Here is a 72,089-nt window from a genome sequence, read left to right on the forward strand (position 1 = left end):
ACAAATTAGTTCGTTAGTTCAATTTGTGAATTCAATTGATTGGCTATTATAATCAGTTGTAAAGCGTGAACTGAGTTATTTATTCCGACTTTTCACTTGATATGCTTTGCTCAAATGTTTTTAACTAATGAAGAATTCTGATGAGTTAATTGTTATTCTTACTGAAGTTGCTCCGTACTAGAATTGATCATGAAGTATGATGCATTATTTGTTATGTTAGCTCTATTTTTATGGATTATTAGCACTGTCATGGAAAATGAAGTCAGGGTCATTGTTAATTTTAAGTGTGTGGTTAGTTGTTATGCTATGCTTTGAGCGATGGTTGTTAACATTTGGATTGACCTTATGCACAAGTCTAATTGTGTAGATCTTGAATTAAGTGCCACTGTCATGAGGAATTGTATGGGCTATGAGAACTCATGATCTGAACTGCCATTATTTTGCGTTTTTCCCTTACTGCTATTGACTTTTATTCCTGCATTGGTGGTGCGGGGTTTAATTCACATGATGGATTCTCTGTACTCTTTGAACTTGCAATGATGCTGTTTGTGTTTATGATTCTGATGTACTGATGTTTGGTATGTTTATATGGGTTGCAGACTAGCTGGTTGGAATCATGATGTAGAATTGCTGGTCGGAATCATGCTACATAATATGATGATACGAATTGCAAGAGGTTTTTATCTGGTTTGGCATGTTCATATTCATGAGGGAAATTTCCTGACATTGTTTGGAATTGTTTAGAAGTGAATTGGTGTTTGTCATGCAGGTCTGGCTGTTGATATTCAACAAGGCATTATCAAGAACAATAGGGTCATTGACATAGTCATGACCCATGGAGGAATGTTTGGCACAGGTGACTTTGGACAAAAAGAATTAGGAAAACAAGTGGAAGATCAAGGATTTTAATGGCTCATATGAGAATGGAACAGGAATTTAGGACTTAGGAGAGTCTTAGTTGGTTTGTTGACTTTGGTCAACTGGTTGACCAAAAAGTCAACACTTGACCAAAAGTCAACTTATGTAAAATTTGTATTTTTTTTTGTAATTTCCTTTTGTATAAATGATATAAATGCTAGTTGAATGAATGAATGGACATTTATTTGAATATAATGGTACTTATGATTGAATGTAAACAAGTTTGATTTCAAAATGAACCTTGCCTTAAAACCAAGCTTAAGCCATAGTTAGAAGTAAATGAATAAATACTTCTAAAACATTTGAGTCGTGAGGAATATGAATGCATGGGTTAAATGGACTAAAACAATGGATGAATCAAGCATTAATGCACTACCGTGCACTATGAAGCATAATGGAATAATGAAGCATAATGGGCCAAAAGATCAGTAATCAAAGCAATCATGGACCATGAATCAAGTGACCAAAAATATATGAACTTGAAAGCACCAAAGGACTAAAATCAATAGATTAGGAATGGCCAAATATACTCAACATGTGAATGCTTGAACCAGGCTTTGAATCAGATGAAACCCCCAAGCATGTAGACATGTAGGTCAAATAGGTGATTCTCATGACCACCTGGAGTATTTGGTGATGGATGATGCATAATATGATAGACCAATACCTCTCATAATGAATTAGGGTTTCAATCCAAATCCTATGATCAAGATGCAAATCAGGAAAATCAATGGTCACCAACCAAACAATCATGAATCACCAACTAGGGTTTCAATCGTTGTTCTAAGAATATACTTCTACACTGACTGCAACACCCCAACCCCTAGGGCTTGATCTTTGGGAAAACAATAGGATTTTGTTACGTAGACTCAAACCTTTGAATCTATGATGATGTTAGAATATTAGATGATATGGATGTTCATGAATGTAGATGAGCCTCAAGAAAAAATGAAAGGGGGGGGGGGGGGGAGGGCAAATTTTGGGATATGACAGTTGCCCCTATTTAATCTTCTTAAACCTGAATACAAGAATTGTGGAAGATTTTTAGGTATTCAAGGTAGAAGAGGATTAAATACTACCGTGTCCAAAAATTTGCACGTTCAAGGATGGTCATCCTGCTGAGGTATATACTTTTGATATTCTGTGGAGAAATTATGGATGATATGCATGTTGTATGATGTATGCTTTATTTTCATGATAAATGAGTGTTTAGACGCATGTCATTCACGGGGTATGATTCTTTTCTATGGAAGGAACTCCGACTCATCATCAATTATTCCTAAGAACTGATATTGTGAAATGAAGGGGATTAAATGCTTGCTGCTGTGGATTCATCTGACCCTGCTGAGGATCATAAGTTCGCAATCCAGTGATAAAGTGAAAAAAGGTGCTTTTTTCTGCGCATATTCCCTGGTTATACATGATCTAATTGGGCAATCAACAAGACAATTGCAGATGTTCAAGCGAACTTTCAAACCACCGATCATCTTTTAAAGCTCTTCGGGAGTTTACAATAATGCATAAAGTTTTCTTTTAACGTAGCTTTTATTATTCCCCAAGATTTTGCAGCATTATGTGATTAGAATAATCAGTTACTTTGCAAACAAAACGTAGGAGAAACAAAAGCGATTGATAAAAGAGACTGAATTTTATTGACCATGAACAAAATTGTATATATGGTGTGTACAAAGATGCAAACATCCTTAAAGAGGACATCGCAAAAATTGAAAAATAAGAGAAATGGCAATGAGAGATATTTTTGTGTTTTTCCATTTATTACAACATATTGACCGTTATCCACTGTAGGATCTGAATCTCAAGACCTTGCCTTGGTTGATGATGATTGAATTGATCTTTGACCGTTTGAGATCTTGCTTGCAGTGTAGTATGCTCAAAGTGAAGGAGAATTACCATCCAAGGCGCAGCGGAATTTAAAAATTTCTCCATTTAGTGATCCTTACGAATGGGCATGATCAGTGATAGAATCGTTACCTCTTGTGGCGATTCAAATCTTTGGTGCAGATCTCTTATAACGATCAAAACCTTGGATACAAATCCACGGAGCGATCACGAACGTTGAACGATGACAACGTCTCTACTCAGTCCACACGAACGGGTTCCTTCAATCTCAGTGCTAGCTGGTACGGATGAAGGCTTTTGAGTGAGAGAGAAAGAGGGAAACGAAATTCCAAGTCTTCACTTGAGTTGAGTCTGAGTGGAGTGATAATGCTTCTACCCAAGGGGTTCTATTTTAGAACCACTTGTGTGAGCTTCAAGCTAAAAAGTCCACTTAAGTGTATTTTGGCCCATATCTCATAATATGCTAAAATCACTTAAGTATATGGTACCTTACCATATTTCGTATTCCACTTAAGTGCACCGTACCTTACGATGTTCCTTAGTTACTCTATCTCTCATCAATCCGTCCTTTGTGTGTGACCCTATAGGTTTTCGCGATGTTGGCAATTATATTAAATCACGCATTTAACATAATAAACAGTGAGCGGTATCTAGCAACACATCACTGCTACCCAAGACACGAAAATGTCATGTGATCTGACAAAACCTCCTGTGATAATAATTATGTGTATAATTACCCCTTTGCCCTTATGTCTATATTGAACACAAGGTATAGACCGTGTCATCCTTGTCCAGTTCAATATTGGGCTCATAGACATTTATCCTGTTACGCAGGATGGGCAAATTCCATCTAGGACACTCATGTCCCTCAGCATGCTTTGTGGAGTACCCATCAACTGTCTTTATGGTTATCCAGTTACGGACAACGTTGGATCAGCAATAAAGCACTCGACTCTACATCTAGGATCCATAGTGGTTTCAGGTCGAAGAGTGGTATACACCATTATCACCATGAGAATAACTTATGACACTTTGCATAACTTTCTATATAGTATTCTCATAGCAGGTCAATCCGGTATAAATATTACTCTTAATATTCATACCTATGTTTAAGACTTGATAACACTTTATCCATGATCCATGAGATGTGATCATCAGTCTACAAACATAATAGTCTTAATGCTTTAATGTTATCCCACTTCACACTAAAGCTCGACTACGGATACTTTAAGAATAGTGTCCTTATGTTTAATGTGCTCTCATGATTAAGTCACACTTAATACATTAAACGGACTATCTATTCCAGGGACTTTATTAATCAACCATAATAAAGAAAAAGCCTTTTTATTAATTAATAAATAATTCGATACAAGTACCAAAAGTATTGGCCTCTAGGGCTTACACCAATAATCTCCCACTAGCACTAGAGCCAATCAGGCATACTCTTTATGCCCATTGATCTAGTATGGCCATCATGCTTCTGCTGCGCAAGAGGCTTTGTCAGTGGGTCAGCAATATTGTCAAGTGTAGGTACTCTATATATTTTCATATCTCCTCTATCTATTATCTCTCGAATGAGATGATAACGCCTGAGTATGTGCTTGGATCGTTGGTGAGATCTAGGCTCCTTAGCTTGTGCGATAGCACCATTGTTATCACAATAGAGACTAATGGGATCCACAATTCTAGGGACTGTGCCAAGTTCACTAATGAACTTTTTGATCCAAACAACTTCCTTTGCTGCACTTGAGGCAGCAATATACTTGGCCTCGGTTGTAGAATCAGCAATTGTATCTTGCTTTGAACTTTTCCAGCTCACAGCGCCACCTTTCAAGCAAAACACATAACCAGATTGCGATCTAAAGTCATCCTTATTTGTCTGGAAGCTAGCATCGGTGTAACCAATTACAACCAAATCTTCCTGACCTCCATATATCAAGAATGAGTCCTTAGTCCTTCTCAAGTACTTAAGGATATTCTTGACAACTACCCAATAGGCATCACCAGGATCAGATTGGTACCTACTCGTTGCACTTAAAGCATACGAGACATCTGGCCGAGTACGTAACATGGTATATATGATAAATCCTATTGCAGATGCATATGGAATCTTATTCATGCGATCCCTTTCTTCCTTAGTTGAAGGGGATTGTGTTTTTGATAGACACATGCCATGTTGCATAGGTATGAATCCTTTCTTGGAATCATGCATATTAAAGCGTATCAGCACTTTGTCTATGTATGTACTCTGACTTAGGCCAAGCAGTTTTTATGATCTATCTCTATAGATCCTGATTCCTAATATATAGGCTGCTTCACCTAGGTCCTTCATAGAAAAACATTTCCCCAACCAAGTCTTTACTTGTTGCAGGGTAGGGACATCGTTTCCAATGAGTAATATGTCATCTACATATAATACCAGGAAAACGATCATGCTCCCACTAACCTTCTTGTAGACACAAGGCTCATCTTCGTTCTTGATGAATCCATATTGTTTTACCGTTTCATCAAAACGAAGATTCCAGCTTCTGGAAGCTTGCTTCAATCCATAGATTGATCTTTGTAGCTTACATATCATTTGGGCTTCTTCTGGTATGTCAAATCCTTCAGGCTGTGTCATGTACACATCCTCAAGAAGATTCCCATTAAGGAAAGCAGTTTTGACATCCATCTGCCATATTTCATAATCATGATATGCATCGATAGCAAGTAAAATCCGAACAGATTTAAGCATTGCAACTGGTGAAAAGGTTTCATCATAGTCAACCCCATGAATTTGTTTATATCCTTTTGCAACCAGTCTTGCCTTATAGGTATGTAACTTACCATCCATGTCAGTCTTCTTTTTGAAGACCCACTTGCATCCTATAGGATTAACTCCTACAGGAGGCTCTACCAAGGTCCAAACTTGGTTTATGTACATGGAATCTATTTCAGATTTCATGGCTTCTAGCCACTTCTCAGACTCGGGACCAGTTATGGCCTCTTGGTAGGTCACAAGCTCATCTTGATCCATGAGTAATACATCACCTTGATCTGTTATGAGATATCCATATCTCTCAGGTAGGTGACGTATCCTGCCTGACCTACGCTGGTCTTGTTCTACTTGAGCAGGTTGCTCTTCCACAACCACTTGTGTTTCCTGCTCTAATTCCTCCATAGGTGTATCGATGCTTTGTGATTCTTGAATTTCTTCAAGCTCTACTTTCCTCCCACTGGTTCCTTTGGAAATAAAATCCTTTTCTAGGAAAACTCCAGTTCGAGCGACAAACACTTTGCCCTCAGAAGGATTGTAGAAGTAATATCCTCTTGTTTCTTTAGGATACCCCACAAATAAGCATTTGTCAGATTTGGGCTCAAGCTTAGTTGAAATTTGTCGTTTCACATAAACTTCACAACCCCAAATCTTCATGTAAGACATATGTGGTCTCTTACCACTCCATATCTCATATGGTGTCTTATCAACCTTTTTGGATGGAACACGGTTAAGTGTGTAAGCTGCTGTCAATAGCGCATGTCCCCAAAAGAAGTTTGGAAGATCGGCGTGACTCATCATGGATCGGACCATGTCCAACAGGGTTCGATTTCTTCTCTCAGACACACCATTCCATTGGGGTGTTCCAGGAGGAGTGAGTTGGGATAGGATCCCACACTCTTTCAGATGGTCATCAAACTCTAGGCTTAAATACTCACCACCTCGATCTGATCGAAGAGTTTTAATATTCTTACCTAGTTGGTTTTGTACTTCATTCTTGAATTCCTTGAACTTTTCAAAGGACTCTGATTTGTGTTTCATTAAATACACATAACCATATCTACTGAAATCATCAGTGAATGTGATGAAGTACTGAAAACCTCCTCTGGCTGGTATGTTCAGTGGTCCACATACATCAGTATGTATGAGGGCCAAAAGATCATTAGCTCTTTCACCTTTTCCTGTGAATGGAGACTTTGTCATCTTTCCAATTAAACAAGATCTGCATGTCTCATATGATTCACAATCAAAAGAGTCTAAGAGTCCATCTTTATGGAGTTTGGAAATGCGTTTCTCATTTATGTGGCCTAATCGACAATGCCAAAGGTAAGTCAGATTTAACTCATTAGGTTTCATCCTTTTAGTATTAATGTTATAAACTGGCATCTCAAGATCAACGACATATAATCCATTGTTCATTTGAGCAGTAGCATAGAATATATCATTCAAATAAATTGAACAACAATTGTTCTTTATTATGAACGAAAAACCGAACTTGTCCAAACAAGAAACGGAAATAATATTCCTGCTAATTACAGGTACATAATAACAATTCTCTAACTGAATTATTAAACTAATAGGTAAAGTCAATTCATAAGTTCCTACAGCTAAGGTAACAACCTTTGCTCCATTACCAACTCGTAGGTCGACTTCACCTTTTGCCAATTTTCTACTCCCTTTTAGTCCTTGCACATTTGTACAAATGTGAGAACCGCATCCAGTATCTAATACCCATGATGCAAAAGTAGACAAATTAATTTCAATAACAAAAATACCTGAAGTTGGAGTCTCTACTCCATTCTTCCTATCTTCCAGGTACTTTGGGCAGTTCCTCTTCCAGTGTCCGGTCTTACCGCAATGGAAGCAGGTGCCTTCTTTTTCTATGCCTCCACTATGCTTTAAAGCAGCACTAGTGGGTTTGGGTTTGGCAACTTCCTTGCCTTTCCCTTTATCATGTTTGAGGACAATCCTCAGGTTTCGGTACCAATCCAGGAAATTTGTCCCAGACAATTTTTCCTTGTCAAGGTTTGATCGCAATATGTTGTTAGAGGTGTTTGTTGTCATGGTAGTCTACATAAGGATTAATGAAAATATAAGTATCATGGACATATTTAATTAGGCCTTTAATTAAATATGCTCCCACTATTTTACTCAAAACAAATGACCCTCATCACTTGATTCGGAAAATCCCGTTGGAAGATTTTCTAGTGGGTCGAGATCCATATTTCACTTCGTTCTAAGTCCGCGTAGGCGGATTACATAAAACTAGGTTATTTAGGTAGGAACTCCTTCCAGTTGTATCTCATATAACTCTCGAAAATTTCAGTTGGGTGAATAACTCCTTATTCCAATCCATCATATGGATCATTCCCAACTCTTGCTTCTAAACATTTATAATCTTATTATAATTTGTTTAGTTAAGTTTGACCCATTGTTTTAACAGTTGGATATTACAATTATTCCATCGCACCTTACTAATATAGAACATGCACCTCGCGTAGGCGAAACCTACATTATCCATTACTAGTCTTGATGAGTGTTAAAACTTGAAAAGCATAAACTTAATATTTAATTTGAGGGAATTGCAATTTTTCTGATCTCACCGGCTTGTTTATCATATAAACCGTCTCTCACATGCATCAACATACATTTACATGCATCAACATACATACATACATAATGAAACAGTTATGGCCCCTAGCGCAATTGTTCTCCCAAGCCAATGAGAGAACCTAAGCTAACCTAACAACGATCTAAGCTTCTCCAAGCAAGATCTCCAAGGTTGTCCTCCTTTGGCACTGACTACTTTGCTTTCTTCATAACATTACATTACATAAAGAAACTCGTTTTACATACGAGGGAGTGAGATGAGAAAAGAAGTTACATTTGGGAGATTAAGAGAGAGGCACGACACGCAGGTCGTATTTTAAACCCAAAACAGAACAAAGGAAAACTAAGGCCATAACCGATCACCACAAGACAATAATAAACACATTATTATTATTAATTCCTTTAATTAATTAAAATCAAATTAAATCTCGACGACCGATCACCACATTTTAATGAACAATTCATTTAAAATCGATGTCGCTTTTCGCATCAACACTTGATACTTTTAAAGCACTGAGTTAGCCGAACGGGTGAATTTTGCCTTGAGTTAACCGGTTAACCATATGCGTTAACCGGTTAACACTGTTTGAAATCTGTTCAAAAATTATTTTCTGCCTTGCGTTAATCGGTTAACCAAATGTGTTAACCGGTTAACACTGTTTGAAAATCTCTTGGAAAACTGTTTTCCGTCTTGCGTTAACCGGTTAACCATATGCGTTAACCGGTTAACACTGTTTGAAAACCTTAAAAAAAATTATTTCGTATTGTGTTAACCGGTTAACCAAATGTGTTAACCGGTTAACACTGTTCCAAAAAGTGTTTAGAAAGCACAACTCTTGTGCAGTCAAACCCCAATCGCATAACTCTCTGACAACACAACCCTTGTGCCATCACTAACCCTGATGCACCAATTTCAGACTGTCAAACACATCTCGATTGTTAATTCAGTATGATTGATCAACATGTCATTGCTTCACCATACTAATGTCGGATCAAGAAGAAAACGACCATTGATCGCTCAAAGGAAAACAATCATTGAGTGTTTGAATGAACGAAACGAGAACACTATATCATATATAATATATTTTGCATCAGGATTACATATATCATATATATATAACTTGATCGATCTCAATTTAATCTTTGATCCATTCTGTCTTTAATCATATTATTACAGAACAAAAACAGTTATCAGATTCATGGTTTCGTGAGTGGCTCTGATACCACTGAAGGAGAATTGCCATCCAAGACGCAGCGGAATTTAAAAATTTCTCCATTTAGTGATCCTTACGAATGGGCATGATCAGTGATAGAATCGTTACCTCTTGTGGCGATTCAAACCTTTGGTGCATATCTCTTATAACGATCAAAACCTTGGATACAAATCCACGGAGCGATCACGAACGTTGAACGATGACAACGTCTCTACTCAGTCCACACGAACGGGTTCCTTCAATCTCAGTGCTAGCTGGTACGAATGAAGGCTTTTGAGTGAGAGAGAGAGAGAGGGAAACGAAATTCCAAGTCTTCACTTGAGTTGAGTCTGAATGGAGTGACAATGCTTCTACCCAAGGGGTTTTATTTATAGAACCACTTGTGTGGGCTTCAAGCTAAAAAGCCCACTTAAGTGTATTTTGGCCCATATCTCATAATATGCCAAAATCACTTAAGTATTTGGTACCTTACCATATTTCGTATTCCACTTAAGTGCACCGTACCTTACGATGTTCCTTAGTTACTCTATCTCTCATCAATCCGTCCTTTGTGTGTGACTCTATAGGTTTTCGCGACGTTGGCAATTATATTAAATCACGCATTTAACATAATAAACAATGAGCGGTATCTAGCAACACATCACTGCTACCCAAGACACGAAAATGTCATGTGATCTGACAAAACCTCCTGTGATAATAATTATGTGTATAATTACCCCTTTGCCCTTATGTCTATATTGAATACAAGGTATAGACCGTGTCATCCTTGTCCAGTTCAATATTGGGCTCATAGACATTTATCCTGTTACGCAGGATGGGCAAATTCCATCTAGGACACTCATGTCCCTCAGCATGCTTTGTGGAGTACCCATCAACTGTCTTTATGGTTATTCAGTTACGGACAATGTTGGATCAACAATAAAGCACTCGACTCTTTATCTAGGATCCATAGTGGTTTCAGGTCGAAGAGTGGTATACACCATTATCACCATGAGAATAACTTATGACACTTTGCATAACTTTCTATATAGTATTCTCATAGCGGGTCAATCCGGTATAAATATTACTCTTAATATTCATACCTATGTTTAATACTTGATAACACTTTATCCATGACCCATGAGATGTGATCATCAGTCTACAAACATAATAGTCTTAATGCTTTAATGTTATCCCACTTCACACTAAAGCTCGACTACGGATACTTTAAGAATAATGTCCTTATGTTTAATGTGCTCTCATGATTAAGTCACACTTAATACATTAAACGGACTATCTATTCCAGGGACTTTATTAATCAACCATAATAAAGAAAAAGCCTTTTTATTAATTAATAAATAATTCGATACAAGTACCAAAAGTATTGGCCTCTCGGGCTTACACCAACACAAAGATCATAGCCAATTCCTTTATCCCTAACTTTTTCCTAGACATTTTCTATTCTTTTTGTCCACCGGGATACTCCTTCTTGCCTAAGTCGCCCTTAGAGGTTTTCGACTTAGCGAGCTTTATATTTTTATATTTGATCCCTAACTTTTGCATGGACAATTAATTTTTTTGGTCTATCGGGATAACCATTTTTTCCTAGATTAAAAAGGAAGTGCAGAAGCAGATTGATGCTGGTTTTCTTGTTACCACCGAGTATTCGCAGTGGGTGGCCAATATTGTGCTTGTTTTGAAGAAAGATGGAAAAGTCCGTATGTGTGTTGATTACATAGATTTGAACAAAGCCAGTCCGAAAGATGATTTTCCTCTACCACACATTGATACGTTGGTAGACAATACTGCTAAATTTAAAGTCTTTTCGTTTATGGATGAATTTTCTGGTTATAATCAGATCAAAATGGCAACCGAAGATATAGAGAAAACCACATTCATTACACCCTGGGGAACATTCTGTTATAGAGTGATGCCTTTAGGTTTAAAGAATGCTGGTGCAACGTACCATAGAGCTATGACCACTCTTTTTCATGATATGATGCATAAAGATATTGAATTCTATGTTGATGATATGATTGCCAAATCAAGTGATGAAGAAGAACATGTTGAGCATTTGTTGAATTTATTCCAGCGTTTGAGGAAGTACAAACTCCGCTTGAGTCCTAATAAGTGTACTTTTGGTGTTCGTTCTGGTAAGTTGTTGGGCTTTATTGTCAGCGAGAAGGGTATTAAAGTTGATCCTGCCAAGGTCAAAGCAATACAAGAAATGCCTACGCCCAAAATTGAGAAGCAAGTTAGAGGTTTTCTCGACCGCTTGAACTATATCTCAAGATTCATATCACATATGACTACTTCGTGTGCGCCTATATTCAAGCTTCTTCGTAAAGATCAATCCTGTGATTGGACCGAAGATTGCCAAAAAGCTTTTGACATTATCAAAGAGTATCTGCTTGAGCCTCCGATTCTGTCTCCGCCTGTTGAAGGAAGACCGTTGATCATGTATTTGACTGTGCTTGATGATAGTATGGGTTGTGTTCTTGGTTAACAAGATGAATCTGTAAAGAAAGAAAATGCTTTTACTACCTCAATAAGAAATTCACCGACTGTGAGGCTAAGTATTCTATGCTTGAAAAGACTTGTTGCGCATTGGCTTGGGCTGTTAAGCGTCTGCGCCAGTATATGTTGAATCATACTACTTGGTTGATATCCAAAATGAATCCAATCAAGTATATTTTAGAGGAGCCTGCTTTAACTGGGAGGATTTCCCGTTAGCAGATATTGTTATCCGAGTATGATATTGAATACCGATCTCAAAAAGCGACCAAGGATAGTGTCTTGGTTGACCATTTGGGTCACCAACCTATTGAAGATTATCAATTTGTGTAGTATGATTTTCTTGACGAAGAGATCTTGTACTTGAAGATGAAAGATTGTGATGAACCATTGCTTGAAGAAGGGCCAGAACCTGGTTCCCGTTGGGGCATGGTATTTGATGGAGCTGCTAATTTGTATGGTAATGGCATTGGGGTAGTGATTATTACTCCTCAAGGCACTCATTTTCAGTTTATAGCCAGATTGACTTTCAAATGTAAAAATAATATGGCTGAGTATGAAGCTTGCATTATGGGGCTTGAAGAGGCCATTGATCTCAGAATCAAATATCTTGACGTCTATGGGGATTCCGCTTTTGTTGTGAATCAGATCAAAGGTGAATGGGAGACGAATCAACCCGATTTGATACCATATAGAGATTATGCGAGGAGGATTTCAACTTTCTTCACAAAGGTTGAGTTTTATCATATCTCTCGAGATGAAAACCGGATGGCAGATGCTCTTGCAACGCTGGCTTCAATGATTGTGGTGAAATTTTGGAATGAAGTTTATAATTTAATTGTGATGCGTCTTGATAGGCCAACTCATGTGTTTGTTGTTGAAGAGGTCAAAGACGAGAAGCTGTTGTATTTTGATATTAAGTGTTTCCTCCAAAGTCAGATTTACCCGCCTGGGGCATCTTTGAAAGATAAGAAGACTTTGAGAAGATTAGCTGGAACTTCTACCTGAATAGTGATGTGTGTAGCGGTAAATTCATGATCGTCAAGCTATGGATAAGCAAGACGTCAATAAGACAAGAGTCTCCACCGCGCTTTTATTGTTTCCAAGGGAAAAAGGGAAAAGTACGAACAAAACCCAAAAATAAGAAGTTTTCAAATCAAAACTAATAAAATTCCAGAGATTACAGATAAGGGGGTTGGTTACACAGAGGGAAGGTGTTAGCACCCAAAGTGTCCTAGGTACTCCTAGGGAGCCCTTTCTTGTGTGCATATGTGTTTTCGTATAAATGATGTTTGCAAACAAATAGAATGGCGGTACCACATGCATAGAGTCACATGTCTTGCATTGAGTCACATTAGAGTTATGTGATAATTGAATGTATGCATTGATGTGATTGTGATGTGTGTATGAGATATGGTAATTGAATTTGGTGATGTTTGGATACATAACTTGGCAAAATATGTGATTATGTGATAATGGTAGTATGTGTATATTTGGGAATATAGTATTGGATTTGAATATTATACTCTTTGGGTTTTGATGGATGTTTGAACATGTGGAATAAATATTGGTTAGTATTATTTACATGGTTATACGAAGTGTGATGAATTCCTTTAATTGTTGATTTAATCATTGTGCTTTATTATACTTCTTCATAATGATTTGAATTCTCACCCTTCTGTTTGAATGTTGCTTTACATGGCATCGTGCAGATATTCCAGAGTAGTATTGCTGAAGTAAGTGGACGGTAGCTCACTCGAGAGTTAGCCGGAGAGTTCCGTGTTTCGGTTTAGAGACTAGGTAATGAGTCAATGCTCTGGTCATATAACTCTGGGTAGATTAGTAGTATTGAACTTATATCTTGTTTGGATATATATTACGTTATTACTTGTGAACATGTTTAATTGCAATTTGTTGTTTGAGAGGCCATAGTGCCAAATATTCTGGATATGGTTTTATTTTATCTTGAGGAGATTATTGAGAGATGATCATGGTATGGGACATGGATCATTTTATAAAATGCATGGATATTCATTATTTTTCACTGCGAACGCATATTCTTGAATATTCATGATAATTACAATGTGTTATTTTATACGATCAGGTGTATTGTATATTGATGATGAATGATGTTTGGTTTTTGAAAGCTTTTAGTTTTGAAAACGTCGATGTGACGCCCTTTTGTTTATATGCGTGCTTATTCACTCTGATTATATGTTAAGTAGTTTGGGGTAGAAAAAGGGGTGTTACAGAAACAACTCCAAATCTTTGATAGTTGATTTTGGATTATCAACACAACCTTCCTCCCAAAAGCATATCATCGGAAGAAGTTAATGAAGGAGAATTGCCATCCAAGGCGTAGCGGAATTTAAAAATTTCTCCATTTAGTGATCCTTACGAATGGGCATGATCAGTGATAGAATCGTTACCTCTTGTGGCGATTCAAACCTTTGGTGCAGATCTCTTGAAACGACCAAAACCTTGGATACAAATCCACGGGGCGATCACGAACGTTGAATGATGACAACGTTTCTACTCAGTCCACACGAACGGATTCCTTCAATTGCAGTGCTAGCTGTTATGAATGAAGGCTTTGAGTGAGAGAAAGAGGGAAACAAAATTCCAAGTCTCTACTTGAATTTCTGTCTGAGTGGAGTGGAGTGACTATGCTTCTACCCAAGGGGTTCTATTTATAGAACCACTTGTGTGGGCTTCAAGCTAAAAAGCCCACTTAAGTGTATTTTGGCCCATATCTTATAATATGCCCAAAATCACTTAAGTATTTGGTACCTTACCATATTTCGTCTCCCACTTAAGTGCACCGTACCTTACGGTGTTCCTTAGTTACTCTATCTCTCATCAATCCGTCCTTTGTGTGTGACCCTATAGGTTTTCGCGGCGTTGACAATTATATTAAATCACGCATTTAACATAATAAACAGTGAGCGGTATCTAGGAACACATCACTGCTACCCAAGTCACGAAAATGTCATGTGATCTGACAAAACCTCCTGTGATAATAATTATGTGTATAATTACCCCTTTGCCCTTATGTCTATATTGAACACAAGGTATAGACCGTGTCACCCTTGTCCAGTTCAATATTGGGCCCATAGACATTTATCCTATTACGCAGGATTGGCAAATTCCATCTAGGACACTCATGTCCCTCAGCATGCTTCGTGGAGTACCCATCAACTGTCTTTATGGTTATCCAGTTACGGACAATGTTGGATCAGCAATAAAGCACTCGACTCTACATCTAGGATCCATAGTGGTTTCAGGTCGAAGAGTGGTATACACTATTATCACCATGAGAATAACTTATGACACTTTGCATAACTTTCTATATAGTATTCTAATAGCGGGTCAATCCGGTATAAATATTACTCCTAATATTCATACCTATGTTTAAGACTTGATAACTCTTTATCCATGATCCATGAGATGTGATCATCAGTCTACAAACATAATAGTCTTAATGCTTTAATGTTATCCCACTTCACATTAAAGCTCGACTACGGATACTTTAAGAACAATGCCCTTATGTTTAATGTGTTCTCATGATTAAGTCACACTTAATACATTAAACAGACTATCTATTCTAGGGACTTTATTAATCAACCATAATAAAGAAAATGCATTTTATTATTAATAAATAATTCGATACAAGAACCAAAAGTATTGACCTCTAGGGCTTACACCAACAATCTCCCACTAGCACTAGAGCCAATCAGGCATACCCCGTATGCCCATTGATCTAGTATGGCCATCATGCTTCTGCTGCGCAAGAGGCTTTGTCAGTGGGTCAGCTATATTATCAAGTGTAGGTACTTTACATATTTTCACATCTCCTCTATCTATTATCTCTCAAATGAGATGATAACGCCTAAGTATGTGTTTGGATCGTTGGTGAGATCTAGGCTCCTTAGCTTGTGCGATAGCACCATTGTTATCACAATAGAGACCAATGGGATCCACAACACTAGGGACTATGCCAAGTTCACTAATGAACTTCCTGATCCAAACAGCTTCCTTTGCTGCACTTGAGGCAGCAATATACTCGGCCTCGGTTGTAGAATCAGCAACTGTATCTTGCTTCGAACTTTTCAAGCTCACAGCGCCACCGTTCAAGCAAAACACATAACCAGATTGCGATCTAAAGTCATCCTCATCTGTCTGGAAGCTAGCATCAGTGTAACCAATTACAGCCAACTCTTCCTGACCTCTATATATCAAGAATGATTCCTTAGTCCTTCTCAAGTACTTAAGGATATTCTTAACAGCTACCCAATGGGCATCACCAGGATCAGATTGGTACCTACTTGTTGCACTTAAAGCATACGAGACATCTGGTCGAGTACATAACATGGCATACATGATAGATCCTATTGTAGATGCATATGGAATCTTATTCACGCGTTCCCTTTCTTCCCTAGTTGAAGGGGATTGTGTTTTTGATAGACACAGGCCATGTTGCATAGGTATGAATCCTTTCTTGGAATCATGCATATTAAAGCGTCTCAGCACTTTGTCTATGTATGTACTCTGACTTAGGCCAAGAAGTTTTTGTGATCTATCTCTATAGATTCTGATTCCTAATATATAGGTGTCATACGGTGAACTGGACTTTTTGTTTTTTAATCGCGATGTCGCGGTTAGCAAGAGTCGCCACCGACTTTTCTTTTATCCCATAAGGAAAGGTGGAAAAGAACAGGAAAGACCTTAATTTAGATTCTTAGGTTTGGGAGGTACTTTATACAAAGGGAAGGTATTAGCACCCTTTATATCCATGGTTATCCATGGGCTCTTAATTGCTCAATCATTTATGTTTTCTAGTTTGAAAAAGGTGGTTGAGAAATGTGTGAAGGATGTTTTGAAAAGGGAGAATTTAACTTTGTAATGATTCTTGCATGAATGTATACAAAGTGGTTATCTCGTTTAGTGTTTTGAAAGTAGTTTAGAGAAATATAACTCGGCAATGATCCTAGTACGGATGTATGCTAAGTGGTGATTTTCCAAAAGGATGTTTGAAAGGTGTGAGGTGTGAAAAGTATTTTTTAGGTTATGAATGAGCAATTAAGGTTATACCTGTCCGAGGTCTTTCCGGGCATTTCCTATCCTTATGAGGGTAAAACTGTCCTTACTATTGAGAAGTAAGTAGTTTATCCTTTGGATGTTAAAGGGTCATCGTAGGGTCATCGATTGGTCATTGAAGGCAACAGTTGTGAGGATACCTTAGCATTCGAAGGGACTATCATCATTTAACCGTAGGCTACACCGAAGGGTCATCGAGGGACAAAATCGTATTTCCGAAGGCAACATCCGAGGGACCATGATTTATTTTATGATGATTTAATCGAAGGGCCATTGCTAAGTGTATCCCCACATTCGCGGGACATGACCGTATTACGTAATCGTGGGGTAATAAAGAGAGGTCCGGTATGGTTTATTTAAAGTCCATATTTTAAGTTCATTAGGTAATTATGATGATTCCGCATTAAATCGATACATTAAAATCAATACATTAAGAATCAATACATTAAAATTGGTTAGGCAATCAATATGAATTTTCACGTTAAAGTGAAATAATTTAGAATCCATCTCCATGAAAGTCTTCCACACATAAAGTGGAGTACCTAGCCAGCCACTTCCTTGAGAATATGCGAGCTTTAACACAAATTAAACACACGGGTGAGAATACCAAGTTAAAGTGCAATTGAAAATTGCACTACAGAATGAACACAATAGTCACAAGGCCAAATAATGCATGATTACAATAAGACAAACATAAAACGAAACATGAGAACAGCTACTGGTACGTTCGCCTCTGCTTCGCCTAGCGAAGGCTTAGCGAATATTCGCTCCAGGCTCGCTTAGCGATGTGCTAGCGAGCGGCCACAGATTTTGAATTTTGGCAATCGTACCGTCTCCGGAACCTTGAATTATGACATTAAATTACAGGCACAGCATGGATAGCATTCATGATGTTCAAGCATACTTAAATTTGCATGTGAAATCAGGTTACATATCAAAATTTAATCATGATGCATTATGTAGGTAACGGTTATCAATTGGAAGCATATAACAGCGATAATACGCAAACCTGTTTGCAATTGCTATGTTGAACTGATCACTCTAGGTATCGGATTGAGCTGGGCGGTGGTAGCTTCGAGGCGGGTGAGCGGCCTTCAGGGTTTCCGTCTTCTGAATTCTCTGGATCAGCAGGGTTTCTGTGTTTCTCCCTCTGGGTCTGTGTGTTATTTTCGTGGCTGAGGAGCTGGTATTTATAGTAGTAGTGGTGGTGACCTAATGGGCTTAAAATGAGGTCCAAAACTTCAGATTTTCGCAAGCTTCGCTAGGCGAAGGAATTGCTTGCCTAGCGAGCAAGCTAGTTCTGGGCTTTTTCCTGGATCTGATGCTTCGCTGGGCGAGTGTCATGATGAAATGTTCGCTAGGCGAAGGGACTGCTCGCCTAGCGAGCAAGCTATTTTGGGCCGCCTTTGGATTGGGCCTGTTGTGAGCTGGGCTTTTGTCCATTTGATATCAGTGCCTTGCAGAGCAAGTCAGAGGGTCTTGAGGAATACTTTGAAATATCGACGGGCAAATTTTGGGGTATGACAGCTGCCCCTGTTCAATATTCTTGAACCGAGAGAGTAGAATGGTATGTGTCGTTCGTGGTCTGGAGGTGAAAGATTATTGAACACTAGAATGCCCCAAAAATTTGCGCCTATCCATTAGTCTTGATGGGGATGGGCTTAGAGATGCCATCCAGGAAGTTTGATGACGAGCTTCCGATTGTGTCGTACATTAGACGATGTCTGAAGACATGGATGTCATACCGGGTCATACGCTAGACCGTATAATGAATCATCCATCATGCTGTTGCCTTCGCTGGGGAGTCAGCGTGTGCTATATACTGCTGGGGATGAGGGATCAGAAATGTACCTGTCCGAAGGTAGCATCTGAGTAACAGAATGCGCCGTTCGTTAGGCTGAATCTGCTTTAAAAGGGAGTAATCGTATACTAGACTACCATTCAGAAACGAACCTGTCCGAAGGTAGCATCTGAGTACCAGAATGAGCCGTCCGTTAGGCTGTACCTGCTTTAAAGGGAGTAGTCGCATACTAGACTACCATTCAGAAATGTACCTGTCCGAAGGTAGCATCTGAGGGGATGAAGGTCTAACTTGGTCGTACATTAAACCATATCTGAGCAGAATGAGCCGTCCGTTAGGCTGAATCTGCTGAAAAGGGAGTAGTCGTATACTAGACTACCATTCAGAAATGTACCTGTCCGAAGGTAGCATCTGAGGAGATGAAAGTTTAACTTGGTTGTACATTAAACCATATATGAGCAGAATGAGCCGTCCGTTAGGCTGAATCTGCTGAAAAGGGAGTAGTCGTATACTAAACTACCATTCAGAAATGTACCTGTCCGAAGGTAGCATCTGAGTAAGGGAGTAGCCGTATACTAGACCACCATTCAGAAATGTACCTGTCCGAAGGTAGCATCTGAGTAAGGGAGTAGCCGTATACTAGACCACCATTCAGAAATGTACCTGTCCGAAGGTAGCATCTGAGTAAGGGAGTAGCCGTATACTAGACTACCATTCAGAAATGTACCTGTCCGAAGGTAGCATCTGAGGAGATAAAGGTCTAACTTGGTCGTACATTAAACCTTACTTGAGTTGTTGAAGATCAGAGTGGATCGTACGTTAGATCGTATCTGAGCTGGAGGTCCAAATGGGTCGTACGTTAGACCGTATTGGAGTTGCAGAATGAGCCGTACGTTAGGCTGTATCTGAAGAAGAAAGTAGTCGTACGCCAGACTACACCCCGGAATATACCGTACGCTAGGCAGCATCCGAGGATTTGAAGATCCAAATGGGTCGTACGTTAGACCGTATTGGAGTTGCTAAAAGCCAGAATGGATCGTACGTTAGATCGTATCTGAGCTGAAGGAGTCATATGTTGGGCTGAATCAGAATGAACCGTATGTTAGGCTGTATCTGATAATATTTGTTGTATTTGCAGTGAATATCTGGGGTGGGCTTAGAGATGCCACCATTGGGAAGATGTCAGAACGTTCGTCAGATGGATTATATCTGAGAGCTGTATTCGAATCTTGAATGCGATCAGAAGGATAATCAGCCTGAAAAATAAAGTTAGTTTCATGCAATGTCATGATGCATGTGTGTGCCGTGATATGATGTGATGGATGAATTATGCGTCCGGAATAAATGCGGGCATTGTATGCATGTATATGTTATGAAATGATGCGGAATGAAAATTGTATGTAGGTGTGTAATATGAAATGATGTAATGAATGCATTAGGCGTCTGAACATTCTTCCAGGGAACACTACTGGGGAGATAAATCTCAGTCTGCCGGTCGGAGACATTGGTATTGATGACCCTGTCTCAGCTGGGGGATGCTTGATTTCTGTCTGACGGTGAAAACACTCCACAGAGCCTGGCCGGGGATGGAAAAGATGACCCATTTGTCTAGTAATGCCACTCTCTTCTGGGGAATAATTGGCGTTGCCGGGGAATCGAATTAGCAACGGATTCATTGGAAAGCATGGTTAGACCTTCTCCTTGGTCCTGAAGTCTCGTAGTAATTGCAATTTCCATTTTAGGCATGTATTTTTGATAAACATTGATCATATTCAAATGCATATATCAATTCAAATTAAATCAATGGACGTTTATGCAAACAAAACAGAAAAGTAAAATAACAACATTTTTTCCGAAATGAAATGGTATTGATTTTGAAAGAGGGCCTATAAACAGGCAATTTGTGTACAAGGAGACAGAAATCCTAGTAAGAGGAAATTGTCAAGAAAACAAAGAGAAAGCTATGCAGAAAAAGTCCTATTGATTCTAATTCCACTACTGTCATCATGTCTTCAGGCATCTCATCTCCTGCTGTCGGATAGAGGTGATTGGCTTGTTCAGTCCCTTGAACTTGGTTGAAGCTGACAGAAAACGGGACATAGTCATACGCTTTAATCCCTAATTTTTGCCTGGACCGCCTTTTCAGGTTTTCAGTCCACCGGGATACCCCTTTTTGCCCAAGCCGCCTTTTCAGGTTTTCGACTTGCCGGGTGCACGTCTTTATATGTTTATCCCTAATTTTTGCCCGAACCCTTTTGGTTCGCCGGGATGCCCTTACTTTTGCCTAGGTACGTTGACCTAGCGGGTCTCTATTATGCGTAGTATTTTTTAACTATGTCCGCGTTCACAGGATGCGGGAAGTCTTCGCCATCCATTGTAGCAAGTATCATGGCTCCACCGGAGAATACCTTCTTAACCACAAATGGCCCTTCGTATGTGGGAGTCCACTTGCCTCTGGGATCACCCTGTGGTAGCATGATACGCTTTATCACCAAGTCGCCAATTTGATACCTCTGTCTCTTGACTCTTTTGTTAAATGCCTGAGTCATGCGCTTCTGATACATCTGCCCGTGACAAACAGCCGCAAGTCTCTTCTCATCAATCAAATTTATCTGATCGAGTCGAGTCTGAATCCATTCGTCCTCGTCTAAACCCGCCTCTTTCATGATCCTTAGAGAGGGAATCTGAACTTCCACTGGTAAAACGGCTTCCGTTCCGTAGACTAAAGAGAAAGGAGTTGCCCCTGTCGAAGTGCGTACTGAAGTGCGATAACCGTGGAGGGCAAACGGTAACATCTCATGCCAGTCTTTGTACGTTACTGTCATCTTTTGTATGATCTTCTTGATGTTCTTATTAGCAGCCTCTACGGCGCCATTCATCTTTGGCCGGTACGGGGAAGAGTTATGGTGTTTAATTTTGAACTGCGTGCAGAGTTCAATGATCATCTTGTTGTTCAAATTAGTACCATTGTCAGTGATAATCCTTTCAGGGATGCCGTATCGACAAATAAGGCTATTCTTGACGAAACGTGCCACCACATTCTTGGTGACAGAAGCGAATGAGGCTGCCTCTACCCACTTGGTGAAGTAATCAATAGCGACGAGAATGAAGCGATGTCCATTAGAAGCCGTGGGTTTAATCTCTCCAATCATATCGATGCCCCACATTGCAAAGGGCCAAGGCGCTGTTAACACGTTCAATGGAGCAGGAGGCATATGTACTTTGTCCGCATAGATCTGACACTTATGACAGGTTCTGGAATGATGGTGGCAATCAGCTTCCATGGTAGACCAATAATACCCTGATCTCAGAATCTTCTTGGCCATTGTATGTCCATTAGAATGAGTCCCAAAAATACCGTCATGCATGTCTTCCATAATCTTTTCTGCTTCCTTTTTATCCACACAGCGAAGCAGAGTCGAGTCATGATTACGTTTGTATAACACTCCCTTACTCAGAAAGAATTTAGCGGAGAACTTCCTCAGGAATTTCCTGTCATTGATGGATGCCCCTTCAGGGTATTCCTGAGCTTCTAAATATCTTTTTACGTCGTGGAACCAAGGTTTTTCCCATACTCCCTCAGTGTTAAGTTCATAACAGTATGCCGGTTCATCTAGTCGCTCAATGGTAATCCTGGGGGCTTCCCCGTCCCATCTGACTCTGAACATAGATGACATGGTAGCTAATGCGTCTGCCAACTGATTCTCTTCTCGTGGAATATGTTCAAATGTAATCTCTTCAAAGTATGGGATTAATGTTATTACCTGCTCTCGATAAGGGATGAGATTTGGATGTTTAGTATCCCATTCTCCTTTGATCTGACTGATTACCAAGGCCGAATCTCCGTATACGCTCAAAAACTTGATTCGCCAATCTATAGCAGCTTTGAGTCCAAAAATACATGCTTCATACTCAGCCATATTATTGGTACAATGAAAACATAGTCTAGCTGTGAAAGGCGTATGGTAACCCTCGGGAGAAATGAGTACAACCCCAACACCATGGCCCAATGCATTAGAAGATCCATCAAAGACCATAGTCCATCGGGATCCCCATTCGGGTCCTTCATCTGGTTTAGGTTTTCCATTATCAGTAACAAGCATGACATCCTCATCTGGGAACTCAAAATTCATAGATTGGTAATCGTCCACCGCTTGATGAGCCAAATGATCAGCTAGCACGCTTCCTTTGATTGCTTTCTGGGTAGTATACTGGATATCGTATTCCGTTAAGATCATCTGCCATCTCGCTATTCTTCCGGAGAGGGCAGGCTTCTCGAACATGTATTTGATGGGATCTATCCTAGAAATCAACAAAGTGGTATGATTCAACATATACTGTCTTAGTCGGCGAGCAGCCCAGGCCAAAGCACAGCAAGTTCTCTCGAGCAGTGAGTATCTTGTTTCACAGTCGGTAAACTTTTTGCTCAGGTAGTATATGGCATGCTCTTTTCGACCATACTCGTCATGTTGCCCCAATACACACCCCATTGAACTTTCTAACACGGTCAAATACATGATTAGAGGTCTTCCTTCGACTGGTGGTATCAGAATTGGAGGTTCCTGGAGATATTTCTTGATTTTGTCAAAGGCTTCTTGGCATTCGTCATTCCATATCATCTCTTGATTCTTCCTCAGTAATTTGAAGATGGGTCTACAGGTAGCGGTCAAGTGGGAGATAAATCGGGCAATGTAGTTTAAGCGTCCCAAGAAACCTCTGACCTCTTTCTCCGTACGGGGAACTGGCATTTCTTGAATAGCCTTCACTTTAGCCGGGTCAACCTCAATTCCTTTACCACTGACAATAAAGCCCAAGAGTTTACCGGATCTTACTCCAAAAGTGCATTTGTTCGGGTTCAATCTCAACTTGTATTTCTTCAACCTCTCAAACAGTTTGTATAAATGATCGAGATGTTCCTCTTCAGTATGAGATCTAGCTATCATGTCATCCACATATACTTCTATCTCACGATGAATCATATCATGGAACCAAAACCACCATAGCACGCTGGTACGTTGCCCCGGCGTTCTTTAGACCGAATGACATTACTTTGTAACAGAAAGTGCCCCATTGCGTCACGAACGTAGTTTTCTCCATGTCCTCAGGTGCCATCTTAATCTGGTTATAACCCGAGAATCCATCCATGAAGGAGAACACTTTGTGTTGAGCGGTATTGTCCACCAGAGCATCGATGTGCGGGAGTGGAAAGTCGTCTTTGGGACTTGCTTTATTCAGGTCTCGGTAATCTACGCACATTCACACCTTACCATCCTTCTTTGGCACTGGCACCACATTAGCAACCCATTGAGGATAAGAAGTAACGGCTAGAAAACCGGCATTGAATTGTTTCATAACCTCGGCTTTGATTTTCTCAGACATTTCAGGACGCATGCGGCGAACCTTTTGCTTGACAGGACGGCAGTCTTCCTTCGTAGGCAGCCGATGCACTACTATGTCAGTATCCAATCCTGGCATGTCTTCATAAGACCAGGCGAAAACCTCTACATAGTCATGTAACATCCGAATCAGTCTTTCTTTGACACTGTTTTCCAATCCTGCTCCTATTCTGACTTCTTTTCTATCTACTTCAGTATCTAGATTTACGACTTCGAGTGACTCTTCATGCGGCTGTATAGTCCTTTCCTCTTGCAGTAATAGTCTGGCAAGCTCTCCAGGGACTTCGCAATCTTCCTCACTTCCATCTTCGGCTTGGTAGATTGGATTTTCAAAGTCATAATGAGCAGTAGCGGAATTATTATCAATAGGATCCAGAGTGGATACGGATCTGCAATTTGTTATGTGAGTGTGTGTAAGAAAGCATAGCTTGTTTGAAAGACGACAGGAAAGATAAAGAGCGCAATATTTGAATGCGAAAAAGTCCATTGATTTATTGAATATGAATATGCTTATGAAATGACAAAACCCTTAACAAATTAGCTATTGTGCCGCGGGCATAGACACAATGCTTGGAGAAGTTCAATTGAAAAATTAAAAATTTGCAATACTAAATGGACAATAACAATTACTCCTGACTAAAGGAAATCGGGATAGTGTCTTCAGCCTTCCAATTATTGAGTCCGTCACCAATTGTTGGGAAAATCCAGCTATCCAGGTCGCAATCATTGTCAGCATCTTCTACAGCATTGATTTGATCTTTGACCATCTTTTCAGAGCTAAATCCCAGACCAGATTTATCAGACTTGTAGGGTATGCTGATCAGTTGACCCCAGCCAGTACAACCACCATCTTCCACCACAGCTTGAGCGTCCTTCAGGGAGACCATGGCAGGAGGAGCTCGAATAACCTCGGGCACAAGGGGAGTTGGCTTAAGGACAGGACTAGGCGGAGGAACCACTTCAAATGACTGGGACGGAGTCTCGAAGAATTCACCATCCATCTCAACGTATCTGAAGGTATGCACACTACTGACAATGTATTCTTCTTCCCCACACACAGTGACGATCTTACCCTCTATTGGATACCTCAGCTTTTGATGGAGAGACGAAGCTACAACACCTGCCTCATGAATCCAAGGGCGTCCCAGTAAGCAGGAGTAGGCAGGACGAATGTTCATTACATAAAAGGTAGTGTTGAAGACTTGAGGTCCTATCTTGATAGGGAGAACAACTTCGCCGTGGACAACACTCTTTGCACCATCGTAAGCCCGCACCACAATGTCACTAGGCTTCAGTTCAACGCTCTTGCAGTCAAGTTTATCGAGCACGGCTTTCGGTAGCACATTCAAAGAAGAGCCATTATCGATCAACACATGAGACAAGGTGATCCCTTTACACTCAATAGAAATATGCAGGGCTTTATTGTGATTCTTCCCTGCTGGTGTCAGGTCAGCATTGGAAAAACCTAGGCCATCGTCAACAGTCAGGTTAGCAACATAGTTTTCAAACTGATCGACGGAGGTCTCCTGAGGTACATGGGCAGTCTTCAGGAATTTTGTCAAGGCATTGGCATGAGATTCAGAAGATAACAGCAAGGACAACATCGAGATCTTAGACGGGGTATGCCCCAATTGTTCTACAACATCAAAATCACTCTTGCGAATGATTTTCAGCATTTCTTCCATTTCTTGTTTGGCAACATCATCGGGAGTAACTTCGACCGGTGTCTCTGACTGAGAAGGATTGACTGGTTCCTTTCCTCGAGTTTCAAGGACAGGAGGTGAGATTTCTGGAGAGAAGATCCTTCCACTTCGAGTAATTTTACTAGTCCCAACGATGCCATTAGGATTAGTAGAATTGTCAATTTGCTTTACGCCATGGACGTAAACATCACCGCCATAATTCCACGGAATAGCTTTGCTTGAGGAATACGGGATCGGGCCAGGTGCAGTGATGACTAGGGGAGCAACCCTGGGCTCAGCAGTAATCTTCACAGGCGCCCTGGTAGCGGTAATCTTCACTGGAACTTTGGACCTAGCAATCACAGATATTTCTTCAATAGGGTTTTCCGCCTTAGGAATCCTTTCGAAGAGAACTGTACGATCGTCCATCAGCCGTTGAATACCATTCTTCAATTTCAAACAGTCCTCGGGCCGGAGTATGCAGAGATTGCAATCTTCAGCACAACCTGGAAATAAACCAGCTTGCAATAAATTCCTCTTTATGATCGGGAGAGGAGATGTTAAGTCCGCCACATTGGAAATGTGAGAATCGTCATCCATAGCATTAACAGTCTTGTCATGGTTAGGCATAGGAGCAGTGATGACATTAGGAGTCTCCGGAGGCTCAAACTCAATTTCTCCAGCTTCGATCATATCCTGAATCTTATTCTTCAGTGACCAGCAATCGTTTGTATCATGCCCGAGGCTATCGGAGTGATAAGCACACCTGGCATTGGGATTATAACGAGAAGAAGTAGTGTTGGGATTCGCAGGAGGATCTCTGAGTGTAATCAAATTTGCTTTTAGCATCCCCTGCAGTGCCTGTGCCAAGGTCATATTGATCCTGGTAAACTGCCTTCTTGGCCTGTCTTGTTTGGGCTGGAAGTTTTGAGATGGTGGTGCTGCAATCGTAACTGCTCCAATGTCGTGGTCACGGTTTTTCTTGTTACGACCCTTTTGACCGTACACAGCATTTGATTCGTTCCTCCCCTGATAGGACCTTTTGGTGCTTGCAGAGGTAGCCGCCTGTATCTTTCCACTTCGGATGCCGCTTTCAACACGTTCACCTGTTAATATAAGTTCAGTGAAACCTGATGAAGAACTCCCCAGTAAGTGGCTGTAGAATGGGCCAGTCAGGGTGCCCATGAACATGTCCACCAATTCTCTGTCAGTCATAGGGGGTTTGACTCTGCCAGCCAAATCTCTCCACTTTTGAGCATATTCTTTAAAGCTTTCTTTAGATCCCATAGTCATATTCTGCAACTGTAGCCGGGTAGGTGCTAGTTCAGAGTTATACTGGTACTGTTTATAGAAAGCTGTTGCTAAATCAGTCCAGGTGCGGATGTCAGAGCTCTCGAGCTGATAATACCATTCCAACTGTGTGCCAGCCAGGCTCTCTTGGAAGAAATGAATCCACAGCTTCCTATCAGTGGTATGCGGCTGAATCTTTCTCACATAAGCCCTTAGATGCATCTGAGGACAAGACGCACCATCGTACTTAGTGAAAGTGGGGATTTTGAATTTGCGGGGAATGGTCACATCGGAGACCAGACCCAAACTTTCGAAATCCAGACCAGGTGTCTTCTGACCCTCCATGGCTAGCATGCGTTCCTCCAGCAATTTATACTTATCATCCCTTGGAGAGTACTGTTCATTTTCATACTCTTCATCGTCATCCTCAGGGTTAGAGAAATCAGCATTCTCCTCCTCTGAATCATTTTCCGCCCCCTCTTCTGGGCCATTCGGGATTCCAAATTTGATTCCCGTAGCCTGTCCTTTACGCCTTCTGCCCGGGTTAATGAAGCTCACAGCTTTCTTGTCTTTCTTCTTTTCGACCAAAAGAGCCTTCAGTTCCTCCTGCCCCTTGGATAAGCTTAGCATCATCTCCTTGAATTGAGCATTCTGAGTCTGGAGATCTTTGACAGTTTGTTCGAGATCCATTTTTCTGTTTAAGAGGCAGACCGTGAGAATATGGTCCTTTAGAATACCTGTTATGCAATGTTATGTTATGCTATGCAATGTATGAAATGTTTTCAAGGACTTTTGAAATTCAACTTTGCGTAAATCACCAATAAGAGAGAAATGTTTATTGCTAACTTTTTTTGATCAATGTTCATTACAAAAGGAACAATAATAAAATACAATGAAAGCTCAAGTCTCCCAGGGGCGACTTCTTTTTGGGCGAAGATATGCATTGAGTCTTCGTTCCTCATTAAGCTGACTGGTGAGCTCTAGTACTTTCTTCCTTTCTGCATTGAACTGAGCTTCGAAAGTATCTCTCTCCTCCCTCAACTGGGTCCAGGATCTTTTCAATTCCTCAACATCAGTAGGCATATCTGGATAAGGAATGATCTGGGAAGTACCTCCTTCGACCTCTGATTCAACAATCAATGGTCCGACTGCAAGATATGGCATGACAAGTTCACGAGCTCTGGCGCGTACCCATCTGAGATAAGGCTCCATAGGAATAGAATTTTTCTTTCCTAAATTGCTTCTTTTCACCATGCCCCAAGCTCGTACAAACTTTTGACGGAGATTTTGAGGGTCATTGTCATAGTCGAACACTGTACCTTGAACAATCATTTCATGTGGACCATCCCTTCGAGCATACCCAAACTGACGTAGGGCTAAGGCAGGATTATAAGTAATACCTCCTCTTATCCCCATGAGTGGTACATTAGGGAATTCTCCACAACGGTCGATGATGATAACATTTTCTCTGAGGTTAGAACACCACCGGATGTCTGAATGAGAGAGTGCCATTATCCTTTGAGACCATTTCAGATTTTGATCATTCTTCAAGACTGATTGAGGAAGGTGCGAAATAAACCACCTAGACAGTAAAGGTATGCAGCACATGAGAGTCCCTTGCCTTTTCATAGTACGAGTGTGAAGGGAATGCAAGATGTCTCCAAGCAAGGTAGGCACAGGGTTATGAGTGAGGAATATCTTAATAGCATTCACGTCTATGAATTGGTCCGGATTAGGGAATAGCACCAAACCATAGATTAGCAATGCTAGAACGTCTTCAAAAGCATGGACATTCATAACTTTTAGGAATTCTCGGGCCTTACCTACCAGAAATTTGGCAAGTAAGCCCTTAACTCCACTCCTTGTTACCCAGTTGGTCTCAATGTCAGACTTCGTCATGTGTAGAGCTGCGGCAACTTCTTCAGACTTTGGCATCTTTTCCAGACCACTGAAAGGTATTTGATCAAGGATAGGTATCCCAAGCAGCTTGGAAAACTCTTCTAATGTGGGTACCAACTGATAATCTGGGAAAGTGAAGCAATGATGCTTAGGATCGAAGAACTGGAATAGGACTCTCATCATATCTTCTTTGAAACCAGTGGTAACCAAATTGAGGAGATGACCATGTTTCTTGTTGAACTGAGCATGATCGGGGAGTTCTGACACCAAATCCTTGAGTTGAGGAGAGATCGTTACAAGATTGATCCGGATAGTCTTCCTGGAAGCCATAACCTGTTCAACAGAGCAAAGCTAAATTCCTAAGTCCTTGAAATGGTTAGTATGATGCCATGATGTTATGATGTTATGATGTTATGCAAACACAAGCATGTCACACAACAATTATTCCTAGGTTTTAAGGCTTGCATGAGTTCCATAGGTGAATACCCTCCCCACTGAAGTTTGGTTGGTTCAACCTGTCCTAGAATAGTAACCGGGTTCTAGAAGGATCTCCAATCATCGACCTTTCTTTAAGTCCACTTCAGTGCAACATCAAGTGATTGACCGAAGCTTCCCTAAAGTCCAATCTCAAAGAGTGTAGCATCGAGTATCAACCAACCTCAGTCGGAACCGAAATCAGTTATCTCACTACTTTCTAATGGCTAGGATAAGTCAATTAGGGTTCTAAAGGTCTGGTTAATGCTTTGATGACACCACGCGAATGCCAAATTTCTCCTCAAGTGAACATGAGGAACATCAGGACATCCAAAGTGTCACATTAACCGTAGCTATCATTTTAACCATTCCAGTATACGCCGGATAGTCGCGATGATCTATTGCTACTTACCTAAGGTACACTAGATCCGGGTGTAGGATCTTTCACTCAACAATTCCCTTAAACAAAAGAACAATTAGGAAAACATAAATGATTTTTTTTTTAAGGTGGACCTCTCTTTGTATTCCCCAGCAGAGTCGCCAGTTCTGTCATACGGTGAACTGGACTTTTTGTTTTTTAATCGCGATGTCGCGGTTAGCAAGAGTCGCCACCGACTTTTCTTTTATCCCATAAGGAAAGGTGGAAAAGAACAGGAAAGACCTTAATTTAGATTCTTAGGTTCGGGAGGTACTTTATACAAAGGGAAGGTATTAGCACCCTTTATATCCATGGTTATCCATGGGCTCTTAATTGCTCAATCATTTATGTTTTCTAGTTTGAAAAAGGTGGTTGAGAAATGTGTGAAGGATGTTTTGAAAAGGGAGAATTTAACTTTGTAATGATTCTTGTATGAATGTATACAAAGTGGTTATCTCGTTTAGTGTTTTGAAAGTAGTTTAGAGAAATATAACTCGACAATGATCCTAGTACGGATGTATGCTAAGTGGTGATTTTCCAAAAGGATGTTTGAAAGGTGTGAGGTGTGAAAAGTATTTTTTAGGTTATGAATGAGCAATTAAGGTTATACCTGTCCGAGGTCTTTCCGGGCATTTCCTATCCTTATGAGGGTAAAACTGTCCTTACTATTGAGAAGTAAGTAGTTTATCCTTTGGATGTTAAAGGGTCATCGTAGGGTCATCGATTGGTCATTGAAGGCAACAGTTGTGAGGATACCTTAGCATTCGAAGGGACTATCATCATTTAACCGTAGGCTACATCGAAGGGTCATCGAGGGACAAAATCGTATTTCCGAAGGCAACATCCGAGGGACCATGATTTATTTTATGATGATTTAATCGAAGGGCCATTGCTAAGTGTATCCCCACATTCGCGGGACATGACCGTATTACGTAATCGTGGGGTAATAAAGAGAGGTCCGGTATGGTTTATTTAAAGTCCATATTTTAAGTTCATTAGGTAATTATGATGATTCCGCATTAAATCGATACATTAAAATCAATACATTAAGAATCAATACACTAAAATTGGTTAGGCAATCAATATGAATTTTCACGTTAAAGTGAAATAATTTAGAATCCATCTCCATGAAAGTCTTCCACACATAAAGTGGAGTACCTAGCCAGCCACTTCCTTGAGAATATGCGAGCTTTAACACAAATTAAACACACGGGTGAGAATACCAAGTTAAAGTGCAATTGAAAATTGCACTACAGAATGAACACAATAGTCACAAGGCCAAATAATGCATGATTACAATAAGACAAACATAAAACGAAACATGAGAACAGCTACTGGTACGTTCGCCTCTGCTTCGCCTAGCGAAGGCTTAGCGAATATTCGCTCCAGGCTCGCTTAGCGATGTGCTAGCGAGCGGCCACAGATTTTGAATTTTGGCAATCGTACCGTCTCCGGAACCTTGAATTATGACATTAAATTACAGGCACAGCATGGATAGCATTCATGATGTTCAAGCATACTTAAATTTGCATGTGAAATCAGGTTACATATCAAAATTTAATCATGATGCATTATGTAGGTAACGGTTATCAATTGGAAGCATATAACAGCGATAATACGCAAACCTGTTTGCAATTGCTATGTTGAACTGATCACTCTAGGTATCGGATTGAGCTGGGCGGTGGTAGCTTCGAGGCGGGTGAGCGGCCTTCAGGGTTTCCGTCTTCCGAATTCTCTGGATCAGCAGGGTTTCTGTGTTTCTCCCTCTGGGTCTGTGTGTTATTTTCGTGGCTGAGGAGCTGGTATTTATAGTAGTAGTGGTGGTGACCTAATGGGCTTAAAATGAGGTCCAAAACTTCAGATTTTCGCAAGCTTCGCTAGGCGAAGGAATTGCTCGCCTAGCGAGCAAGCTAGTTCTGGGCTTTTTCCTGGATCTGATGCTTCGCTGGGCGAGTGTCATGATGAAATGTTCGCTAGGCGAAGGGACTGCTCGCCTAGCGAGCAAGCTATTTTGGGCCGCCTTTGGATTGGGCCTGTTGTGAGCTGGGCTTTTGTCCATTTGATATCAGTGCCTTGCAGAGCAAGTCAGAGGGTCTTGAGGAATACTTTGAAATATCGACGGGCAAATTTTGGGGTATGACAATAGGCTGCTTCACCTAGGTCCTTCATAGAAAAGCATTTCACCAACCAAGTCTTTACTTGTTGCAGGGTAGGGACATCGTTTCCAATGAGTAATATGTCATCTACATATAATACCAGGAACACGATCATGCTCCCACTAACCTTCGTGTAGACACAAGGCTAATCTTCGTTCTTGATGAATCCATATTGTTTTACCGTTTCATCAAAACGAAGATTCCAACTTCTGGAAGCTTGCTTCAATCCATAGATTGGTCTTTGTAGCTTACATATCTTATGGGCTTCTTCAGGTATGTCAAATCCTTCAGGCTGTGTCATGTACACATCCTCAAGAAGATTCCCATTAAGGAAAGCAGTTTTGACATCCATCTGCCATATTTCATAATCATGATATGCAGCGATAGCAAGTAAAATCCGAACAGATTTAAGCATTGCAACTGGTGAAAAGGTTTCATCATAGTCAACACCATGAATTTGTTTATATCCTTTTGCAACCAGTCTTGCCTTATAGGTATGTACCTTACCATCAATGTCAGTCTTCTTTTTGAAGATCCACTTGCATCCTATAGGATTAACTCCTACAGGAGGCTCTACCAAGTTCCAAACTTGGTTCGTGTACATGGAATCTATTTCGGATTTCATGGCCTCTAGCCACTTCTCAGACTCGGGACCAGTTATGGCCTCTTGGTAGGTCACAGGCTCATCTTGATCCATGAGTAATACATCACCTTGATCTGTTATGAGATATTCATATCTCTCAGGTAGGTGACGTATCCTGCCTGAGCTACGCTGGTCTTGTTCTACTTGAGCAGGTTGCTCTTCCACAACCATTTGTGTTTCCTGCTCTAATTCCTCCATAGGTGTATCGATGCTTTGTGATTCTTAAATTTCTTCAAGCTCTACTTTCCTCCCACTGGTTCCTTTGGAAATAAAATCCTTTTCTAGGAAAACTCCAGTTCGAGCGACAAACACTTTGCCCTCAGAAGGATTGTAGAAGTAATATCCTCTTGTTTCTTTAGGATACCCCACAAATAAGCATTGGTCAGATTTGGGCTCAAGCTTAGTTGAAATTTGTCGTTTCACATAAACTTCGCAACCCCAAATCTTCATGTAAGACATATGTGGTCTCTTACCACTCCATATCTCATATGGTGTCTTATCAACCTTTTTGGATGGAACACGGTTAAGTGTGTAAGCTGCGGTCAACAGAGCATGTCCCCAAAAGGAGTTTGGAAGATCGACTTGACTCATCATGGATCGGACCATGTCCAACAGGGTTCGATTTCGTCTCTCAGACACACCATTCCATTGGGGTGTTCCAGGAGGAGTGAGTTGGGATAGGATCCCACACTCTTTCAGATGGTCATCAAACTCTAGGCTTAAATATTCACCACCTCAATCTGATCGAAGAGCTTTAATATTCTTACCTAGTTGGTTTTGTACTTCATTCTTGAATTCTTTGAACTTTTCAAAGGACTCTGATTTGTGTTTCATTAAATACACATAACCATATCTACTGAAATCATCAGTGAATGTGATGAAGTACTGAAAACCTCCTCTGGCTGATATGTTTAGGGGACCACATACATCAGTATGTATGAGCGCCAAAAGATCATTTGCTCTTTCACCTTTTCCTGTGAATGGAGACTTTGTCATCTTTCCAATTAAACAAGATCTGCATGTCTCATATGATTCATAATCAAAAGAGTCCAACAATCCATCTTTATGGAGTTTGGAAATGCGTTTCTCATTTATGTGGCCTAATCGACAATGCCAAAGGTAAGTTGGATTTAACTCATTAGCTTTCATCCTTTTAGTATTAATGTTATAAATAGGCATTTCAAGATCAATAACATATAGTCCATTGTTCATTTGTGCAGTTGCATAGAATATATCATTCAAATAAATTGAACAACAATTGTTCTTTATTATGAATGAAAAACCGAACTTGTCCAAACAAGAAACGGAAATAATATTCCTGCTAATTGCTGGTACATAATAACAGTTCTCTAACTGAATTATTAAACCACTAGGTAAAGTCAATTCATAAGTTCCTACGGCTAAGGCAGCAACCTTTGCTCCATTACCAACTCGTAGGTCGACTTCACCTTTTGCCAATTTTCTACTCCTTTTTAGTTCTTGCACATTTGTACAAATGTGAGAACCGCATCCAGTATCTAATACCCATGTGTCGCATCCTGCGAAAAATCAACCGGCGAGCTAAAAATAAAACACACACAGAGCCGCCACTAAACGTTATTTATCCCAAGATAGGGAAAGGAAACGCTCAGAGAAACCTGGAAAGACATGGTCTCGCGACCAGAGAGAAAAGGTTCGGGAGTCGGTTACGCGAGGGGAAGGTATTAGCACCCCTCACGTCCTAGGTACTCCTAGGGATCCACGTTCTAAAATAAAGAAAAGGTTGCTAAACATCACACACACACACGGGGAACGCAGGTGGGGTTAAGAGAAGGGAGCTCGATAAGGTATCGCACCTTATGCCTACATATCTTGTCTGGAACAAGAATCAGAGCCACTGTAGTTCGGCTTACGCACGCCAAACAACACAAAACATACAAACAAGCACGGGTGGCAAACATGGAGCCCGACAACCACTGGATGGAATTACGTCGGCATCCGAACCAAAACACACTCACAAGGGCAAACGTGGAGCCCGACTGCCAATCACTGGACTTACGTCGGCATCCGAGCCAAAACACGCAATCAGATAACAAGTAAACACACGCAAAAAAGAAAAAGGTTGCCCGGAGTGGTCTCGCACGACCACCTGCCTACATACCTCGTCTGGAACAAGGATCAGGGCGATGTAGTTCCCCTGAAAGGGAAAAAGATTCCTAACCAGAAACCAGGGAAAAGACACACTACTAGGGAGCTGGACTCGAGCCTAGTGTTGTCATGCATCGTTTACCCTAAGTTCAGTTTTCTATCCTACTTGCATAAGCAAACTACTCCTATCCAGGAAAGAAGCAAGCACACAAGCATACAGCATAATTCAAGCATACATCAAATGAGAATAAGCATCTCAAACAGATATCCACACAGCACGCACTATAACCAAACAAGTGGCTCACACAATAGGTTTGACTGCCGAAGCGAGTCGTCTGTACGGGCTGGGTTTGCTCTTAACCTTGCCATTACGAGGCTAAGGTGAAGCAGATGAGAGGTGAAGTGAGGATCAGACCTCACTGCTCTTATCCCTAACCAGGGAGAGCTTCTGACAAATGAGCATGGGTCCAGAATGGGGGAACCCTTCTATACTCAGAGACTCTGACACAATGTGCACTGCACAAGATCTTGAGCTTGTAATCTCAATGCTACAACCATGTAATGGGAGCAATGAGAAGACTCACAGAATAGTGGGGGGTAGATTGCATACCCCTACCTTCCACCAATTGCCTTATTTAAAGGACTTTCACCTGCTTGGCACGAAAAATAAACAACCACAATCATTGCCTCTTAAGGAGGACTTCAGACATTTATTTGCCCGGCCCGGTAACAGCCGGGTCTCCAGACTACATGAAGTCAAGAGGACCTACCTCAATGCAAGTTGCTTAAGCAAAGCAAAGCAAAAGTTCACAAGGAACTGAGCAACTAAAAGTACCTGGAAACAGTCAAACATAGTTAGTACTCAGACGGACAAAACTAAACAGCAAAAGTTCAATCAGTTAATCTATACAGATCAATGCACAACAAAGCAAGCTCAAAGCTCAATCCCAAACTTCACAACCTACAAAACAATGTTATATTAGTGTACAAACATCCAACAACATCAATTGCATTTAACTTGATTCATTCTCCATGTGCATTATGCTTTTGATCCTGAAAAATCAAGCAAATATTAGCAACAAGACCACTAGGCTAAGCCTAGGGTCCAAAGGCAAGAAAAATTCCTAAACAGCAAAGTATTCACCAACCAAAGTCAAATTAATATCAAACAAGAGCAAACACCATTAGTCTCATGTTTATATCATTCATCATGTTCATGTTATGCACAAAACAAGGCAAATTAGTTCAAATGAAGCACCAAACATGCAAACAGAACTATTGCATTCAAATCCACATCAAAACAACTTCAAAAATTCTCAAATAAATTACACCTAAACAGGACCTAATCCAGGCATGGCACACCAAATTTCAGCTTAATTGGGCAAATAGAACCATGTCAATGAAAATCAACAAAAACAGACACAATTATAGGCTCCAAATCACAACATCAACACATACATCCACTTCAAAAATTCATAACTCAATGAAAACAAAAAAGAAATGGATGAGACCAAAACAGGGATGTCACACAATGTGTCTATTACAAGCATGCCAAATTTCATGATTATCCAATACCATATGAGCATTTCACATCAAAATTACAAACATGTACCACATGGACTTGCATATTTGACCAACAGAGATGAAAAATCACAATCAATTTGAAAATGCAATGTAAAATTCCACAAAATTTCATACAACATCTCAACATGTTAATGATTCACCATGCAAAATTTCATTTCATTCTAACAAGTATAGGTCACTCAAAAAAATCCAGCAAATTGACATAATGAGGTGTGACACAAATTGTCACACCTAAGTTCCAAAATTCATAACTCAATGATCAGGTATCAAAAACTCATGAAATTTACATGGAAATAAACATCATCCAGTCCACAATCATCACAAAAATTTTCAAGAATTTCTTTTAGAATATGAGGATTTCATGATCACAATAGCACAAGATACCAAAAATGCACATATGTGAAAGAACCCTAGGTCAAATAATAATTCCACCATGCACAACTTTGACCAATAGGTCAAACAAATTCTACACTCAACAACAAAGTCAAAGAAACAATCCTCATATTTTTCTGAATTTTCTATAATTTTTTATGAATTTTTAAACATGTTAATGAATTTTTATGAATTAATTAAATTAAGTTTCCACAATGGCAGATCTGTAATTAAAGATGGCGGGAGCGGGAAACCTCCAATTCGAATATTCAAACAGAAAACAAGATCAAACAAGCTTTTGTCATCGTCTTCATCACAACATTTTCCAGATTTTCAAGAATTTGAAGAACACGAAATTTTCACTAAAATGAGCAAGTCTATAGTCATTCGAATCGTCTCAACATGAGGAACACGAATATCAACTTGATTTCTCCTAAAAGTTCCTATATCATGCGAATCGAATCAATTAGGGTTTGATTACAAAACTTCAATTCCAGATTTCGTGAGCTATGGTTCACTATAACCAAAACCAACCATATCATTGAACTCTACACAGCAAGGGCTTTCAAACACATATAACCAACAAGCATATCATGAAACTCGAAAAACTTCAAAACCTGGAAATGGCAGAAGTGTTCGCGTGGCCTTGGCGCTTAATTCCTTCAAACAGATGCAGAAGGATGATGAAGAAGGTGAATGGAGTGCTTGCTTCAGGTCCAGGTTGCTTCTAGTGCACCAAACCACGATTTGCCATGAATGAATGCATTTTGGACAGTCGCAATTGGTGGAGCAATCGATGATTAGAACCACAAACAGATGTAGAGGAAGGAGATGCAAGATCAACACAAAAAGAGATTCGAGAATTGATCCACAATTGAAGAAGATTGATGAGTTTGAAGGTTTTTGTGTTCTTGAGGATTTGAGAGAGTTTGGAAAGTTTGAGATCCAATCTTGGTAAAAGTGATTTTCTGTTATGATTTGGAAGTGATTAGAAATATATATGATACCTTAATCCAAGCTTAAACATGTAATTAGCCAACTTGCATTTGATTAGTGAAGATGTTAATTTTCAAGTGAGGGACAAAATGGTCTTTTCACATATAAGCCAATGCCAGCTCATGGACAGCTCACACACTCTCTAAATGACATGTGTGAGCTGTTGCAACTTGTCTCACTCTCATTGGATGCACCATTCTCATTTTCACCTTGTGATTGCACTTTATCCATTTTTGCACTTTCATTTTTCAAGCCAAACCTCAAATTACAAGGCCTATGCATGAAGTGATGATTCCAACAAATTTTAAATGCCATTTGGAAAGTGTTGCAAAAAGTCCCATCTAAAAATTCCAATTATTTCACAAGTTGGACCATTTTGCCCCTAGTCCAATTTAACTGTCCAGTTGAAAATTGACTTTTTGCATTGACCACTTTTAGAAAAATCCAATTATGCACCATGAAAGTACATGTCAAATGGAGTTTGTGCATATAAAGAACTTGCAATTTGGACAAACCATGTGGAAGTTATGGCCTCCTGATTATGGGTCATTTCTGAAATTCACTGAGCCATAATTTTCCAACCACACATGGGATTTTCAAGTTCTTGGACGTTTTGGAAAGGTGAGAACAATATCTACAACTTTCATGTTGAACAAATTTTCATTTGAAGCTTCCTTGGACACGTGGTCTTGAGGTCAAAAACTTTCCACTTTTGGAAACTTCAATTACAAGTCACTTTCTATTTTTGGCAGTTTTTGTTCTGACTTGATTTTCTTCATTCTTAAGCTTTGAGATGTCATACAACACTTGTTCCAACATGAATGAAGTGTATCCAACTCATTTCCACCTCCAAATCCATCAGATCATGTACAGTTGACCACAATTGACTTTTTCATCTGATAGATGAATCTGGCAATGCATAGATCAATCTGAGCTCCATTCTTCAACTGAAATGGCTCAAGGGTGAAACCCTAGCCTCAATTATCTCCATAAAATCATATAATGAACCCCATAACCATCATAAACCCCATCTCCTGATCATGCCCTGACTGGCCCAATGCAACTGATTAGGGTTGACCAGTGGTCAAAACCCTAATCTCAAGGAATCTTCTTCAATCTTCTGATGATATCCAACCATGATGATGATGATGTATCACTTCAATCAAGATGAAGACCAATATCCTTGGAGAGTCATAAAAACCTAATTCACAGCCCAATCCTCAGATGGTCCATGATCAGTCAATAAACCCTAGGCTTGCACTTAGACTTCTCCATCTTCTGATCAAGACTTGGGAGAATGGCTTGCACAGTGTAACCACATGATATGCAATATGCAATGCCTAATGACCTAGAAATGATATGTACAATGATAAGCTTAGTCCCAAGAGAGGAGGGCAAATTTTGAGGTGTTACAGCTGCCCCTATTCAATCCACTGTGAACCTGTCGATACGAAATAGCCTCGGCTTTCGGATGATCAGGATGAAGAGTGATTGAATACCAAGAACAGACGAACAATTTGCACTGTGATGGGATAATAATTAACAACACCTGTCAGCATCGACGAAGCAACCAACTCTAGAAACGTCGACCTGGATACCAAAATAAATGGTAACACAGGGATAACCATGGTCTGATCACCACACATCCACTCGGGATTATTATTCTCCTTTTTCTATGCTTTTCTTGAACCCCGAAATTTTCTTTTTTTCTTTTTTCATTTTCTTGAACCCCGAACACCTCTTCGGTCTGGATACCACTTCGGTCTGGATACCACTTCGGTCTGGATACCACTTCGGTCTGGATACCGGGAAACTGGCCGGATTGCCGCAAGCTGCATCGATCTAATCATCATGAGCTTCTTCGATCTGGAAATCGGAACTGGCCGGAGTGCCACAAGTTCTTCGTCCTGACTGTTGAGAACCTCTTCGATCTGGAAATCGGAAACTTCTTCGATCTGGAAATCGGAAACTGGCCGGAGTGCCACAAGTTCTTCGTCCTGATTGTTGAGAACCTCTTCGATCTGGAAATCGGAAACTGGCCGGAATGCCACAAGTTCTTCGTCCTGATTGTTGAGAACCTCTTCGATCTGGAAATCGGAAACTTCTTCGATCTGGAAATCGGAAACTGGCCGGAATGCCACAAGTTCTTCGTCCTGATTGTTGAGAACCTCTTCGATCTGGAAATCGGAAACTTCTTCGATCTGGAAATCGGAAACTTCTTCGATCTGGAAATCGGAAACTTCTTCGATCTGGAAATCGGAAACTGGCCGGATTGCCGCAAGTTCTTCGTCCTGACTGTTGAGAACCTCTTCGATCTGGAAATCGGAAACAGGCCGGATTGCCACAACGACCCATGCTGAGGATGACAAGCCCTGAGCCGACTGCTCTCCATTCAACCCTGGCAGACAAACACTTCGCGTTCAGCTGGGGATTATCTTCTTTCTTGTTTTCCTATTTGGACCCCGAAACTTTCTTGATTAACATTCCCATCTCTGCTCGACAGAAACTTACCCTCCAGTATCGTACTACTGGGGAATATCCTTGATTAAAACCCTGATGCTAGACTCCTCGGAGTAACACCTTCACTGTCTGATAAAACCAATCCTCAAGCGGTAACCACGGCTTGAATCGCGCTGATCGCGTAACGTCCTCTGATTTTATTTCCATCTCTGTCCGACGGAAACATTTCCTCCAATATCGCACTACTGGGGAACGTTGCTGATCTGACGTCATGATGCTAAACTCCACAGAGTAAAATCTTCGCTTTTGCGGATAAAACCACCTCTCAAACAGTAACCACGGCTTGAGACTAGCTCTATGCTTGCAACAATGATGCATGATCTTCTTCTGCGTAATGCTCCATAATTATGGAAATGCTACGCGATTATCTATTTTTCTATGCAATATGCCATGTTATTTTTTCATGATGAATGCATAAAAAGAAATATCCCCCTCAAGGGACTCTTCTGAGGAATACGAGACTCTCCGCTGAGGAACTCGTCACCGCTCCGATTTCCACCCCGCTGGGGGAATAGCACCGCTGCTGGGAATAAGGCAACCCTTGCTGGGAAAGAGCCTGCTTTGCACACAATCCACTCGAGAAACGGCTGGGGATAAGCACCACCAACACTCTGTGGGGATACAACAGTCTTCGACCTGCTGAGGATATCAATCCTGACTCTGCTTCGGGAAAACCCTCACAGATACCTGCTGACTTCACTGGGGAAATGCTCACAAATACTCCGCTGGGGAATAGCAACCTCCAGGACTGTCGACTTGGGAAACATCAATTTGAAACCTGCTGGGGATAACCATCCTGACCCTGCTAGGGAAAACGAATGCTACTCCGCTGGGGACAACCCATGCAATCCATAGGTAGAATCAGCTCAGCTGGGGATGCTGATATCTGTCCACTACGGGCACTTACTCAATCCTCTGGTAGGATGAACGCTGCTGGAGATATATTTCTTTGAAAAAGACCCGCTCCACTCGGGGAGTAACAACCTTCAGGACTGGCTGCTGAGGCAACACCGTTGTAAACCTGCCGGGGATAACCATCTTAACTCGGCTGGGGAATTCACAGACATTGGATCTGCTGGAAGGTTTGGTCCTCACCACTCTGCTTGGGGACATAGCTGGGAAATGAGAAAAGTTGGTACAATACCCGTCGACTCGTCGAACCACGGTATCCACCTCCCAATCTCGTATCAGCTTTCCACTTTTGAGAACTCCCAGACTCGTCTGGACCTTTTCTGCTCCATCATCTTGTATTCCAAATCGTTCCGCGCTCGACGAGAACGTACTCCTGGAATTATACAGAAATTTCAATTTCTCGATTTTGAAGAGTCTTCTTGATTAATTCCAAAGGTCGTCGGACGTCTCGTCGTCTCTCTGTTCCTTTTTCATGCACTCGTCCCTGATCGGACTCTGCGGGGAATCGCTACAGACTTTCAAATCCTCTGATTTTGAAGAGTCTTCTTGATCATCATCAAGGATCGTCGTACGTCTCAACGTCTTCGCCATCGTCTCTGAGCGAACTCTCTGGGGATCTGTTACAAAGCTTCCACATCACAACCTGCAAGTGAGTGAAGAATATCTAACAGTACCTGCAAAACAGATCGTTAGATAAAACCGTGCCCCAGGCGTGTCAAGATTTCAACACTTGGGTCACTCGACCTTCCAAATAAGATTTCAAGCCTTCAATCTTATAAACATGCATTGGAAGGAACCTGTATGTCTTAAAATGCAAAATTCTTTATCAAAAATATCTGGATGTTTTTGCAATCAAAGCGGTAATGAAAAAACAAAAACAAAATTATTTGACTGAATATGCATTTTATTGATTGGAAAAGTGTGGCTCAAATTGAGCAATACAAAGGAAGCAATTCCTGAAAAGAGGTAATTGCACAAAAGGAAAAATCTATCCTAATGGCAATGTGAAACCCGTGATCTCATCGAGTTCCAACTCGGTTACACCCCATATGTCCTCAGACTCTCCATGCTTTCTGCCTTCTGAACAAGACGATTCCAACTGATCCTTACCAAGTATTATCCATGATGCTTTAACCAAAGCGAAAACGATCATGCTGGACGCAGTCGTTCGTTTCAATCCCTCTTTTGCCTGGACCGCCCTTTCGGGTTTTCAGTCCACCGGGATACCCATTTTTGCCCAAGTCGCCTTCTCAGGTTCTCGACTTGCCGGGTGTACAATTTTCATTTTTATCCCTAATTTTTGCCCGAACCTTTTCTTCCTGTTTTTGGTTCGCCGGGATGCCCATTTTTGCCTGGACTATTTTGTTCTTTTCGTCCAGCGGGTCTCTTTACACGAAGTATTTTTTAACTGCGTCCGCATTCACAGGGGATGGAAAATCCTCGCCATCCATGGTCGTTAACAACAAGGCTCCGCCAGAGAAAACCTTCTTGACCACGAATGGACCTTCATAATTCGGCGTCCATTTGCCCCTTCGATCGTTTTGAGGAGGAAGGATCCTTTTCAGCACCATATCACCTACGTGATACACACGAGGTCGCACCTTCTTGTCAAAAGCACGCTTCATCCGTTGCTGGTATAAATGCCCATGACAGATGGCTGCTAGCCTCTTTTCCTCAATCAGGCTCAACTCTTCATACCGGGTCCTTACCCATTCAACCTCTTGCAATTTCACGTCCATCAGGACTTTTAAAGAGGGAATCTGAACCTCAACGGGTAATACAGCCTCCATCCCATATACCAACGAGAAAGGAGTTGCCCCAGTAGATGTACGTACCGACGTTCGATACCCATGCAACGCAAACGGCAACATCTCGTGCCAGTCTCTGTAGGTTACCACCATTTTCTACACAATCACACCGTCGGTGCATTCAAACGTTATCCGGGCAACGAAAGCTCATCCACCTTAACTCCCCATCAGACATCAGAATCCGTTCGGATTCAGGGTCAGGCCCCTCCTCCGGGATCGGTCACTCTCAATCTTTCGATTGGAGCACCTCGAGATGTCCTCATCAGGGAACTCAAACTTCATCGGTTGATAATCCTCAATGGGTTGCAGAGCGCTGTAATCAGACAATACACTCCCCTTGATTGCTTTCTGAGAGTGTCACAAATCAGTCCATATCCTTTCGCCTTTTCACAACCCGTCCGGTCAATGTTGGATTCTCAAACCCATGCTTGATCGGATCCATCTTGGAAATCCACAAAGTGGTATGAACCAGCATAAACTGTCTCAGTCGGCGAGCAGCCTATGCCAAAGTACATCAAGTTTTCCCGAACAGTGAATGTATTGTTTCACAGTCGGTAAACTTTTTGCTTAGGTAAATTGCATGCTCTTTTCAACAAGACTAGTCACGCTGACCCAACACACCTCGTAGACCCCTCGAAAGCCATCAAGTACATATTAACAGTCTCTTTCCATAGGGAGACATCCGAATCGGAGGTTCCTGCAACTTATTTTTATTCTTTCAATGCCCCTTGGCAATCATTATTTCACCTGACCATTCGATTTCTTTTCTTTCTCAGCTTCTTGAATATAGGTTCGCACATGGCTGTTAGATGAGATGTGAACCATGACAGGTAGTTCAATCTTTCTAAGAAACCACGAACCTCTCTTTTTCTGTTTTTCCTCGTTTCAGGCATTTTTTTTTAGCAGGTTCAACCTCGATTCCTCTCTTACAATGAACCCCAACAGCTTACCGGATCACACTCTGATAGTGCACTCGCTTGAATTCAACCTCAGTTTGAATTGTCCCAACTGGTCAAACGACTTGGCCAGATCTTCCAGATGCCCCTCTTCTGTTTGGGACTTTGCTATCATGTCATAGCATTCGATTTCATGATGAATCATGTCATGAAACAAAGTCACCATGGCTCTCTGCTAAGTAGCACCGGCGTTCTGCTCCTCTAGAGGACAGTCTCCTCTCCATGGTAGCTTGTGCACAACGACATCGGTATCCGACCCTGGCATATCCTGACACGACCAGGTGAAGGTATCCACATGTCCCTTCAACCGGACTACCATTCTGCTCTCGACTTGCCTCTGAAGCGGCCCCAATTTTTATTTCTTTCCTGACCTCGGTGGTGCTTGGAATAACAATCTCAACCTGCTCCGCATGCGGCTGAATCACCCTCTCCTCTGGTTTTAACATCCTGGTTAATTCCAGCAGATCACAGTCTTCTTCATCTTCTTCTTCAGCCTGATCGCTCGGATTGTCGAAGTCATATGAGGTGTAACCAAATCGTTATCAACGAGATCCGGAGAATTATTTTTGAAGTTGGGACGAGACAGATCAAAAAGAGGAAAATGAAAACAAACATTGCCATTTTTATTTGTTTTTAAACTGCAAAAATAAATGAAAAACAGGGAACACCGCTTTTTTGACTGAAAAACATCCATTTATTTATGATGCAGAAATGCATATTTAAACATGAGGTGGCCCTTACAATGGACCATTACGTGTCGGGCAACACATATGGCTTTCATGCAAATAAAATTGAAAACAGAAAATCATTACTCTTCCGGACGAGTGTCAGTGCTGATCTTTTTTTTTTTAAGCCTTCCAGCTTCCTGGTACGCACGGCTTTATCCAACCATCAAACTTGCAGTTACCATCAGTCTCTTCACCCATCCCACAGGCGTGATCCGAATCTTCAGCAACTGCACTCACCATCGCCTGACCATGTGCCGGCATGGGATTGGCATTAACATTCGGTGATGGTGCAAAGTTAATAGCCTTGGAGTCCACCAGGTCCTGGACAACATTCTTGAACGCTCTACAGCCCTCAATGTTATGCCCCGGTGTTCCAGAATGAAACTCGCACTGGGCGTTCTCATCATAGTTAGGAGGCCTCTGATCAGATCTCATCGGAACCATCGCCCTTGGCTGCACCAACCCAAGATCCCTCAGCTTTTTGAACAGAACAGAATATGTCACGGGCGGCATGTCAAAATGGCGATCAACCCCTTTTCCTCTCACCTGGTACCCAGCTCTCTGTTGAGGTGGCTGACGTTGCTGTCGTACTGACTGATTACCAGCAGGGATGGTTACAGCAGCAGTGTGCTGGTAGTAACGATCCCTACCGTTTCCTCTCTGGGCATACACAGCACTCGATTCGCCCTCATTCTTGCGCTGACCATTCCCGAATGGCTTCTTCGATGCTGATGACGAAGCACTACCTTGTATTTTCCCCATTTTCAGCCAACTTTCAATTCTCTCCCCAGCCACCACAATGTCAGCAAAGTTGGTAACCGGGCATCCAACCATTCTTTCAGCAAAAACCCCTTGCAGGGTACCCAAGAATAGATCCGACATCTCCCGATCCACCAACGGAGGTTGAACTCTGGCAGCCAACTCCCTCCACCTCTGAGCATATTCTTTAAACCCTCGTTATTCTTCTGAGACATACCCTGCAGCTGGGTACGACTCGGGGCCATATCAGCATTGAACTGATACTGTTTAAAGAAAGCGTCACCAAGATCCTGCCAGCTCTTGATATCGGACGACTTAAGCTTGGTGTACCACTCCAAGGATCCTCCAGACAGACTGTCTTGGAAGAAGTACATCCAGAGCTTCTGATCTGTTGTGTATGCAGAGATCTTGCGAACGAAAGCTTGAAGATGAGTTTCCGGGCAGGAACTCCCATTGTATTTGTCAAATGCAGGCGCCTTGAACTTTTGTGGGATCACAATCCCCTCGACCAGCCCCATGTTGGACATGTTGACAAACCCCGGAGTAGCATGGCTTTCCAGAGCCCTACCTTCTCTGCCAGCAACTGAATCTCTTTGCTTTGAGGCTGAACATTGTACTGACCCAAAGGCTCGTTGTGCATCGAGAACTGATCAGCCTCTCTGTCTTCCTCCCTATCTTCATCGAAGCCATAGAATGGAGGCACAAAATTATCCTTCATATTCTGCCCCGGTTGGCCACCAGCACCAGCATTATTCACCACACCAATGGTTGTCCTCTTTCCGCCGTCGCGAGAACCACCCAGCCCCTGGTTGGAGACTCCGTCCAGGTTAACCCCACTGTTAGCAGCTGAAGCCCGCTCGAGCTTTTCAACTTTGTCAGCCAAAGCTTTCTGATCAACTGCAAAACCCTGCATGATGTTGATCAGCTCAGTCATCTTGTCCTTCAGCTCGAGGAGATCAGTACTTGGGAGATCCATCAGTCGAGGAGTATTGCGTCTGGTGAAGTATCTGTGAGGACGGGTTGAGTGCAAGGGTACAACTCTACGAGCGCGAGCAATGATTCCTGCAAAATAGCAAACAGGTTAATATGCATGAATGCAACGTCTATCCATACGAGGAAGCTTCTGTCTTTCGATCCTGGTTTCATCGAGACAGATAACATTTCACCAATAACATTTTGACATCCAGATGTCTCTCAACCAGATTCTCAATCCATCATACTCCCCATATGGCTAGACGTAGGTTTAAATGCAGATGAATGTAAAATGAGAATGATGCAGATGAGTGAATGCAATGCATTGCCATCCTCCAAGCCATCTGATCATCAACGGTACAGAAGCCTGGTCTCTGAACTGTTCCTACCCATCTGAGGAAACTGTAACCACAACTCTGACCCTCGGGTTCCGAAATAAACGGAAGACAGATACATCATCATCATCACTGAACCATCTCTGAGCAGACATTCGCGACCATCTGAATCGGCCCGGGGAATCCTGAAATAAACGGATCCCCACTGATAAATATCTCGGCCCGGGGAATCCTGAAATAAACGGATCCCCACTGATAAATCACGGACAGCACTCCGGCGTCTCGGCAATAAATGACCATAAATCCGACTTATAAATATGACTCTGATCCACGGAACAAAAGTCACCATCAAAATCACCATCTGTACCTGTGATAAAGATCATTCCCTCCCCACTCACGGGTGTCATCTAGGCCAGGGTAAGGTCGAGAGAAACGCAGCATAAATAACCTTTCGCAGAATACCATCATATACACACCGAAGTATGTAACGATAATATCCCACCAGGGTCTGAACTGCTCGTGATGTCAATGTTCCGCTAAGTGGCGCATACCACCCGCTTCCCATGAATCACTCTATTCCTAGGTTTCCTAGATTGCACTCATAGCCTGGGTATTGGGCCTTTTACTTCGAGTAACTCCCACCCCAAACAGAGAAACCACCTGCACAGAGGACGGCAATAATGATAGTATGATGCATGCAAATATTTATGCAAATATATACACAGGTTAGAATAATAAATGCAATAAATACAACAACACAAGCAACCTAAACTATCCTAGAACGCTAGGAAGGACTCGCTTAGGGAAGATGGACCAGCACAGGTCTACATCCGTAGTCCCCAGCAGAGTCGCCAGCTGTCGCATCCTGCGAAAAATCAATCGGCGAGCTAAAAATAAAACACACACAGAGCCGCCACTAAACGTTATTTATCCCAAGATAGGGAAAGGAAACGCTCAGAGAAACCTGGAAAGACATGGTCTCGCGACCAGAGAGAAAAGGTTCGGGAGTCGGTTACGCGAGGGGAAGGTATTAGCACCCTCACGTCCTAGGTACTCCTGGGGATCCACGTTCTAAAATAAAGAAAAGGTTGCTAAACATCACACACACACAGGGGAACGCAGGTGGGGTTAAGAGAAGGGAGCTCGATAAGGTATCGCACCTTATGCCTACATATCTTGTCTGGAACAAGAATCAGAGCCACTGTAGTTCGGCTTACGCACGCCAAACAACACAAAACATACAAACAAGCACGGGTGGCAAACATGGAGCCCGACAACCACTGGATGGAATTACGTCGGCATCCGAACCAAACACACTCACAAGGGAAAACGTGGAGCCCGACTGCCAATCACTGGACTTACGTCGGCATCCGAGCCAAAACACGCAATCAGATAACAAGTAAACACACGCAAAAAAGAAAAAGGTTGCCCGGAGTGGTCTCGCACGACCACCTGCCTACATACCTCGTCTGGAACAAGGATCAGGGCGATGTAGTTCCCCTGAAAGGGAAAAAGATTCCTAACCAGAAACCAGGGAAAAGACACACTACTAGGGAGCTGGACTCGAGCCTAGTGTTGTCATGCATCGTTTACCCTAAGTTCAGTTTTCTATCCTACTTGCATAAGCAAACTACTCCTATCCAGGAAAGAAGCAAGCACACAAGCATACAGCATAATTCAAGCATACATCAAATGAGAACAAGCATCTCAAACAGATATCCACACAGCACGCACTATAACCAAACAAGTGGCTCACACAATAGGTTTGACTGCCGAAGCGAGTCGTCTGTACGGGCTGGGTTTGCTCTTAACCTTGCCATTACGAGGCTAAGGTGAAGCAGATGAGAGGTGAAGTGAGGATCAGACCTCACTGCTCTTATCCCTAACCAGGGAGAGCTTCTGACAAATGAGCATGGGTCCAGAATGGGGGAACCCTTCTATACTCAGAGACTCTGACACAATGTGCACTGCACAAGATCTGGAAATGGCAGAAGTGTTCGCGTGGCCTTGGCGCTTAATTCCTTCAAACAGATGCAGAAGGATGATGAAGAAGGTGAATGGAGTGCTTGCTTCAGGTCCAGGTTGCTTCTAGTGCACCAAACCACGATTTGCCATGAATGAATGCATTTTGGACAGTTGCAATTGGTGGAGCAATCGATGATTAGAACCACAAACAGATGTAGAGGAAGGAGATGCAAGATCAACCACAAAAGAGATTCGAGAATTGATCCACAATTGAAGAAGATTGATGAGTTTGAAGGTTTTTGTGTTCTTGAGGATTTGAGAGAGTTTGGAAAGTTTGAGATCCAATCTTGGTAAAAGTGATTTTCTGTTATGATTTGGAAGTGATTAGAAAATATATGATACCTTAATCCAAGCTTAAACATGTAATTAGCCAACTTGCATTTGATTAGTGAAGATGTTAATTTTCAAGTGAGGGACAAAATGGTCTTTTCACATATAAGCCAATGCAAGCTCATGGACAGCTCACACACTCTCTAAATGACATGTGTGAGCTGTTGCAACTTGTCTCACTCTCATTGGATGCACCATTCTCATTTTCACCTTGTGATTGCACTTTATCCATTTTTGCACTTTCATTTTTCAAGCCAAACCTCAAATTACAAGGCCTATGCATGAAGTGATGATTCCAACAAATTTTAAATGCCATTTGGAAAGTGTTGCAAAAAGTCCCATCTCAAAATTCCAATTATTTCACAAGTTGGACCATTTTGCCCCTAGTCCAATTTAACTGTCCAGTTGAAAATTGACTTTTTGCATTGACCACTTTTAGAAAAATCCAATTATGCACCATGAAAGTACATGTCAAATGGAGTTTGTGCATATAAAGAACTTGCAATTTGGACAAACCATGTGGAAGTTATGGCCTCCTGATTATGGGTCATTTTTGAAATTCACTGAGCCATAATTTTCCAACCACACATGGGATTTTCAAGTTCTTGGACTTTTTGGAAAGGTGAGAACAATATCTACAACTTTCATGTTGAACAAATTTTCATTTGAAGCTTCCTTGGACACGTGGTCTTGAGGTCAAAAACTTTCCACTTTTGGAAACTTCAATTACAAGTCACTTTCTATTTTTGGCAGTTTTTGTTCTGACTTGATTTTCTTCATTCTTAAGCTTTGAGATGTCATACAACACTTGTTCCAACATGAATGAAGTGTATCCAACTCATTTCCACCTCCAAATCCATCAGATCATGTACAGTTGACCACAGTTGACTTTTTCATCTGATAGATGAATCTGGCAATGCATAGATCAATCTGAGCTCCATTCTTCAACTGAAATGGCTCAAGGGTGAAACCCTAGCCTCAATTATCTCCATAAAATCATATAATGAACCCCATAACCATCATAAACCCCATCTCCTGATCATGCCCTGACTGGCCCAATGCAACTGATTAGGGTTGACCAGTGGTCAAAACCCTAATCTCAAGGAATCTTCTTCAATCTTCTGATGATATCCAACCATGATGATGATGATGTATCACTTCAATCAAGATGAAGACCAATATCCTTGGAGAGTCATAAAACCCTAATTCACAGCCCAATCCTCAGATGGTCCATGATCAGTCAATAAACCCTAGGCTTGCACTTAGACTTCTCCATCTTCTGATCAAGACTTGGGAGAATGGCTTGCACAGTGTAACCACATGATATGCAATATGCAATGCCTAATGACCTAGAAATGATATGTACAATGATAAGCTTAGTCCCAAGAGAGGAGGGCAAATTTTGAGGTGTTACAGCTGCCCCTATTCAATCCACTGTGAACCTGTCGATACGAAATAGCCTCGGCTTTCGGATGATCAGGATGAAGAGTGATTGAATACCAAGAACAGACGAACAATTTGCACTCTGATGGGATAATAATTAACAACGCCTGTCAGCATCGACGAAGCAACCAACTCTAGAAACGTCGACCTGGATACCAAAATAAATGGTAACACAGGGATAACCATGGTCTGATCACCACACATCCACTCGGGATTATTATTCTCCTTTTTCTATGCTTTTCTTGAACCCCGAAATTTTCTTTTTTTCTTTTTTCATTTTCTTGAACCCCGAACACCTCTTCGGTCTGGATACCACTTCGGTCTGGATACCACTTCGGTCTGGATACCACTTCGGTCTGGATACCGGGAAACTGGCCGGATTGCCGCAAGCTGCATCGATCTAATCATCATGAGCTTCTTCGATCTGGAAATCGGAACTGGCCGGAGTGCCACAAGTTCTTCGTCCTGACTGTTGAGAACCTCTTCGATCTGGAAATCGGAAACTTCTTCGATCTGGAAATCGGAAACTGGCCGGAGTGCCACAAGTTCTTCGTCCTGATTGTTGAGAACCTCTTCGATCTGGAAATCGGAAACTGGCCGGAATGCCACAAGTTCTTCGTCCTGATTGTTGAGAACCTCTTCGATCTGGAAATCGGAAACTTCTTCGATCTGGAAATCGGAAACTGGCCGGAATGCCACAAGTTCTTCGTCCTGATTGTTGAGAACCTCTTCGATCTGGAAATCGGAAACTTCTTCGATCTGGAAATCGGAAACTTCTTCGATCTGGAAATCGGAAACTTCTTCGATCTGGAAATCGGAAACTGGCCGGATTGCCGCAAGTTCTTCGTCCTGACTGTTGAGAACCTCTTCGATCTGGAAATCGGAAACAGGCCGGATTGCCACAACGACCCATGCTGAGGATGACAAGCCCTGAGCCGACTGCTCTCCATTCAACCCTGGCAGACAAACACTTCGCGTTCAGCTGGGGATTATCTTCTTTCTTGTTTTCCTATTTGGACCCCGAAACTTTCTTGATTAACATTCCCATCTCTGCTCGACAGAAACTTACCCTCTAGTATCGTACTACTGGGGAATATCCTTGATTAAAACCCTGATGCTAGACTCCTCGGAGTAACACCTTCACTGTCTGATAAAACCAATCCTCAAGCGGTAACCACGGCTTGAATCGCGCTGATCGCGTAACGTCCTCTGATTTTATTTCCATCTCTGTCCGACGGAAACATTTCCTCCAATATCGCACTACTGGGGAACGTTGCTGATCTGACGTCATGATGCTAAACTCCACAGAGTAAAATCTTCGCTTTTGCGGATAAAACCACCTCTCAAACAGTAACCACGGCTTGAGACTAGCTCTATGCTTGCAACAATGATGCATGATCTTCTTCTGCGTAATGCTCCATAATTATGGAAATGCTACGCGATTATCTATTTTTCTATGCAATATGCCATGTTATTTTTTCATGATGAATGCATAAAAAGAAATATCCCCCTCAAGGGACTCTTCTGAGGAATACAAGACTCTCCGCTGAGGAACTCGTCACCGCTCCGATTTCCACCCCGCTGGGGGAATAGCACCGCTGCTGGTGTGACGGTGTATTCGTCGCTATATGATCTATCGATTAAATCATAAGCTATGAGATACATTGAAATTTTCGAGTCGCCACCGCACTTTTATTTATCCAAAGGACTGGCTAAAAAGCGAACAAAAGCCTAAGAAGTTTTACACGTAGAAAACTAATAAAAAGATCAGAGAGTCTGGGTAAGGGGTAAATTACGCAATGGGAAGGTGTTAGGCACCCACTACGTCCTAGGTACTCCTAGGGAGCCCTTTTCACACTTGTTGTAAAAATTGTTATTTGTTATGACATAAATATTGTGCAAACATGATTGGGATGATGAGAAAAGAATATACATTTTTTATTGGATTATTGGGTTTTATTTATTTTTGTGTTCGAACGGATGAACCCGCTGCCTACGTACCTTCCATCAAAGGTAAGGATCAAAACGCCGTAGTTCGGCTAAAAGATTTCCAAAAGTTGGTGGATTCAGTTTTAAACACAAGCACTGAGGCTTTTCATTATCAATGGGAGAACACTCGACCAAAAACAACATCCACCATGCGAGGATAGCTTCGACGTACTAGAGGGGTTAGCCCTGTTTGAAGTACGGAAGTCTTACTGTCGACTCACTAAGGATAGGCAAGATTTACATCAACCACAAAGATAATTGAAACCTATGGCTAATGCATGAAAAGATTAATGGACAAAGCCAAAACAAGTGAATGAGTGAAGTTAATTGATTGTGATTATGAAAATGAAGTCAAAGTATGATTAAGATTGATTCAAAAGAAGTATTATGAAATGAAGTTTGAAAAAAAGTCAAGGACTTGAGTCCAGGTTTTTAGTTAGAAAACATGAAGATGTTTGCACAACACTTATGTCAAGTTTGAAAAGTAAAGTGTGAAAAAGTCTAGGACATAATGAATGAATGGATGAGGATGGATTGGAAAACTTCTTAGAAGGTTCACTTCTTGAGATCATATAGAAGATGATTCAAGTGTGTCCTTTGGAATAGCAATGGATAATAACAAACAAACAAGAAAGAAAAGCGGATATCGGGTGCCAATCAATGGTCTTATACCAATCTCCTAAAGCAAAATGGGATATCAGAGGCCACTCAATGGTCTTACACTAATCTCCACAGGCAAAAAAAATGAAAAGCGGATACCGGATACCAATAGATGGATTTACACCAGTCTCCTAAAACAGAACAGGATATCAGAAGCCACTCAATGGACTTACACTAATCTCCACAAAAGAAAAACAAAGATGAGAAACGGAAGTTAACAGCCAATCTGTCTGGACTTAGGTTAACTCCACAGTATGGTCCTAGGAAATCCAATGCCACATTACAGGGACTTACAATGGATCCTCACATACAAGAACAAAAGCAACAATATGATCACAGGTATGCAAATGCCAACTTACAGGGACTTATAATTGCAACCTCTCATACAAACAGATGAACAAACTATGATCACAGGAAAACAGATGCCAACTTACAGGGACTTATAACTGCAACCTCACATACAAATCAAACAGATCAAATTATGATCACAGGATAACAGATGCCAACTTACAGGGACTTATAACTGTATCCTCACATACAAACAGATAAAACAGAAGATATGAGTGACCAATGAGGTCTTACACTCTATCCTTCCATATCACAGGAGCAAAGGCCAAAAGAGATGGACTTACAATTGTCCTCAATGGGCAAGCAACAATGATAGCACACAAGCAAATGAGATGATGGTGCATTAATGGCAATTGATGATGATGATAGATGCATAACATACAGGCAAGCAAGTGCATATGAAGCAATCAAACAATCCATGAATATCAAACAGCACACTCTATAGCCAAGCAATGAGGGGCTCACACAAGAGGGTTTGACTTTGAAAGTCCACTGTAATAGGTGAAGGTCGCTCTTAACCTGGCCATTGAGGGGCTCAGGTGAAGCAGATGAAAAGGAGATGAGGGTGTGCCTCATTGCTTCTATCTCAAATCAGAGAGAGCATCAAAGAAAGGGTGGGAGCTCAGAAAGTAGGAACTCTCTCCACATTATTGACTCGATTAGATCTTGGGTATTTATCTCATTGCTTCAACCATGTAATGGGAGCAAAGAGAGGACACACTGAATAGTGGGGGATAGATTGCTTATCCCTACCTTCCACCAATTGCCTTACTTGAAGGACTTTTCCTGCTTAGGACAAATTTAAACAAACACAGGCATTGCCTCTTAAGGAGGACTTCAGACAGTTTGCCCGGTCAAATAACAGACCGGGTCTCCAGACTACATGAAGAAGAAGGTTTATACCTCAAAGCAAATGCTAAATAGCAAAGCAAGCAAGTTCAAAGAACTTAAGCAACTAAAGTACTTGGTTTTGAAGAAATTGTAGCAACAGTTGTGTATTGATGGAATAAGCTTGAAACAGATGCCCTTTATGCTCTACAATGATGGAATCTTGGAGTGGTTTGGCTCAAAGGTGCATGGAACTTCCCAATCTCGAATTCACCATTGTTGATAGCTTGGAAATGCAGTGCTAAAAATGGTGTTCCAGTTGGTAAAGGATGGTTCTAAAAGCTCCACAAGATGGTCCAAGTGATGAAGGAGGCAAAGGTTCCTTGTGGCCTTTGAGGGTTTTCTCAGAAATTTCGTTCTTGCCCAAAATGCACAATGGGAGAGTGATGTGTTTTCTGTATGGTGGCTGTCCAAAACTAGGGTTTGTTTTGACAGAACAATCTCCTTATATTGTCTGTTTATGGTTGGTTTAAGGAATGGTAAACTAGCTTATGTTTAATGACACATTTTGCATTTTTGCTAATTGGCATGTAAGTGGAGATTGGAGGGTGTGAGCTGCTCGATTATGGGCCTCAAATAGGCTGTACAGACTATGCAAAATGCTGTTTTGGTTGTACATATGAAATGCTGTACTGGTTTTGCTTTTTGAACCAAAATGCATAAAAATGCCAACTTTGTACCTTGGTCCAAAATGGTAGTAACATGGTGATATGATGATGGTTTAAGGCTTGGAACAAGTTTCAAATGTGATTTAAAACATTTCCCAATTGGCAAAAATGAGAAAAAGTCAAAGGATCAAAAAGTCAACTTTGAGTCAAACTTTGAATTTAAATGAAAAAGGTCCAAAAATGCCATTTTGAATGGTAGGGTTTTAGGTCATGAAATTTATATTTTTGGAAAGAGGATGAAAAATGTGGTTTGTAGGAAAAAACCCCACCAAATTTGGCCTTATGGTTTGAGAGATATGGCTCTTTGAAGTTCAAAAATTGGTGAAAATGATTTGATCATATCTTGACAACCACACATGGGATTTGGGTGTTCTTGGACTTTTTGAAAATGGGAAGACAAGATCTTCAACTTTCATGTTGGGCAAAAATTCATTTGAAGCTTGTATCATGATGTAAGTTTAAGATCAAGAAGTTTCCATTTTTGGCAGTTGAAATTACAGGTCCACTTGCTATTTCTGGAAAATTTCTGATTTGACTTGATATTCTTCCATGATGAGGTTGAACATGATAGATGAGGCTTATACAAGCATGAATGAGCTCCTTCAGATCAATTCTATCCATCAAATCTCTGATTAAATCAATAGGTGACCAAGTTTGACTGTCTGTTGACTTTTCTAGGGTTTTGGATGACTGGACCACTTCTGATGAATTCCAAACCCTAATTCCTTGAGAACTTGACTTCAAATGATGTCTCAAGATGTATGAACTTTTGATTGTTGATCATGGTGTCCAAATTCTGCAAGAATGGCCACCATCCATTGCTTTGACTGACTGTTGACTGACTTTGACCTAATTGCTGATGATTGCTTCAACTGCAAGCAACAAGGTTAGACTGACAATATTTTTGTACTTTTTGGTTAATAAACATATGAAAGGCAAAGAATATACAAATGCAAAGTATGCTTGGTGATCAAGAAACAACCCACAAGGCAAACCAAACCACTAGGAGGGGACTAAGGTATGCAATGATCCTTGAGGCCATGATATGATATGATATGGGCCATGAGGGATCTTAGGGCCCAAAATTGGGGTCTTACAGATGCCCCTATTTAAGATCATTCTAGCCGGAGAAGTGAAGTTTAGAAATCTTCATCTCGACGCGGTAGAATGGGCTTAAATAATAGTAATGAGACAAATTTTGGTCCCTAAGAGACCTCATGATGCAAATGTATGCATGCAAAAGACACAAACTCTGTGGGGAATATGATTCACACAGAAGAAAAGACGATCCATCGGAGTAATACACTCACCAGGAACAGAGACTCTAACAAGACTTTATGGGGATAATAAAAGAAATGAGAGATGTGTGGACAATACACGACTCCAAACTGGGGAAGATAAACTGACATAACGTGAACAAGACACGACTCTGATTAGAAGAATAGAAAACAGACTGGAGAACTCACTGGGGAGTGAAGGACTCACACTGGGAAAAAGGATTCCAAAGGAAAATAAATCCATTGGAGAGACACAAGCCGACTCCTGAGGAGAAGCAACAAAAAGTTCTACTGGGGAAGTAACAAAGAAATGAGATGTTACCAGGCATAAGGGTAACAAACTCAGGAAAATCTGACTCCACAGGGGGACCGAGGTCATAATAGGGAGCAGAAAGGAGGGAACACCAAGGATACCGGTTACTGGGTATATAATAGGTGACCGACCAAAGACGTGAATTGGTGTGTGTTCCAAAACACTCATCATCCGAAAGAAAGCTAGAACAACAGACTTGTTTAAAGGATGGTCAAAAAATGTGAATTGGTGTGTGTTCCAAAACACTCATCATCCGAAAGAAAGCTAGAACAGCAGACTTGTTTAAAGGATGGCCAAAAAAGCGTGAATTGGTGTGTGTTCCAAAACTCTCATCATCCGAAAGAAAGCTAGAACAGCAGACTTGTTTAAAGGATGGTCAAAAAAAACGTGAATTGGTGTGTGTTCCAAAACACTCATCACCCTAAACGCAAACTGGTTAAAGGATGGCTGAAAAAACGTGAATTGGTGTGTGTTCCAAAACACTCATCATCCAAAACGCAAACTGGTTAAAGGATGGGCAAAAAACGTGAATTGGTGTGTGTTCCAAAACACTCATCATCCGAAAGAAAGCTAGAACAGCAGTCTTGTTTAAAGGATGGACAAAAAAGCGTGAATTGGTGTGTGTTCCAAAACACTCATCATCCGAAAGAAAGCTAGAACAGCAGACTTGTTTAAAGGATGGCCAAAAAAAACGTGAATTGGTGTGTGTTCCAAAACACTCATCACCCAAAACGCAAACTGGTTAAAGGATGGGCAAAAAACGTGAATTGGTGTGTGTTCCAAAACACTCATCATCCGAAAGAAAGCTAGAACAGCAGACTTGTTTAAAGGATGGATAAAAAAGCGTGAATTGGTGTGTGTTCCAAAACACTCATCACCCGAAAGAAAGCTAAAACAGCAGACTTGTTTAAAGGATGGACAAAAAAACGTGAATTGGTGTGTGTTCCAAGACACTCATCATCTGAAAGAAAGCTAGAACAGCAGTCTTGTTTAAAGGATGGACATTCGATTCTACAAAGAATGCGAATCTTGCTCAGCTGGGGAAAATCAACAAAGGATTCCAACTAAAGAGCGCATGAGATATATTATTCATTACCGGCAGACCGTGAATAATATACTCGCATGGAAGATTATCCTGAACCGGTTACTGGGTTGTTTAAGGATAAAAATCCGAAAAAGAAAGGCATCGGGATACCAGAATAGGTATATAATGATGACCAATCAAAAGGGAGCAACAGACATTACCAACAAAAGGGTAAATGAAAGGCGAACTGCTGAGGATAATTTGCAAGCATCCGGCAATTATCCACAGGGACTAGCTGGGGATGCACTGGTAAACAACCAATGATCTGGGGAACAAATCACGAGCATACGGTGAAAAGACCCACTGGGGATAAAATTGCTAGCATACGGCAATTATCCACAAAAGACTTGCTAGGGGTATAAGTGCTGATCTGAGCAACTTATCCAAGCAAAGGAAAATCAACATCAAGAATATTGAATGAAGATAACCACAAAAATTAGGGCTTACATCTACCGAATACGGGGTAGAAGACCAAAAACTCCGCGTGGGGATAGAACAGATCACAAATCCGCACGGGAAACCAAAATAGGGTTATGACAAACCACCAACTGCTGAAGAGCAGGGAAAAGGATTTTACAACTACCGGGTAGTAGGTAGAAAACCAAAACTCTGGCTGGAGAATAAAAGGTGTATAACCACAAATTCTGCTAAGAAAGCCAGGAAAAGTAGGACTTATAACTACCGGTTATGAGGGTAGAGGCCCAAAACTACTCCGCTGGGGAACAACCCACTGGGAAGCACAAGACATTTGACAAATAGCCAATTCGGGAACAATCCGAAAAGACAGACTGAATAAAGACACGTCCTAATGAGGATGTAACTCAAATAGGAAAATCCATCCCAATACATGTGTTGGGAGGAAACGGAAGAAACCGTCATCCACGAGGATATATCTCAGTGGGGAACTGCAGAAGGAAAGACAACATTTTCTGCTTATGGGGTTGACTCTATATGGAGAGATTTTAAACACCCAACATCTGCTTAAGGAGATCTGTAAAGAGATCTATATCACCATAGCAGGAGACACGGCAAACAAAAGATATATGGCGAGAAATGCAACATGAATATCTGAATGTTTTATGAATATGCATGAATATGCGTGATTTATGCTTGATGAATGCTGACAAAACAGACAATTCTAACACAACAGGTTCAGGAATCAAACGTCCGGTATTATACTTCCAGGGAAAAACCAGCTGGAGAGCCAATCTGCGGAGATCCACATGCTGTAAAGCAAAGATCTGCAAGTACTGCTGAAGAAGCAGAGAACCAAAGATATCGGGAAACAACCCAATCATGGTACAGAAAGTCACAACGGGCGAAACAGCCACCAAGACGAATCTGTAGGGGAACAAGAGAAATCTCAAAGTATATCTGCAGGGGATCCCAGTGTCAACTGAGAAACAAAGGGTGCGTTACTCAAGCACAAACTGCTGTAGAAGCAAGTCCACATAACTCCGCTGGGGGAAAACCCACTAAGGGAGAATGATATCATCCAGATAGAATCTAACTGCATAAGCAACTCTACTGGGGAAAACTGTCGGCTACTCTCTTGGGAACAAACCACTGAGGGAGGACAGATCAAACCAGCAGATTCTGCAACGAACCGCTCCACTTGGGAGAATATACACAGCAAAACTGATCACAGCAAGTAGATTCTGCAATATAAGCCACTCTACTGGGGATCACAAACAGTCAGGAAATCAAATCCGTTCATTGGAGGCAAGAGCCATCATCCGACCATATCGGGGATTGAAGGAGTATTCAACAGGCAAACATGCCACAACAAACATTCTGCAGGCTAAGCTGAGGAAAAGATGATTGTAATACTGGGATGTCAACCCAAATCAAAACTGCTCAGGAAAATAAATCCTGCTCTGCTGGAGAGAATAACTCTGATGGAGAGATAGCAATAATTCCGCAGACGACTTCGCCGGGGAGAAGGTAAAGTACCGGGTATCAAACCACTGACTTACCGAATCTTCAAAAAGAAAACAACCGTGCTGAGGAAACAGACAATTCTGCTAGCAACACTGCATGGGGAAAAGAGGTAATAACTCCACTTGCAACTCTGGTGGGGATGTTAATAACAGTTCTACTCGCGACTCCGAGGGGAGTATCAATCAATCAGTTATACTCATGACTGTGCTGAGGAGACAAATAAAGTCTGGGGCATACGACCCACTGGAGAAAGTGACGGGGCACCAAGATGACAAAACATCAACCGCCGAAACTTCACAATAAAACACCCATGATAGGGAAACTGCTGCTGGAGAGAACGAAGTCTTCAACAACAATCTGTTTGCGACTATACTGGGGAACAACCCCAACAACAACTCTGTTTGAGGAACAGCCTCAACAAAGATCTGAAGAAAGAAAATACCACCAAACCAGGAATATGAACAAATGTCTTACCTGTTGGGAATCATGCCACCCTCGGGAGAGCACTGAGATATTCTTGAGTATCCTCTCAATCTTGTGAATGTTCACTTTGTTTAAAACAAAAATTTTGAAAAATTTGATTTGTTTAAAACAATGACATTTTATCAATTTAAAACATGCAAAACATTTGTTGAATTGAAACAAATAAGAGTGCAAATAATTGGATAAAAAGCTCAAATTGACTTGATAGAATGGTAGCCTGCAAATGGCAAGACTCCATAGATCTGTACAAATTTGAAATCAGTGATATATATTGGAAGAGGGCTACATTGAACATAATGATCCTTTCTCTACCAATTTGAACCTCGATGTATCCGAAGCTTCAGTTGACGACGAATCGAGAATCTTCTGACGAAATGACGACTGATGAACAAAAAGTCTTGTCAGGATGCAGTCACTTGCCAAATCCCTAATTTTTGCCTAGATTGCCCCAGAGTGAGGTACTCAATCTAGCGGGATGCAAATATTTTCTTTTTTTTTTTCAAGTCTCTAATTTTTGCCTGGATTACCCTTGCGGGTTTTCCACCGAGACGCTCATTTTTGCCTAAGCCGCCCTTTCGGGTTTTCAACTTAGCGAGCTATTCTGTTTTTTATTCATTCTTTTTTCATTTGCATATACTTTTTTTTTTAGGCAAAGTATCTCTTAACTGCATCTGAATTCACAGGACGAGTGAAATCCTCCCCATCCATTGTTGTAAGCATCAAAGCACCGCCTGAAAAGGCTCTCTTAACAACATATGGACCCTCGTAGTTTGGAGTCCACTTGCCCCTGGAATCGGGCGCGAAAGACAAAACTTTCTTGAGCACAAGGTCACCTTCTCGGAACACACGAGGCTTGACCTTCTTGTCGAATGCTTTCTTCATTCTTTGCTGATATAACTGACCATGACACATGGCAGTTAACCGCTTCTCTTCAATCAAATTCAATTGGTCATAACGACTCTGAATCCATTCAGCATCAGTCAACTAGGGACTTGAGGGTATAATTTTTCTTTTTTCTTTTGGAAAAATTTTCCTGGTTTTTGATTTTTTCATCTTTTTCACCCTCTTTTTTTTTTTTTTTTTTTTTTTTTTTTTTTTTTTTATAATCCCCAGTTTGACTGTTTAGCTGATTCTCATGATACAGCTGAATGAGCTTCTTTTGTGCTCAAGAAGGCGGGTAATCTCGTCAGGAATCCCCTTCAACATCATCTTCCTCTGCCTCAGATACAAGGACTTCAAGATTGGGAGATGGCATTGGATCATTATGTTCAATGGGTTTAGAAATCCCTGCATAATGATTCTGGATAATGAAAAGCTTTTGATATTTTAAACAAGCAAATCATTTATGCAGATGAAAAATGTTGTTTCTGTTTTTCAGGGTTTTTTGTGATCACTGGTTTCATAAAGAAAAACAAAAAGTGAAAACAAAGGAAAAACAAATGTTTTGACAATGCAATAATTGAATGAAAACATCATTGTATTAAATGCTGCCAACAATGTTATCACTTCTCCTTTTGGCATGGGAGAAGGGTTTTAAACAAGGTGAACAAATCACGCTGATTTATGAATGACCGTAGGAACATCCACAGCGACCCAATTGTGGCAGACACCACCAGGAATGACGAAATTGTTCAGCTCTTCTGCATCATCTTCAATGATAGCAGCAGCTTCTTCTTCAGGTTGATCGGCGTGAATGAATCCTCCACTTGCGAACAAACCTTGCTCATTAAATGCCCCAGAACAGTAGCCAATGCCAGCCCGGGATCGGTTAACCAGGAATAAATCCATCAACAGGAATAAATCCATCAACAGGAATAAATCCATCAACAGCACTAAGGCTGACAAAATCCTCCTCGGAGTCCACAATTCTCTTGCTCAAGATGATCCATCAATCTGGCAGAGTTGGCTCTGGTATAATACCGGCAAAGTGCGTCTTCAAAATGAATGAAGGTCGCAGGGTCAGACCACTGGACGGGAGACCGGAACAAAATACCTGTTTATGCAAATGATGCATGAAATGTTTATGCATATGCTTGTTTTTTTTTTATCAAAGGAACCCGAGGGTTTTATTTGCAAACTTTGAAATTTTTAAGCATTTTGATCGTACATGAAAATATCTCATCAGATATATCAGGTGAAAATTTTTTCCGGTTTTTTCATGTTTTGAAGATTTTTGCAAACAAACTCCTTTGAGTTCCTTGAAAATTTTCTTTTTTCTGATGATATGGATGCGGATGAATGCATGAATGCATGAATGCAACAAACACACTCAAGGATCAAGCAAGGCACACCAAACAAAGGTCGTGGGAAAGCTCTTTGTATCCCTAATATCGATCATCCATTTTGGTGGATTTAGGTTTTCACCTTATCGACACCCAAGTTCCATTGATATTAACGGTACATGAACCGGTCCAAACATTCCTAATATCAACCAGCCGCTTTGATGGATTTTAGGTTTTACACCTGATCCGGGATCCATTGATATTAACAATGTTTGAACGACTCAACCACGAATCACGGGTTTGTTGAGAGTCACGAGCATGGGGTCTTGGTTAAGAACCACCCAAAGGGAGTGTACTAGGGTTTAAACCTGTCAGACATGTTCTATCAGAGGTTCCCATAATCATCGTTCCATCTTTCGAATATTATCGGAGGAACGAATACTCGTATTCCAAGAATATTCTCAAGAGAAACTCTTATGAGTGTAGTATCGCGTAACAATCGTATCAGAACTGACATCTGAACGACCTCCGCACTACGGTCCTAAAAATAGGCCAAGATGGGTTTGGTAAACTAAGGTCCTTGGCTTCTGCGGAACATGATTGAAAGAATAATGTCTAACCACAAATAACTTGTGTGACATTATTAGTTCAACATGACCTCCACCAAGTGAATGGGCTCGCAAGTCAACTGGCTAAGGAATACTCCACACCAATCAACAAGACTATGCCATTCTCCTATCCTAGAGTGCACTCGAGTTCGGGTATAGAACTCATCTCACAGATCACCAAAGCAAACAGCAAATGTATATCAAGCAATTCACACATTACAATCAATACAGTGATCCCAAATTGTACAAAAATATGTCAAATAAAGAATAACAATATAGCACAACAAGGGTGAAAAGTAGGCAATACCACCAAGGATTCTGGTGAGATTCCCCAGCAGAGTCGCCACTTTTCTGTGACGGTGTATTCGTCGCTATATGATCTATCGATTAAATCATAAGCTATGAGATACATTGAAATTTTCGAGTCGCCACCGCACTTTTATTTATCCAAAGGACTGGCTAAAAAGCGAACAAAAGCCTAAGAAGTTTTACACGTAGAAAACTAATAAAAAGATCAGAGAGTCTGGGTAAGGGGTAAATTACGCAATGGGAAGGTGTTAGGCACCCACTACGTCCTAGGTACTCCTAGGGAGCCCTTTTCACACTTGTTGTAAAAATTGTTATTTGTTATGACATAAATATTGTGCAAACATGATTGGGATGATGAGAAAAGAATATACATTTTTTATTGGATTATTGGGTTTTATTTATTTTTGTGTTCGAACGGATGAACCCGCTGCCTACGTACCTTCCATCAAAGGTAAGGATCAAAACGCCGTAGTTCGGCTAAAAGATTTCCAAAAGTTGGTGGATTCAGTTTTAAACACAAGCACTGAGGCTTTTCATTATCAATGGGAGAACACTCGACCAAAAACAACATCCACCATGCGAGGATAGCTTCGACGTACTAGAGGGGTTAGCCCTGTTTGAAGTACGGAAGTCTTACTGTCGACTCACTAAGGATAGGCAAGATTTACATCAACCACAAAGATAATTGAAACCTATGGCTAATGCATGAAAAGATTAATGGACAAAGCCAAAACAAGTGAATGAGTGAAGTTAATTGATTGTGATTATGAAAATGAAGTCAAAGTATGATTAAGATTGATTCAAAAGAAGTATTATGAAATGAAGTTTGAAAAAAAGTCAAGGACTTGAGTCCAGGTTTTTAGTTAGAAAACATGAAGATGTTTGCACAACACTTATGTCAAGTTTGAAAAGTAAAGTGTGAAAAAGTCTAGGACATAATGAATGAATGGATGAGGATGGATTGGAAAACTTCTTAGAAGGTTCACTTCTTGAGATCATATAGAAGATGATTCAAGTGTGTCCTTTGGAATAGCAATGGATAATAACAAACAAACAAGAAAGAAAAGCGGATATCGGGTGCCAATCAATGGTCTTATACCAATCTCCTAAAGCAAAATGGGATATCAGAGGCCACTCAATGGTCTTACACTAATCTCCACAGGCAAAAAAATGAAAAGCGGATACCGGATACCAATAGATGGATTTACACCAGTCTCCTAAAACAGAACAGGATATCAGAAGCCACTCAATGGACTTACACTAATCTCCACAAAAGAAAAACAAAGATGAGAAACGGAAGTTAACAGCCAATCTGTCTGGACTTAGGTTAACTCCACAGTATGGTCCTAGGAAATCCAATGCCACATTACAGGGACTTACAATGGATCCTCACATACAAGAACAAAAGCAACAATATGATCACAGGTATGCAAATGCCAACTTACAGGGACTTATAATTGCAACCTCTCATACAAACAGATGAACAAACTATGATCACAGGAAAACAGATGCCAACTTACAGGGACTTATAACTGCAACCTCACATACAAATCAAACAGATCAAATTATGATCACAGGATAACAGATGCCAACTTACAGGGACTTATAACTGTATCCTCACATACAAACAGATAAAACAGAAGATATGAGTGACCAATGAGGTCTTACACTCTATCCTTCCATATCACAGGAGCAAAGGCCAAAAGAGATGGACTTACAATTGTCCTCAATGGGCAAGCAACAATGATAGCACACAAGCAAATGAGATGATGGTGCATTAATGGCAATTGATGATGATGATAGATGCATAACATACAGGCAAGCAAGTGCATATGAAGCAATCAAACAATCCATGAATATCAAACAGCACACTCTATAGCCAAGCAATGAGGGGCTCACACAAGAGGGTTTGACTTTGAAAGTCCACTGTAATAGGTGAAGGTCGCTCTTAACCTGGCCATTGAGGGGCTCAGGTGAAGCAGATGAAAAGGAGATGAGGGGTGTGCCTCATTGCTTCTATCTCAAATCAGAGAGAGCATCAAAGAAAGGGTGGGAGCTCAGAAAGTAGGAACTCTCTCCACATTATTGACTCGATTAGATCTTGGGTATTTATCTCATTGCTTCAACCATGTAATGGGAGCAAAGAGAGGACACACTGAATAGTGGGGGATAGATTGCTTATCCCTACCTTCCACCAATTGCCTTACTTGAAGGACTTTTCCTGCTTAGGACAAATTTAAACAAACACAGGCATTGCCTCTTAAGGAGGACTTCAGACAGTTTGCCCGGTCAAATAACAGACCGGGTCTCCAGACTACATGAAGAAGAAAGGTTTATACCTCAAAGCAAATGCTAAATAGCAAAGCAAGCAAGTTCAAAGAACTTAAGCAACTAAAGTACTTGGTTTTGAAGAAATTGTAGCAACAGTTGTGTATTGATGGAATAAGCTTGAAACAGATGCCCTTTATGCTCTACAATGATGGAATCTTGGAGTGGTTTGGCTCAAAGGTGCATGGAACTTCCCAATCTCGAATTCACCATTGTTGATAGCTTGGAAATGCAGTGCTAAAAATGGTGTTCCAGTTGGTAAAGGATGGTTCTAAAAGCTCCACAAGATGGTCCAAGTGATGAAGGAGACAAAGGTTCCTTGTGGCCTTTGAGGGTTTTCTCAGAAATTTCGTTCTTGCCCAAAATGCACAATGGGAGAGTGATGTGTTTTCTGTATGGTGGCTGTCCAAAACTAGGGTTTGTTTTGACAGAACAATCTCCTTATATTGTCTGTTTATGGTTGGTTTAAGGAATGGTAAACTAGCTTATGTTTAATGACACATTTTGCATTTTTGCTAATTGGCATGTAAGTGGAGATTGGAGGGTGTGAGCTGCTCGATTATGGGCCTCAAATAGGCTGTACAGACTATGCAAAATGCTGTTTTGGTTGTACATATGAAATGCTGTACTGGTTTTGCTTTTTGAACCAAAATGCATAAAAATGCCAACTTTGTACCTTGGTCCAAAATGGTAGTAACATGGTGATATGATGATGGTTTAAGGCTTGGAACAAGTTTCAAATGTGATTTAAAACATTTCCCAATTGGCAAAAATGAGAAAAAGTCAAAGGATCAAAAAGTCAACTTTGAGTCAAACTTTGAATTTAAATGAAAAAGGTCCAAAAATGCCATTTTGAATGGTAGGGTTTTAGGTCATGAAATTTATATTTTTGGAAAGAGGATGAAAAATGTGGTTTGTAGGAAAAAACCCCACCAAATTTGGCCTTATGGTTTGAGAGATATGGCTCTTTGAAGTTCAAAAATTGGTGAAAATGATTTGATCATATCTTGACAACCACACATGGGATTTGGGTGTTCTTGGACTTTTTGAAAATGGGAAGACAAGATCTTCAACTTTCATGTTGGGCAAAAATTCATTTGAAGCTTGTATCATGATGTAAGTTTAAGATCAAGAAGTTTCCATTTTTGGCAGTTGAAATTACAGGTCCACTTGCTATTTCTGGAAAATTTCTGATTTGACTTGATATTCTTCCATGATGAGGTTGAACATGATAGATGAGGCTTATACAAGCATGAATGAGCTCCTTCAGATCAATTCTATCCATCAAATCTCTGATTAAATCAATAGGTGACCAAGTTTGACTGTCTGTTGACTTTTCTAGGGTTTTGGATGACTGGACCACTTCTGATGAATTCCAAACCCTAATTCCTTGAGAACTTGACTTCAAATGATGTCTCAAGATGTATGAACTTTTGATTGTTGATCATGGTGTCCAAATTCTGCAAGAATGGCCACCATCCATTGCTTTGACTGACTGTTGACTGACTTTGACCTAATTGCTGATGATTGCTTCAACTGCAAGCAACAAGGTTAGACTGACAATATTTTTGTACTTTTTGGTTAATAAACATATGAAAGGCAAAGAATATACAAATGCAAAGTATGCTTGGTGATCAAGAAACAACCCACAAGGCAAACCAAACCACTAGGAGGGGACTAAGGTATGCAATGATCCTTGAGGCCATGATATGATATGATATGGGCCATGAGGGATCTTAGGGCCCAAAATTGGGGTCTTACAGCTGGGAATAAGGCAACCCTTGCTGGGAAAGAGCCTGCTTTGCACACAATCCACTCGAGAAACGGCTGGGGATAAGCACCACCAACACTCTGTGGGGATACAACAGTCTTCGACCTGCTGAGGATATCAATCCTGACTCTGCTTCGGGAAAACCCTCACAGATACCTGCTGACTTCACTGGGGAAATGCTCACAAATACTCCGCTGGGGAATAGCAACCTCCAGGACTGTCGACTTGGGAAACATCAATTTGAAACCTGCTGGGGATAACCATCCTGACCCTGCTAGGGAAAACGAATGCTACTCCGCTGGGGACAACCCATGCAATCCATAGGTAGAATCAGCTCAGCTGGGGATGCTGATATCTGTCCACTACGGGCACTTACTCAATCCTCTGGTAGGATGAACGCTGCTGGAGATATATTTCTTTGAAAAAGACCCGCTCCACTCGGGGAGTAACAACCTTCAGGACTGGCTGCTGAGGCAACACCGTTGTAAACCTGCCGGGGATAACCATCTTAACTCGGCTGGGGAATTCACAGACATTGGATCTGCTGGAAGGTTTGGTCCTCACCACTCTGCTTGGGGACATAGCTGGGAAATGAGAAAAGTTGGTACAATACCCGTCGACTCGTCGAACCACGGTATCCACCTCCCAATCTCGTATCAGCTTTCCACTTTTGAGAACTCCCAGACTCGTCTGGACCTTTTCTGCTCCATCATCTTGTATTCCAAATCGTTCCGCGCTCGACGAGAACGTACTCCTGGAATTATACAGAAATTTCAATTTCTCGATTTTGAAGAGTCTTCTTGATTAATTCCAAAGGTCGTCGGACGTCTCGTCGTCTCTCTGTTCCTTTTTCATGCACTCGTCCCTGATCGGACTCTGCGGGGAATCGCTACAGACTTTCAAATCCTCTGATTTTGAAGAGTCTTCTTGATCATCATCAAGGATCGTCGTACGTCTCAACGTCTTCGCCATCGTCTCTGAGCGAACTCTCTGGGGATCTGTTACAAAGCTTCCACATCACAACCTGCAAGTGAGTGAAGAATATCTAACAGTACCTGCAAAACAGATCGTTAGATAAAACCGTGCCCCAGGCGTGTCAAGATTTCAACACTTGGGTCACTCGACCTTCCAAATAAGATTTCAAGCCTTCAATCTTATAAACATGCATTGGAAGGAACCTGTATGTCTTAAAATGCAAAATTCTTTATCAAAAATATCTGGATGTTTTTGCAATCAAAGCGGTAATGAAAAAACAAAAACAAAATTATTTGACTGAATATGCATTTTATTGATTGGAAAAGTGTGGCTCAAATTGAGCAATACAAAGGAAGCAATTCCTGAAAAGAGGTAATTGCACAAAAGGAAAAATCTATCCTAATGGCAATGTGAAACCCGTGATCTCATCGAGTTCCAACTCGGTTACACCCCATATGTCCTCAGACTCTCCATGCTTTCTGCCTTCTGAACAAGACGATTCCAACTGATCCTTACCAAGTATTATCCATGATGCTTTAACCAAAGCGAAAACGATCATGCTGGACGCAGTCGTTCGTTTCAATCCCTCTTTTGCCTGGACCGCCCTTTCGGGTTTTCAGTCCACCGGGATACCCATTTTTGCCCAAGTCGCCTTCTCAGGTTCTCGACTTGCTGGGTGTACAATTTTCATTTTTATCCCTAATTTTTGCCCGAACCTTTTCTTCCTGTTTTTGGTTCGCCGGGATGCCCATTTTTGCCTGGACTATTTTGTTCTTTTCGTCCAGCGGGTCTCTTTACACGAAGTATTTTTTAACTGCGTCCGCATTCACAGGGGATGGAAAATCCTCGCCATCCATGGTCGTTAACAACAAGGCTCCGCCAGAGAAAACCTTCTTGACCACGAATGGACCTTCATAATTCGGCGTCCATTTGCCCCTTCGATCGTTTTGAGGAGGAAGGATCCTTTTCAGCACCATATCACCTACGTGATACACACGAGGTCGCACCTTCTTGTCAAAAGCACGCTTCATCCGTTGCTGGTATAAATGCCCATGACAGATGGCTGCTAGCCTCTTTTCCTCAATCAGGCTCAACTCTTCATACCGGGTCCTTACCCATTCAACCTCTTGCAATTTCACGTCCATCAGGACTTTTAAAGAGGGAATCTGAACCTCAACGGGTAATACAGCCTCCATCCCATATACCAACGAGAAAGGAGTTGCCCCAGTAGATGTACGTACCGACGTTCGATACCCATGCAACGCAAACGGCAACATCTCGTGCCAGTCTCTGTAGGTTACCACCATTTTCTACACAATCACACCGTCGGTGCATTCAAACGTTATCCGGGCAACGAAAGCTCATCCACCTTAACCTCCCCATCAGACATCAGAATCCGTTCGGATTCAGGGTCAGGCCCCTCCTCCGGGATCGGTCACTCTCAATCTTTCGATTGGAGCACCTCGAGATGTCCTCATCAGGGAACTCAAACTTCATCGGTTGATAATCCTCAATGGGTTGCAGAGCGCTGTAATCAGACAATACACTCCCCTTGATTGCTTTCTGAGAGTGTCACAAATCAGTCCATATCCTTTCGCCTTTTCACAACCCGTCCGGTCAATGTTGGATTCTCAAACCCATGCTTGATCGGATCCATCTTGGAAATCCACAAAGTGGTATGAACCAGCATAAACTGTCTCAGTCGGCGAGCAGCCTATGCCAAAGTACATCAAGTTTTCCCGAACAGTGAATGTATTGTTTCACAGTCGGTAAACTTTTTGCTTAGGTAAATTGCATGCTCTTTTCAACAAGACTAGTCACGCTGACCCAACACACCTCGTAGACCCCTCGAAAGCCATCAAGTACATATTAACAGTCTCTTTCCATAGGGAGACATCCGAATCGGAGGTTCCTGCAACTTATTTTTATTCTTTCAATGCCCCTTGGCAATCATTATTTCACCTGACCATTCGATTTCTTTTCTTTCTCAGCTTCTTGAATATAGGTTCGCACATGGCTGTTAGATGAGATGTGAACCATGACAGGTAGTTCAATCTTTCTAAGAAACCACGAACCTCTCTTTTTCTGTTTTTCCTCGTTTCAGGCATTTTTTTTAGCAGGTTCAACCTCGATTCCTCTCTTACAATGAACCCCAACAGCTTACCGGATCACACTCTGATAGTGCACTCGCTTGAATTCAACCTCAGTTTGAATTGTCCCAACTGGTCAAACGACTTGGCCAGATCTGCCAGATGCCCCTCTTCTGTTTGGGACTTTGCTATCATGTCATAGCATTCGATTTCATGATGAATCATGTCATGAAACAAAGTCACCATGGCTCTCTGCTAAGTAGCACCGGCGTTCTGCTCCTCTAGAGGACAGTCTCCTCTCCATGGTAGCTTGTGCACAACGACATCGGTATCCGACCCTGGCATATCCTGACACGACCAGGTGAAGGTATCCACATGTCCCTTCAACCGGACTACCATTCTGCTCTCGACTTGCCTCTGAAGCGGCCCCAATTTTTATTTCTTTCCTGACCTCGGTGGTGCTTGGAATAACAATCTCAACCTGCTCCGCATGCGGCTGAATCACCCTCTCCTCTGGTTTTAACATCCTGGTTAATTCCAGCAGATCACAGTCTTCTTCGTCTTCTTCTTCAGCCTGATCGCTCGGATTGTCGAAGTCATATGAGGTGTAACCAAATCGTTATCAACGAGATCCGGAGAATTATTTTTGAAGTTGGGACGAGACAAATCAAAAAGAGGAAAATGAAAACAAACATTGCCATTTTTATTTGTTTTTAAACTGCAAAAATAAATGAAAAACAGGGAACACCGCTTTTTTGACTGAAAAACATCCATTTATTTATGATGCAGAAATGCATATTTAAACATGAGGTGGCCCTTACAATGGACCATTACGTGTCGGGCAACACATATGGCTTTCATGCAAATAAAATTGAAAACAGAAAATCATTACTCTTCCGGACGAGTGTCAGTGCTGATCTTTTTTTTTTTAAGCCTTCCAGCTTCCTGGTACGCACGGCTTTATCCAACCATCAAACTTGCAGTTACCATCAGTCTCTTCACCCATCCCACAGGCGTGATCCGAATCTTCAGCAACTGCACTCACCATCGCCTGACCATGTGCCGGCATGGGATTGGCATTAACATTCGGTGATGGTGCAAAGTTAATAGCCTTGGAGTCCACCAGGTCCTGGACAACATTCTTGAACGCTCTACAGCCCTCAATGTTATGCCCCGGTGTTCCAGAATGAAACTCGCACTGGGCGTTCTCATCATAGTTAGGAGGCCTCTGATCAGATCTCATCGGAACCATCGCCCTTGGCTGCACCAACCCAAGATCCCTCAGCTTTTTGAACAGAACAGAATATGTCACGGGCGGCATGTCAAAATGGCGATCAACCCCTTTTCCTCTCACCTGGTACCCAGCTCTCTGTTGAGGTGGCTGACGTTGCTGTCGTACTGACTGATTACCAGCAGGGATGGTTACAGCAGCAGTGTGCTGGTAGTAACGATCCCTACCGTTTCCTCTCTGGGCATACACAGCACTCGATTCGCCCTCATTCTTGCGCTGACCATTCCCGAATGGCTTCTTCGATGCTGATGACGAAGCACTACCTTGTATT

Source organism: Lathyrus oleraceus, chromosome 5 (genome assembly GCF_024323335.1).
Source record: "Lathyrus oleraceus cultivar Zhongwan6 chromosome 5, CAAS_Psat_ZW6_1.0, whole genome shotgun sequence".
NCBI lineage: Eukaryota > Viridiplantae > Streptophyta > Magnoliopsida > Fabales > Fabaceae > Lathyrus > Lathyrus oleraceus.